The following is a 72,089-nucleotide window of genomic DNA, read 5'->3' as shown; positions in this document are numbered from 1 at the left end:
GTAAGTGTTCATCCAGTCCCTAGATTAATGTTCATAGTTCTTTGCCTGAGTTCAGTGTTTCCTGTTGGTTGAGTACTGAAATAGTAACCTGTTATTAATCAAGTTTTTGGTAGTCTGTCAACAGTTGACTTTTGAAGAGAATACTGGCAAGCTGATGTCACTGCAGGAGTATATATACTGTGACATTAGTTTGTCCTGTCTCCATCTGCTGGCAGAGGTGCATAATCCACTGGTCCTGAATCCATCTGTTTGGATTAAGGAAAAGGAAATTATCAGGTAAGTAGTAATTTCTCAATTTTTCTTTGAATACCAGTTGGACAGAATTCTTTTTCTTTCTTTCCTGGTGGTGAATGTATAGTGAGTGGTGTGGTTACTGGTAATTGTTTTACATATTTTTCATTTCTGAAATGTTCTCGTCTCCTCCTCCAACTCCCTTGCCCAGCTATTGTTAAAAGTGCGATTTGAGAAATGGATTTTATTGACCATGCCAAGGACCCAGGAAGTTAAGCTTCCTCCCCTACTGGATGAATTCCGGCAAAAGTAGCTCCTGGGTGTAGCCAACCAGCCAAAGCTGCATTCCACTACACAAGATGGTGCCCAAACAGGAACCCATTGGCATGGAAGTTGTGGGATAAACAGAGAACAAAAATCCTGATTCTGGAAGGAATTTGTGTGGACTTGGAGGAATTTTACAAATTTTATGAGATTCAACAAAAATGGCAGATTTCCCCATCATCTGACCAAGAAGATGTTGGGGGTGTACCAAAAATCCATGAAGAAGAACATTGTGCACAGAAGCAGCTGGAGAAACATCATCACTCAACATCATCACTCAACAGTCACTCAGTATGAGCCAATATTTAAGGGCAGTGCGAGACTCCTCCCTGCCATGAGGAAAAGGGGACATCTGTCATCTGGCGTGTTTGCCACATCCTGAAGCAAAGGCATACGGAGACTGACAGGAGAGAAAGAGAATTGGATAGAGGCCTAGCCATACAATGTTTGGTGACTATAGCTGAATTTTCAAAGATATGTAGAGAAGAAGACACCAAACCAGCATGACTAGTGGAGAGAAGAAGCATGTCTGCTGGTGCCTCCAATAGCATTCTGGCCAATGGCAGTAATCCTGATGCCTGGGGAACAGTTTGAACTAGAGAGGCAATCCCAAGCATGCGATTGTTCTCTCAATGAGGGAGACTTCAACTCTCACTGCTGGAATGTACAATGATTGAGACCACTGAGTGCGTGGAGTGCCATACTTTTCAAAGACCCCAGCCTGTGGCCCTGCAATGTTGCCACTGTGCTGTGATGTTCTTGAAGGCCGACACCAATGCAGAAAGACCTGGAGAAGCCAATATGGAGACCATGCTGGTGAGTGTCTTGTCCCAAGGAGCTGCTAGGTGCCAGGCTGGGCAAGTAACAAGTATTGAACCCGAGTTCATTGAGAGTGAAGAGTGTGACGAGGGATGTGGCATGGGACCCCCAGTCCTAGAGGACCATTTTAAAGAACTGGCCAGGGTTTCCCTTCTTATAGCAACCTAGGAAGGGAGTACCTTTGTTTCAAAACCACCCAAACCTACCCAAGGGCCGGTTGTGATCATGGAGGAGGTCATTGGAAGGAATTTGATTTCCAGCAAGAGTACGAGGGAGGAGCACTCATGGGCTGAAGCTGAGGAGGATGTTGCACAGTTGAATAGAGCGGTGGAGATGTTAAGCACCAACATAGGATGTCCTGCATTGCGCCAGCCGCTGTCCATGGGCAGAGAGCGGGCAGTGTGAACTGATAGATCAGTTGGTGTCATTGCATGGTCCCACTTCACCGAGAGCAGGATCATCAGATGAAATTTCTCTTGACTCCCGAAGAACATGGAGAGCATGTACGATGATTAGCCGCAACTATGATTCCTGAGAATGGAATGTGGTGGTGAGTGCAACAATGGCTCGGAAGCAGTTTGCAATTGTAACACCATGGAGCAATGTAGTGGTATGAGGCCCAAGCACCATGCTCAAGTTTTGCCGCATATACAGTGACCACACTTTTGTGCTCCCTTTGGCAGAGGGGATTGGATGTAATTTACCCTCATCAAGCGGTTACTCAGTGGAGATTATAACTACATTAGAAAATGCTTCCCCTAGTGGAAGGTAGACAGACTGGGCATCATAAGCTGAGAGGCTGGAGAAAAGTTTGTGCATTATTAGTTAGAGATGTGCTTCGGGTAAAATTTTCGTTTTGGGCTTCGTTTCGGCCCCCCGCAGGAATTTTGTTTTCTTCGTGGTTCAGGGGTTTTTTTTTGGGGGGGCCCTGTTTTTCGGGTTAGTGCGCACTAACCCCCAATAGTGCACACTAACCTGGCAGAGTTAGCGCGCACTAATGGGAGTTAGTGTGCACTAACTCAAAAATTAATTTTTACTGAAATTTCAGAAAAAATCAATTGTTTTTCGGTTCTCCCAAACCATTCTGAATTAGGCAATTTCATTGACATTGCCTAATTCGGGAAAAACGATTGCACATCCCTATTATTAGGCTTGTATTATGCATATGTGCCTGTATATGTGAATAACTATGTGGAATGCCATTGTGAAGAATGGGTATGGGAACATGCCGATAAGGTTATCATGAAAGAGAAGCAAGATAAACAATTCATACATAGTCACCTGGATTATACTGGGGCTATTGAAAGAAAGATCAGAGAGATAAAAGTGAGGAGAAATGTCCACAAGGATTGAATGAGGTCTTATTAGAGGGATGGTTAAGTGAATAAGGCTCAAATTGAATATCTTCTACCAAATTGGGCCTTAGAAAAGAAACCTCACCTTGATCATTATGATCCTTTCCCTCCAGAAGATGAAGAAGGGTATATGAATAAAGCCTTGTAGAGATTTCTATGTTCATTAATTTGCTGCTATTGATGTGATGATGTTTACAATATTGTTGGGATTCTTCCCCATTGTAGGTTTGTTATTGTGTGCTCTTTTTCAGTGTCCATGATTCACAGCTCTCTTCAAGCAAGTGGCACCTGCCTTTCAAGCACCATCAAAGAGACAGATGGATGACCAAAGCTGTTTGTTGGTCCCATATTTTGAGGGTGGGAATGTTTATGTTTGAAATATCTATATCTGTTACGAGCGCGCGCGGGCGCGGTCGTCGTAAGCGGGTGGTGAGCCCTTGGGCCACGGCAGGACTCAAGGAGGAGCCCCAAGCCACACTGTGGGAGGTGAGCTGAGCAGGCATGGTGAGCCAGGCAGGCAGGAACAGAAGCAGGGAGTCCGACCCTCAGCCGGACCTGCATGCCCATGGTAGCCAACACGGGAAAGTTGACTAATGAACGGTCCTCCGACTGTTCCCGGCCCTTTCGGACCTGCCGCTGGGAACGGCAATGGGCAGCAGGCCGGACAGAGGCGAGGGCAGACAGAGTCCTTACACTGAGGATGTGAGACGGGGCTGAAGCAGACATCCAAGACAGGCTGAAGCAAGACGTTGGAGACATCAGGGCAAGGGCTGAAGCGAGACATAGGAAAGATCCAGGCGAGCAGGAACTCCGATGCTGGGATACTGACATCCGAAGCCCCTCGGCTGGCAGGAACAGAAGCTCAAGAGCCCGTGGGACGAATCCCTCCTGTTGGCCACTCCAGGGCCCAACAGGACAAAAGGCTCAGGAACCAGACGAGGACGTAGGTCAAGGCAGAGACGCGAAGACATCAGGGCAAGGGCTGAAGCAAGACATTGTAGACAAGGCTGGACGGAAACATGGCACTGTCCATCAGGGCGCCCTACTCAGCCAGCACAGCTAGACTGGTCACGGACCACCCCATCCCAGACGCGCCCTACACAGCCCAGGAAGGCTGGTCGCGGACCACGCTGAGGAAAGGAGGGTGCAGGGAAACTACAGGCGAACAGGAACTCCGATGCTGGGATACTGACATCCGAAGCCCTTACGGCTGGCAGGAACAGGAACAGACATCTAGGCATGGTCAGAAACAGACATCGAGACAAGGTACTATCTAGACACGGCAGACCACGGAGGATCAGGAGAGGCCACAGACAACTGTGTAACCCAATCCGAAGGCCAACAGGAACTAACAAGCAAGTCCTTATATACTGGAAGTTGTAGGCAACTCCCTGGGAGGAGTTAGACAGGACCGCCCCTTGCTGGCCCTATAACTGGGGAAGAGAGCTGCGGGCCAGCCCCTAGGAGAGGGGCGTCGCCAAACAGGAAGTCCAAACGCTGGCATGCAAGCCACAGGCACAGCGAGGCCTCTCAAGCCCTGGAGCAAGTCCCGGATGGAACACAGGCGAGGCCCTGGCTTCAAAGCGGCCTCTGGAGGAAGGTAAGATACCTCCTGTAGCGCAGCAACAGGGGGGATCGCAACAATATCTATACAATTATTATTAAATAACATGAAGTTGATTGACATATTCAACTATATGATATGTTAAATTATATTAACTAAACACTATAGATAATATAGTTTAGTAATTGAAGTTAATTTAAAAGTTATAATAAGGAAAAATTATTTTAAAACCCATAAAAATACATTTCTATTGTGTTCAGTATATTTATTTGCCTCTGCTATCTACACTTTTGCGTTTTCCACTATTGAATTAAGGTTGTGATATTTTGCCACACTGTTCCTATGTTTGGGTCGGGTTTCTCCACATCTGGAAATCTGGTATGGTCTTAGGAGTGGAGAGAGTGCTGGGAAGGGGAAAAAAGAGACACGATATGTGTGAGTATGATAGAGTGAGTGAATGTGAGAGAGATTCATGGAAGAGAAGGAGATATACCCCTAATGTTTGAGAGGAGTGAGGGGTGCTGCACAGGGAAGCCTGGGAAGGGGACTTTTCTATCTCTTCTATGCATTTCCTATATATAGCTTAAACAGACAGCTTATCAAGAATTTATGGAGATTAATTTGAACTTTTATTTCTTTTTTATGTGAATTGTTTGACTTTTATAATGAATGTTTTTCTTTGGTGGGCTGCTTGCAGCCTTGATTAACGGGTGGCATATAAATATTTTAAATAAATTAACTTAGTCTTTACTTGCAGACAGAGGAAGCTGCTTCTTCAACTCCAAACTTTATAAACAGGCAAATTAAATAACAAATCTTACTGCGCATAAACTGGAGATAATAACCAGTATAGTCTGGGCCACAGAAACAAAGACAGGTAAAATAAGAATAATTTTGAAGGGCTGGCCAGATTAGCTGCTGATGCACATAGGCTGGAGAACTGGCACGAACTGACTGGACATATACCTGGAAAAACACCTAGGATCTTCTGCTTCCAAATACAACAGAAGCTGTGAATGTGCACTTTGACCACCAATTGGCAGTATAATAGTAAACAGGAAAACTGCAGAATAAAGGCACGAATACAGCATTAGCAACAGAAACAGAAAAGCTGCTGTGGAATCAGGACACTGTGGAAGCAGGACAACAGTGAATAAATAGAAGACACCTGTGGAGACAGGACAGATGACTATAATACTGGAGAGGAAAGGAATCAGGAGAGAGTAAGAAAGAAAAGGGGAGGTTTTGCTAGATAGAGGGTTAGATAGAGGGACTACGTCACTGTAAGGAGGACTTGTTATGGGACCGGGCCGTGCCCCAGTCACTCCTCCTACCTCGGGGCCGGCCCAGCCCGCACGGACTTCTCTTCAGCCGCGAAGGCCCGATCCGCAGCCTGCCGCAGCTCTCCCTGTGCGAGGGAGACGCTGCCGACCCGACGTGCTTGGCCCCGCCCCCTTGGCACGTGTGCGCCCAGGGGCTGAAGTTTTAAAGGGGCCAGCGCGGGAAAACCAAGGAGGATGCCCTGGATGACGTCAGACGCTGCAGGGTATTTAAACCCTGCAGCTTCACTAGGACAGGGCCTTGGAACGAGGTTTGCTCAGTTCCCCTGAGTTACTAGTTGCTGCGTTTGATTCTGCATCATCTCTGCTGACTTCTGGCTTCTGACCCAGCTCCGTCCCACGACTCTGTCTTCAGCTTTCGCCCCTGGCTTTGGTTTGGATCTCTGACTTCTGGCTTCTGACCTGGCATCTCTCTTGGACTCTGACTTTGGCTTTTTCCACCACCTCAGGTATCCGGTACTGGCGGGCCCAGCGGATTCTCCTAAGTGCCAGTGGCTCGGGCTCTCATGGGCTCCTCCCGGGGAAGCCACGGGCTTCAGAGGATGAAGACTCTTCCAGCCTCCTGGGCCCAACCGTCCTCATCGTCCGCCTCTTCAGCCACTGCCTGGATCCTTGGTCGCATAGGGTCCCGCCTAAGTCCAAGAGGTCCAGGTCCCTACGGGCTCCTCCTGGGGGGACCTCGGCTTCCAGTGATGAAGTCTTCTCCAGAGTCTCTTCAGTGCCGCCTCCCGACTGTGATGCTTCCTGTGGGCTCCCACAGTATAACATCTACCGTCTCAGCTGGCCCAAGGGTCCACAACAGTAACAGGACTAGCTAGCTGCAAAATTGGAGGGAGAACACCACCTTCACCCATTCTTGATTTGAATTTTGGACCCCTGAGGCAGGCACAGGTGTGCCAAAACACAGTCGTTGTTGGGTCTCTTTTTACAACGGGGAAGTATATTTTGAAGTTTTTAATTTTCATATATTTTTTAGATTTTTTTAAATATTAATAAATGGTGGATATTTGAATAAATGACTATACCAATGTAAGAGCATGCAATTTTACATAATAATATACCCACACAGGACTGTTGAAGATAAATTGAGATGCAGTACCTCCATTTTATCCTGTCTGACTATATATGTGTGTGGGGTTTGCCTCTATATTTTGCACACCAGCTGCTGCTATATTCCACTTTACTCAACAACAGAGTTCTATATCCTGTGGAGAAGCTGAGCCATTCCTGCTTTTTACCCCACTACCTTCTGATTTTTTATTCTAAGAATAATAGAACTACACAACACCAGTGGATGTGATAAAAATTAGGACTCAGCCAGTCCAGATGACATGCAGTCAACTGTCTGGTAGCATTACCTAATGCCCTTACATCTGAGCTAATAATGGAGAAGCAGGAAATCTTTCCTGACTCAAACTTCGATTGGGCAAACCTTGAAACATCCCTTCTCTCCTGGATCATGGAACAAAATTCCTTCTTACAGTAACCGAAGAAACACCCATTCCTTCAAGCATTATCTGAATTACCGACTTCCACACCACACCTAAGAAGTGTGCTCATCTAATTCACATCACAAGCACATGTTTTTATTTCAGCACTACAAGCAACTTACTGAAAATGATTTATAAAATCAAGAAAAGTAAATTAAAATTACGGGCCAACTATTCAAAGCTGGCCGTGTAAGTAACTTAGCCAGTTAGAACTTACCCAGCTGTTACGACATATATTCAGCAGCATGGCGAAGCCACTAAATATACGTGCATATATATGCACTTAGCTGGATAAGTCTACCTGGCTAAGCTTAGACCTGCTCTATGGGGCATCTAAACTTAGACATACACTTATACGTCTAACTCTGAATATCTGTAGTTAAGCGTATAAATTAATCGTCTAACTCGCTCTACCCCAATCCACCCACTGCATGCCCATATTACTGTCTGTACATTTTAGCTGTATAAGGGACTTGTACGGCTAAGCAATATTCAGTGGCTGCTACTTAGCTGCATAAGTCCCGCTTATCCGGCTATATATAATGCTGAACGAACTTTGAATATTGGGCCTCACTTGTCCTGAATCCAGATTTTCCTTTTCTGCATGGGCTAGGTTTGCAGTAGTTTCTTGTTGTTCTGTAGAATTTGTATTTGATTTGGTGGATCATTTGCACAGTACAATAAAGCTGCTGTTGATGATCCAATGTTTGTTTGGTAGCTATGGAAATAAGCATTAGTCCAGTTTCCACTTGACTGGTATTCAAAGTACTAAAATAGCCATCATAGCGAAACAGCAGGCATGTTTGGATATGTTTATTCTAGACAGTGGAACCTCATGAGTGAGAGAGAAGAGCTTTCAGGGCAGTCTTTCATTCTGAGATGCCTGGATTAGCAGCTGGTATCCCTTTTTTTTCAGAGTTCCAGTTTTAGTACTGGATCTTCCTCACTCCACCCCCTGAGAACTTAATGACAGCTCTAATGCATCCCTTGTATTTTTCTTACAGATGGAAACAAAAGCTGCATCTTCCAAAACAGGGATTCCCAACTTTCTCACGGAGGCACACCTAACCAGCCTGGTTTTGAGGATTCCCATAATAAATATGTATAAGATAAATATGCATACATTGGAGAGCCAGTGCATGCAAATCCATCTCATGCATATACATTGTGGTTATCCTGAAATCCAGATTGGTGAGGTGTGCCTCCAGGATTTGGTTTGAAAACACTGCTCTAAAATACAAGGGGGGGGGGCAATATTTAGCCATTGGCTAGCTTGCAAAGTTAGCCAGACAAATTATCTGGCTAACTTTGGCAGGATATTCAGTGCTGCAGTTGGATAAGCTTAACTGGCTAACTCTTGTTGTGAGTGTTTAGTGGACTCTTGGGCCGGCCTGGCGGAGACTGGGAAAGGTGGACCGCTGTCTCCGTGGTGAGAGGTGCAGGCCGGGAGGCGGACACTGGACCAGGTGAAGGAGTAGGCCTTCACCCTGGAAACCCGTACTCCCCAGGAGGGGCCAGTGGGAGTCGGGCTGCTGGGACTTAGGAGAATAAGGAGGAGGTCGTCACCCTGGAAGCCGAGACTCCCCCGGGAGGAGCCCGTAGGAGCCCGGCCGCTGGGGCTTAGGCGAGCGGGGACGCAGAGATGATGATCCGGGATCAAGGCAGACACCAGGCTGGAACTGAAGCAGGATACTGAGACAGGGACCTGGCTGGTACTGAAGCAAGGCACAGAAGCAGGAACCAGGCTGGAAATGAAGCAGGATACTGAGGCAGGAACCTGGCTGGAACTGAAGCAAGGCACAGAATCAGGAACCAGGCTGGAACTGAAGCAGGATACTGAGGCAGGAACCTGGCTCGAACTGAAGCAAGGCACAGAATCAGGAACCAGGCTGGAACTGAAGCAGGATACTGAGGCAGGAACCTGGCTCGAACTGAAGCAAGGCACAGAATCAGGAACCAGGCTGGAACTGAAGCAGGATACTGAGGCAGGAACCTGGCTGGAACTGAAGCAAGGCACAGAATCAGGAACCAGGCTGGAACTGAAGCAGGATACTGAGGCAGGAACCTGGCTGGAACTGAAGCAAGGCACAGAATCAGGAACCAGGCTGGAACTGAAGCAGGATACTGAGGCAGGAACCTGGCTGGAACTGAAGCAAGGCACAGAATCAGGAACCAGGCTGGAACTGAAGCAGGATACTGAGGCTGGAACCTGGCTGGAACTGAAGCAAGGCACAGAAGCAGGAACCAGGCTGGAACTGAAGTAGGGCACAGAAGCAGGAACCAGGCTGGAACTGAAGCAAGGCACAGAAGCAGGAACCAGGCTGGAACTGAAGTAGGGCACAGAAGCAGGAACCAGGCTGGAACTGAAGCAAGGCACAGAAGCAGGAACCAGGCTGGAACTGAAGCAGGATACGGAGGCAGGAACCAGGCTGGAACTAAAGCAGGATACTGAGGCTGGAACCTGGCTGGAACTGAAGCAAGGCACAAAAGCAGGAACCAGGCTGGAACTGAAGCAAGGCACAGAAGCAGGAACCAGGCTGGAATTGAAGCAAGGCACAGAAGCAGGAACCAGGTTGGAACTGAAGCAAGGTACTAACAGAGGTTAGCAAACTCCGAGGCACACAGCAACTAGGAACCCCAAGGTAACCTCGTTGCAAGGCGTCTAACCGAGGCAGGTGCTGGCCTTACATACCCGCCGGCGTCTGACGTCACTGAGGCGGGCGGAGCATCCAGTGGTGGGAAAGGGCCTATAAGTTCGGGCTCTTTGAGCACGCGCGTGCCTAGGAGAAGGGCGGCTGGCTTTGGCGTCCTGGTGGCGTCGCCCCCGCGGGAACGCCGCCGAAGAACAGGCCCAGGACCCGGCAGACCCCTGCAGCGAGCCCGAGTCCCAAAACCGGAAGATCGAGGTAAGGTCCCGGTTGCGAGTGCCGCGACCGGGGCCGCAACACTCTAGCACTATTCGATTGTATAGCCATAGTTAGCCGGATAAGATATCTGGTGAATTCTGAATATCGTAGTTAGCTGGATAACTTATTTGGCTAACATAACTCCATCCCAGAACATCCCTACATTATCCCACTAAACTTTAGTAGATAGGTGGCGGAAATATTTAAAAATCATTTAGCTGGAACACGTTATCCAGCTAAATGCCATTGAATACAGACCGCAAAGAGTCCCTTGCTCCTAGGGACTATACTATTGCTTCCCAAACCTGTCCTGGGGACCCCACAGCCTGTCAGGTTCTCAGGATTTCCACAATGAATATGCACGAGTCTCCGTGAAATGCACATTTATATCATGCATATTCATTGTGGATATCCTGAAAATCCGATTGGCTATGAGGTCTCCAGGACAGGTTTGGAAAGCCCTGGACTACGCTGAGGCACCCAGGAGCCTTCTGTGAAGGTGTCATATAGCAGTGGTTTTCAAACCTGTCTTGGAGGACCCCTAGACATTCAGGATATCCACAATGAATATGAATGAGCTAAATTTGCATGCACTGCCTCCATAAGCATGCAAATTTTATCTCATGCATATTTACTGTGTATATCCTGAGAACCTGACTGGCTGGGGATCCCCCAGGACAGGCTTGGGAACCTCTGAAATATAGCATAGAAGATTAAGCCTGCACAATAAGCAGGAATGCTTGGAATCAATCAGGAAATGCCTTTTTCCTACACTGCATAGTGAGCAAATCTCAGAGTGACTTAGGAGTCCTCTGTTGTATGGTCTAACAGAACCCTTTAAAGTACATCAGAACTATGATGGGTTGAGATGCCTTTTTCTTGGGCCAAGGTTAGAATAAGCCAATGATGTTGCACTCCAAGGACTATCAAAACCATGGAGGTACCAATTCTGAAGCAGGGAAGACTGCAATCTTGAAAGCTCATCTGTTACATCATTTTTGGTTAATTCTTATGTTATTCCAATTAAAGATATCATAACCTACAAGGACTGCAATGTTCTCCAGAGCCAATATGCTTTGAAGAGAGGAAAGAGGGAATATAAGTCAAATAAATAATACATCAATAAATAGAACTCCATCATCTGAGAAAGAGAAGCTCTAAATAATGCATTACCTGAGTCACAGAGGGCTGAATCTGATTATAAAGATTTTTGTAAGAATCTTAACGAAGTTCTGTTTGCCGAGGCATTTACTGTTTCACAGGCCTTCCTGGTTTGTTCTTTAGCAATTTAGTTTGTTAATGTTTACCAATATGTACTAGTGATATTTATCTGAATGTAATTTGCCATCCGCTTCCAGCGATGAGATCTAAATGCATCTGTTATTTGGAACTCACTTAGAATTTAAGGTAATGCGAATAATAAATTTTTTTTTTTAATTAAATTAAATTCCTGCTTGTAGTCTTAATAATTAACCACACTAGTATTGCTGAAAACTAGCAGCAATATTGAAGGAAGAATTTATTGCACCAGTTTCTGTCCTTTAGGTTAGTTTGGTTTGTACTACCTCTGCCTTGCCTGATGTTTTGTTGCATTACATTTATTCTGATTAACTTGACAAGTATGTATTTTAATAGTCTGTATGGCCCAATGAACATGTATTCCCAAAAAATAATCCCTGTAGTTTACCGGTATATATTGCACAGTACATAGATCTCAGCATAGAGCTTCATTCTGTGCCTTTCGGAAAAGAGACCGGCACTGCTGAGAAATCTCTGGGGCAAGACATTCCAGAAATTCCCACTTCCTGGTTTAAAGAAAGGCCAAGAAAAGTGCCCGAAGGAGGTTGATTGTGGAATGGAATGAAGTAGGAGTCCCAGCCAACCCCTCCCACTCCCTCTGCAGCGCTTAAAATACTGCGCTGGCTTAGTGCTGGAGATTCAGACTGCACTCCGGACAGCATGATGAAGGCAGCAGCCAGCATCAGCCTCCTCCTGGCCCTGCTCACCCTCCTCGCAGACTCCTACCCTGCCACTGAAGGTGAGTGGACGGGCTGATGTCTTTAGGACTCTGGGAACTGTGTCTTCCATCACCTGAATTTGAGGGCCCCTCATTTGTGGCTTTATAGACTGAGACTCCTGAGCTTTTCTGTATCTTAATTCAGCCTTTGCAAACTTGCTAATGTCTTTTATTGGATTGCGATAAAACTAATCCAAAGAAGTTGTAGCACGTGAGCTTTCCAGAACAGGTAGTTTCCCTTCTTCAGATGTCGTCCTGTCACACTGTGAGATGAAAATTGGGAACACAAAAGTGCCTGAGCTAAGGTGACCCCCTTCCTTCTCATGGCAGTGAAACCACAGGGTCCTTCAGGAAACCTTGCCTCTCATTATAGGGCATGGTCCAGTGGGATTTGCTAGAGAGTGGTATCCATACTTCCTTCCCCCTCCTCTCCCTGCTTATACCGAGCTTGCAATTCTCTCAATACTGACCTGAGTGAAAGCAAATCTCAGACCCAAACATTTTTGCATGATGGTGCTGGATATTGCCATGCAGGCGTCCGGCCAGCCTGTCTAATGTTGCTGTATACTTTTCTTTGTAGTGCTTAGTAACTAGGCTGCAAGTATACTTTTAACTTCGGGACTGGTATTGTGCAGTATGGAGTGGTTCTGGTAATATCTCTAACAGGACTCCAAGGTTCCAGGTCCTAGGCTGTACTTTCTGGAATGTTCGATGTACATTCTCTTGAAAGGTTCCACACCGTGCATTTTTTTTTCTAGAAAGAAAGGTGCTGGTACTAAGATGCAGAGCCATTCCTGAGCCAGCCTCAGAACTCAGCATCAGTGCCATTCTTCCCCCTTCCCGTCTTGCCTTCTACTGCCTGGTGCTGCTTCATCTGCCACCATCATAGCATGGGAAAAGGACCAGCAAGGGGAAATGGAGGACAGAGAGGGAAAAAAGCATCAGTAAGGAGGAAGGGGGGGGGGGGGGGGGATGAGAGGAAAGGCCACACTAGTGCTTTTCTCTTTCCTTTCCGCTCCTTCCCATTGCTGCTTTTTTCTCCCTGGACACTGCCTCCCACCCCCTCCCAATCAGTTAACTCACTCTTTTTTTTCCTCCCTTTCCCTCAACACACAAGTGCCTTCCTCTCTCCCCTCTCCTCTCCCAAGCCCCATTTGATCTTTTTCCTCTCTCACTCTCTTTCCCACTGGTGCTTCTCTATCCCGACGGCTGCCTTCCTTCCTCTTTCCTCCCCCCAACGTACATGCATTGGTGCCTTCCTTGCCGCCATTTCCACCATCCATGTTTCTCTCTCTCTTCCCCCTATTCTGATGTCTTCTCTCTCTTCCCATTTGATCTTACCCTTTCCCATCCACAAGCATCAGAAAAGAAACTAGTACTTCTTACTCTTTGCTGCCTCTGTCCACTGCTATCTGATGTCTGACCATGCAGGTCCCATGCATTCAGATGGTAGATAGCAGCCAGCAGATGAGGCAGTAGCAGGTAAGAGCACTGCTCTCTTAGGCCTCCTGCCAGTGGGAAGGAGGAAGTTTATGCCATGACCTCTTTGGCCGGTTGCAGGGGACAGGGTTAACTTGGGGTTGCAGGGATGTCGCCTCGTTATGTCCTTCCTGATTGTATCTCTCAGCCTGATGCTGGAAGAAAAAGCCCTGGTTCCATATTAGCTCCTTAGATTCCCCCTAGGGTTCTAGGTCCTTCCCTGTGATCTTGGCAGGGCCCCCCTGTTTATTGCTCACTCAGATCCTCCAGGCTAAGAGGAGCTTTTTGAGGAGTGGTTGGAGGATTTTTCTTTTTCAGGATAAGATCTCATCGTGATATTGAAACATTACATCTTAAAATGCTTCTCTTTTCAGAACATCCTGGAGTGTGCCCAATACCAAAAGACATGGCACTAGGGAACTGTGATGAGCGCTGTAAATCTGACTCTGATTGTGCAAAGCATATGAAATGCTGCAAGACAGGATGTGATGGACTTTTATGCCAGCTTCCTAATGGTAAGGACCACTTTTAGCATATGACTCTGCGACAGGCTGAATTAATAGGGCAGGAGGGGTAAAGAGCAATATGAGGGAGGGGAAGAAAAAAAGATCTCTTACCAGCTCAGTTAAGGGAATCACTCTCGATGCTTAGAAGTAAAGGTCACAGTCCAATATTTAAACCTTAAACCAGTGGTTCCTTATCTGGTCTGTAATGCTCACTAGATAAATCTGTTTTCCAGGTATCCAAAATAAAACTGCAGGACATATGTCTACACTGCAGTCTCATAGAAAAATAGAAACATGATGGCAAAAAAGACTATATAGCCCATCCAGTCTGCCCATCCATCCAATTAATTTAGTATCACTTCCTTAGAGATCCTCTGTATTTAGCCCAAGCTTTCTTGAATTCAGATATTGTTTTTGTCTCTACCACTTCCAGTGGAAGGCTGTTCCATACATCCACCATCTTCTCTGTAAAGAAATATTTCCCAAGATTACTCCTGAGTCTGCCCACTTTCCACCTCATCTCATCATCCCTCATTCTAGAGCCTCCTTTTCATTTAAAAAGGCTCACCTCCTGTGCATGGAAACTTTTGAGATATTTGAAAATCTATCATATCTTATTATCTTCCTATCTTGCCTTTCCTCTAGGGTATATATATTTAAATCTTTAAGTCTATCCCCATATGCTTTAGAATGAAGACCACTGACCATTTTAGTAGTCACTCTTTGGACCGACTCCATCCTGTTTATATCCTTTTGAAGGTGCGGTCTTCAGAATTGTACACAGTATTCCAAGCAAGGTCTCACCAGGGGCAGGGCTGGCGCGTCAATTAGGCGAACTTCGGTGGTCGCCTAGGGCGCCGAGCCGTAGGGGACGCCAAAGAGCAGCCACGTGGTGCCGCAAGCGGGGCCTATCCTGCTTGCGGCAAACAGAAATAGAGACTATGTACTTCTCAGGCCCTGAGAAGCACATAGTGTCACACCTCCCCACCCCCTCCCCACCTGTTTTGGCACCATTTCTATTTCTCTTTCTCTTTGTCGCAAGCGGGAAAGGCCCCGCTTGCAGCACCACGTGGCTGCTCTTCGGCGCCCCCTATAGCTAGGCGCCCTAAGAAGCACGCAGTCGATGCCGAAACAGGTGGGGGAGGGGGGCGCGACTGGGGAGGGGGCATGACCTGGGGGAGGGGGGTGGCAGCACAAGAGTCGCCTAGGGCGCCCAATAGCCTTGAACCGGCCTTGACCAGGGGCAATATCACCTCCCTTTTTCTGCTGACCATTCCTTTCTCTATGCAGTCAAGCATCTTTCTGGCTTTTACTGTCTAAAGATATCTCATCATATTCATTGAGATATTCTAAAAATCCGAGCTTGGTTGAGCCTCGAGGACTAGGTTGGGAATGACTGCCTTAGTCTGAACTTGTTTGTAGTCCTTGGGGACCAGAGTTTGATATCCCCATGCTGTACCAGAGTTCCAAACAAATATTAGGCATGCAGAGATGGAAGTGAGCTCATCGTAGCAAGAGATTGGTGTGTGACCATTTTATTTGGTGGGCCAGGAAAGATTGGAGCAGGCCACGTCAACAGTGGTTCATGAGGAAAGGTGGCTGAGTGTGGTGAGGAGCTGCCTGGGTGAAGGAGTAGTTGCAGTGGAGAAATACAGTCATCCAATGTTGAATCAAATTCTGTGCAGTACCACAAGTTGAGCAGGGAGATGACTAGGGTTGCCAACTGCCCAGTTTTGGACCGGACAGCCAGGTTTTCAGGCATTCTGTACAATGTCCAGTCAGAAGTACTGACTGGACACTAAATGTCCAGCTTTGCAGGTGGATCCTTCCTTTTCCCACAGCCTCTTAGATGGAGGAAGAATAAGGCAGGTTGGAGCCTCCTTTCCCATGCTGTGACTGGACAGCAGAGGGAGAGGAGGTGGTGCATAGCACAGCCCTCAGCTCCCAGTGGTTCTGCAGATACATACACTGTTTAGGCAGTTTACTGGCAGGATCTAAAATGTATGCAAATGAAGGGGTACCATTCCCTCACCCCACCCCCTGGTACTCAAGTGTCCAATCCTGGTCTTTGGAAAAGTTAGCAACCCTAGAGATGACCATAGGAGTGGACAACAGAGGGGATGGGAATGATGATGCCAGTAGCAGAAGGGAGGATAAAGATGGTAGAGAGGCCAAGAATAGTGGGCATAAGATGTTGTGCTTGGGCAGGATTGGAGGTGGTAAGATGTCTTTTGGGAGAAAAGTGCATTTGGCTGAGCAGGGAGCTGCAGGTTTTCCTATAGCTATACACTTTCCTTAAATCTACCGGTGGGAGAGAAGAGTGTTTGGGCCTGGCAGGAAGTCACAAGTTTTCTGGTGGTCTCAGGCTGCTCTTAAAGCTACTGGTTCTTCAGCACCACACAGCACTTGGCTGTGAATATAAAACAAGGTAGATTTCTATAAAGGCACATTCCAAAAAATCCCTTGTCTTATATTTGTGTCAATATGGTATTTACTCGTTTCATGGCTTTGATAATTTTATTCCCAGGTTTCTCTACTGTATTGTCCTAATATTGTGTACTGGATTTAGTTCCACTTTTTGGGAATAAAAGACATGCACCTTTTTCTTAGCAATACACTTCCTTTTTTTTTAAGTCTCCTGTGTTTAAGGTATGTGATTTATGCATATCAGTGTGGTGATTGCCTACTGTCCTGCAAGGGTCAGAAGTAGAGCAGTGACTTACCAAGTTTCACAGTTGTGGGAGCCACTATGCAGGAGGAGTTTTCAGGATCTTAAATCACCAGACTCAAGTCAGGAATGAAATGAAATCCACAAGAAACCAGAAAAACAGGAGCCACTTTCATTGTTCCAGAGGACTTAGCTAAGAATCTAAGAAAACATTTTCTAGTGCTGGTGCCAACCTTCCTGCTATCTTATCAGAAGATCTAATCAGAGAACAAAGGTTACGGGGACAGAGTGGAGCCCTGGGATGGAGAAGGGAGCGGGGTAGAGCCTGCTGTGGGGAACTAACAAAGCCTGGCATGTGCAACCCTTACTGTATAAATAAATCAGAAAACTCTCTTTTCTAACAGTGATACTGAAATACCACTCTAAAGCAGGGTATATTCAAAATATCCACTTTCTTGTTGCTTGACTCTTTTGCTTCATATATTTCTGGCTTTCACTAAATTTCCTTCCCTTATCACCCTAAACTTGTGTGTTTCTTATAGCTCTATAATTTGTGCAATAAAAGTTGTGCACTTTTTATTATGGTCATACAACATGGCTTTAAATAATACAATCCTGCTTTCTCTCTCTCTTCTTCAGAGCTGTGTGCAGTCATTCATGTGTAAGTGTGTGATGCTCACATGGGGCTTTTTTTGTGGGCCTGGAAGTTTCCTCCTGCTCCTTTGGGCTTCCAGCTCCCAAACCACCTAGCCCAGTCATTGCAGAGATAGTTTTCAGCTGTGGTCCATGCACCAGCACTCATTCCAGAACCCTGCAATTATGGACCTTAACTCCAGTTACTAAATCCAGCTACAAGGTCTCTCAAGAAAGATTTCTCGTTACTGCTCTTAGCAGAAGGCATGGGGGTAATTGCACAGAACAATTGCACAGAACAATTGCAGCCCTCTCCTGCCAGTATGAACTCCATCTCCTACTCTTCATCTTCCGGTTCCACTTGTAGCTCCTCCCCGCTAGGTCAGGTGATTCTGGCCCTTCGCTGGCCTCCTCGAGGTGGGACCTGCCCCTTCCTTGCCATAGGACCTTCCAAGGTGTCCCTCCTACCTGAGGAGGACCTATCCAGTTAGCTGGTCCCATCCTCCCCCCCCCCCCCCCCCCCCCCCCAGGGATACTCTCTCCATCTTCCTTAAGGTAGTGCTACCCGGTACCGCCCAGGGTTGACAGAAATACCCCCCCCCCCTTTTCCTCTGACGGTCTTCAGAGCTGGGGGTGAACCCTTATTCCTTCACGCTCTGGTCATCCCATCTCAAAAAAGATATAGTGGAACTAGAAAAGACACAAAGAAAAGAGCAACCAGAATGATAAAGGGGATGCAAAAACTCCCTTATGGAGAAAGGGTAAACAGATTTATCTTGGAGAAGAGAGGACCAAGAGGTGATAAAATCATGAGTGGGGTGGAATGGGTAAATAGAGAACAGTTATGTATCTTTTCAAACAACACTAAGTCTAGACTAGGAGACCCTCCATGAATCTAGTAACCAGCAGTTTAAACAAATCGTAGGAAGTATTTTTTCACTCAGTGCACCATCAAGCTGTGGGATCTGTTGCCAGAGGATGTGGTTAAAGCAACTAACATAGTAGAGTTCAAAAGAGGGTTGGACAAGTTTCTGAAGGAAAAGTTCATAACCAGTTATTAGCCAGACAGACTGGGACAGTCAACGCTTATCCCTGGGAGTGTGATATAAGAAATAGATCAACTACTGGGGATCTGCCAGGTACTTGTGACCCAGAGTGGCCACTGTCGGAGACAGGTTGCTGGGCTCAATGGTCCTTGGCCTGACCCAGCATGGCATGTTCTTAATTGTCACTATTATGTGCTAGCTGGGGCTTCTTTCTCTCATGGGCTGTGAATGCAGCCTCTGCAGCATCCACAGGATTCTGAGCCCTAACTAGTCCAGGGCAAAGAAAACAATAGACCTGACCTGGAAATCAAGCGCAGCGTAATCCGCATGCTACCGGACCACCAGCTACTCACACACCCATCTAATCAAAGCAACTCACTTAGAATCAGAGCTGGAGCTTTCAAAAACTTTTACCACCAATGGCTCCTAAGGAATCTGTAGCCTCTCCCCCAACTTCTCCTGGCTGCAGGGGCTCATGGGGGAGGTCATTGGCCAGGACTGGACCTATGCTCATAAGAACATAAGAACATAAGAAATTGCCATGCTGGGTCAGACCAAGGGTCCATCAAGCCCAGCATCCTGTTTCCAACAGAGGCCAAACCAGGCCACAAGAACCTGGCAATTACCCAAACACTAAGAAGATCCCATGCTACTGATGCAATTAATAGCAGTGGCTATTCCCTAAGTAAACTTGATTAATAGCCGTTAATGGACTTCTCCTCCAAGAACTTATCCAAACCTTTTTTGAACCCAGCTACACTAACCGCACTAACCACATCCTCTGGCAACAAATTCCAGAGCTTTATTGTGCGTTGAGTGAAAAAGAATTTTCTACGATTAGTCTTAAATGTGTTACTTGCTAACTTCATGGAATGCCCCCTAGTCCTTCTATTATTCGAAAGTGTAAATAACCGATTCACATCTACTCGTTCAAGACCTCTCATGATCTTAAAGACCTCTATCATATCCCCCCTCAGCCGTCCCTTCTCCAAGCTCCCATATACTTCCCATATGGTGTACAAAGGCCAGTCTTTGATAATTCTTCAGAGCACCTAAAAAAAATCTCTATAATGGGGGATGTATTAGAACAAATTGACTTGAAAGCATGTGAGATCCATATGTCTTTGTATTCCCTAATAACTTTTTTGCCTGGTGTCCTATCCACACCAGATTTTCAGGATGTCAGGGGTTGTTTTTTGGGGGGTTTTTTTGGACCCATGTATGTGCACCGTCCATGCGTAATAGACTCCTTTAGTTCCAGGTGACACTTTCATATGTGTTCTGCTCTTTATTCACAAAAAAATTAAACGATTCTCCTTAGTTGAAATACGTACATAAGAAGTTGTCATACTGGGTCAATCCAAGGGTCCATCAAGCCTAGTATCCTATTTCCAACAGTGGCCAATCCAGGTTACAAGTTCCTGGCAAGTACCCAAAGTAGGTTCACACTGATGTGATGTGCCTTCAAGGGAATTGCCAGCTTTAAAACAAGTTGTTTGCAGTGGATGAGTTTATGTTACCTGCTTGCATCATGAGAGGTCTTTTGCATGACCCGCTCAGTTCTGATTCATTTAGGGATTGTTTTCCTTATATGCTGATTGTTAGGGGAATATGGTGATTCATAAATGTCCTGCATTCCATTGATGTATTGAAATCTAGTAACAAAGAAATATTCCAGAATATGATTTTCACAAACACCTATGTTCAGGTGAGGTTGTTAACTTGACATGTCATAGTAACCTGGGCTGGTTTAGAAATGTTCCTTTGTATGTATCTTTATTTTCTGAAAAGTGGCCTTTTACCATTGTTGGTGTTTGAACACATCAGTACTTAGCAATCAGTTTTCTATTTCCTGGTTTTATTTCAATGTTATGGTTAACCTGAAGAAGCGATAGGGTTATGTGCACAGGCTATCATGTTCTGCCTTGCTTCTCCTTCTGTGACATAATAGGCACATCTATTGTCACACATAAGACAATCTCATGGCATATCATTGGCCATCCTCACCAATAAAGATTCACTTCATCATGAGAATCAAGAATTACAGCAACTCTAAGATTTGTCAAGGGCATGAAGTAGATTATTGATGTCTATTTGTGGATTGAGGGGGACTTTTCTACTCCAATATGTGTAGCCAGATATGATTTGCTATTTCTTAAGATGAGAAACAGCTCCCTTGTGTGGACATTTGCTCTCAGTAAGTTGGTACACCTTTAGGATTTTCCCCATTGATTCCTATGGAATCAGAGTGAATAAGTGTTTGAGAGAGTATGCAAATGAAGCAGTGTGGAGACTGAAGTGTAGGCAGGCATTTTTGGCTTCTTGCCCTTAGTTTGTGCTGATATTTTAGCAAAGCATGCTCATTGCAGTTTCCCTGATATCAGCCAAGAGACTTTGCAAGTTCAAAAAAGTATAACGAGGCTTGTGAATAAGGAAATGAATCAGCTAATACATTGTACAGCTCAGGGCAGATGGATCAGAAGTTCACTATTACCCATTTCACTCCTACTAAGCCTCCAGTGCAGCCTCTGCCCCAGCTATGAATAGCAGATATTTTTATTCGCTGGTCTTTCCAATTAGGTATTCACATCCACTTCCTTTCTGGCCGTAGATTGACTCTACAGAAAAATCTGAAAAAGAAATTGTCACATTTTATAAATACAGTTGTATATTTCAAGTTGCAATTACAAAATTCTATACATTTTCTGAGGTGCTAATGACACTCCCTCTTTGACCTTTCTCACCCTCCTTCTCCACAGCCTGGGTATCAGGTTTCTGCCCTCCTCATACTCACAGATATAGAACAGGGTTAAGAGGCACTTGGCCTGGGGATAGGACATGCTGGAGACAGGACTCTGACAGTTTTCACAGAGGAACAGTAGCAGGCTTGAGTAGCAAACTGCAATGGTGACCAAGAACAAAAATCAGGAACAGTTCACATGGAAGCGGGCTTAACTTGGAAGCTAGCTATGCTATGACCTTTATGTTACGTATGACGCTATTGTGCATGTTATAACTCTTGTGAACCGCTAAGATGGATAGACTACTACCCCTAGTGCGGTATATAAAAAGTTTTAAATAAATAAATAAATAAATAAATAAATAAATAAAAATAGCTTTGCAGGCCAGAAGCTGAAGTCAGAGATAGATTCACAATGAAGCAGGCTTGAACAAAAGCTGACTTACAGGAGCTGAGGTCAGTAGAAAGTTCACAATGATGCTTGATTTACAGGCCAGGAATTGGAATCCTGGAAGTAGCAGGTTCTGTAGCAAGAGGCAGCCTTTGGGTTGCTGCTAACAGCTTTCTGCTTTCCAGAAACCCTTTTAAACTGAGCCTCAGCCAATCTCATTTCCCAGGGGTGTGGCCCCTAGAGCTCTCCGAGCCAGACTTCTTTTCTGCCCAGCTAATCTAGAAACAAAGATTCTGGTCCCTAACTTCAGAGCTGCACTCCTTCAAGCTCCTGTTGAGGTCTTGCCCTGTCTCTGGGAGATGAATAGAGCATTGGCCACTGGCCCAGCAGGGGTAACAGAGCAGTGGCAGTCAGAGGGAGGAAGTGAGCAAGCACCAGGCATGAGTGGAGGGCAGTTTACTGAGATTCCATGAACAGAGGCAAATTCCACTGCATTGGCCATAGAACAGTAGTAAAGGGGAGGTTCTAGTTATATGATAAGAGGCTTCTCTTATCTTGCATGAGTATTCTGGGATGTCTAAGGCAACAAAGCTAAGCTAAGATGTTCTGTGTTCACAAACTTCAAGAGTACACTCTGACAAATGGGTGGTCTGCTACAGATCACGTGCACTTATTGGGTTACAAAAGATAAAGAAATAAACCTGTGAGTAAAATAAAAAAGAAAATTTAAGGAAACAATAAAAACTCCCATGATGTAGTAATTTGGGAATTTGCAGGTTTTATGTTGGGTTCGGTCACTCAGAGCTGAAAATCTTTATTATCAATGCTAACTCAGAGCTTCAGACCTACCCACATACGACTAATTAAACCCACAGTGAAAGCTGGGATGGCAACAGGAATCTTTTAATGTTCTCATTCTGTAATATGCAATGGAAAGATCAAAGAGCAATGATTTCTCGTGTCTTATGGTGGGGTAGAGGGTGGGAAGGATTCTTTATCTTTTACTTTGTTTCTTATATTTTCTTATATCATTTAATGACATTATGGTTGTTTATTTTATTGTGTGTTTTAATTGGTCATTGTTGTATGTCTTATTCATTATGATTGTTTTACTGTAAACCACCTAAACATTTTTGATAGGAGGTATACACATTTTTCAAATAAATAAATATTTATAGTCCAATGGTACTAATAAAACATAGTCTGTGCTGACCTGACACGTAGCATTGTGGCCTAAAGGTTGAAGATTCAGTTTATATCCCTTCACCAGTCCTCTGAAAGATCCAGTCATGATCATTCTGTTCTATAAAATAAATCCCTCTTCTATTTCTGTTTCAGATAAACCTGGTTTGTGCCCAGCAGCAGTTGATGCAGAACTGTGCCCACGTGTGAACCAGTGCATTTCCGACAGCGAGTGCCAGGGCACCCTGAAGTGCTGCAGCTCTGGATGTCCTAAGCTTTCATGCCAAGGTAACTGCCCTGTATAACCTTAGCCATATCTGAGCATTGGGATATATTGCATCTAATATATAAATCTTAGCCTACACATGTCTAATCCCTTAAAGGATATCAACAGAAGACCCATAAGGGAAGCATACGCTAGGAGAAGCTCAAGACATCTCATACAGACCTCGAGCCTGCATGGAACATGGACACAGACACAGACAGACATTTTCCTAGTTAAAATCTAAACTCTTTTCCCTGCTGTAGTACTCTGGGGGAAAATGGTTCCATTAGTTTCTATTGTTTAATCTACCTGCATTGTTTTAATTTGTCATAAGCAGGAGACACTGCTGCTTTCAACCAACGAATTTATCGATAAAAATCAGAAAATAGTGATTTTTTTGTTCCTTGTTTATAGAATGGGTTTGCAAGTTCTTTGTTCTGATGGATTGCTTAGGTCCCAGAATTTTATTATTATTATTTCAGTATATATTCAGTGCCCTAAACTAGGGTACATTATAACAAATTGCATACAGTGGCAATGTGTTAGTGCTGCACTTTCTTAGCCAGAGTTTGTCTCTCTGTGGAATTCATATTGCATCCTTGTTTTCACTTTTTCTATCTTTCCCAGCAGAGGTGACACAGCCTTAATGAGTGCGATGCCTGACCAGAAGAATCTCCACTCACAGGAAGCATCACCAGTCCCAGGAGGGTGGAGTGGAGGAAGTTGAACTCTGTCATGCATGAAATAGGTCATGTCCCGTACCTGCATGAAGGCAGTCAGCAGGACCAGTGTGGATCTGCAATGGTCTTAAACAGTTTCTTTGCCTTGTCACTTATAACAAGTATGGTGATGCACGCTGGAAAACACAGAGCAATTCTTCTGTAGAACCTCTCCAATATCGCTTACAATGGCAGAATGATTTCCTCGCCTGTGGGTCAGAAGAGAGAGACTGTGTGTTGGGGAGATGCTCCCTTTCCTGATTTTATATGCCCAATCTCACACATGCTGTATGAGGTTAAATAATTGGCGAGGGGCCGTACTGCTAGAAGTTAAGAAGCCAAAGGCAGTTCCTTCTAACTGTGCCATTAAAAAGGTTTGACAAGCCCTAGTTCCAGAAAGGTTTCTCCCAATGTCCTTGGGCCCCACAAGTTTTCTTACTACCTCAACTAAGAGGCTGATAGTAAGCGAGTTCCTAAAGAGGTCTTATCACATTCAGCAAGGGACAGTTCTGTACTGCAACACAGGGAGAGCTCACACACCCCTCAACCTGCTACCCCCTGAGCCACTATTGAGAAGACTTTTGTAACTTCCACCAGTGATAATGTATCTATTATGCATTTCAAAAACTCTTAAGTTATGCTGATTTTCAGAGCATTTACTTAGGATAATCTTCAAACGCATACAAACGGACCTGCATAAACGTACACTTGCTCTTTACAGGGTGTAACTCGTGCCTGTTAATTTATGCACATGCTCTTTAAAATCCAAAGTATGCATATAAATCACAAGTCTGCCCCCTCTTCCAGAATGGCTATCTTTTGTGTGCATAAAATTATGCAGAAAAATGGGTTTCATACATAAGCTTATGCATACAATTTTATAACAAAAAATTAATGCTAAAATCACCACCACAAGAGTCCCTAAATCAAATGCACTATATACAACCAGCAAAGAGCACCTGATACATTTGATTTTTTTCTATCACAATCCAATATCTGTACTAAGCATTTCTTGGAGATTAAGTGGACCATTATAACACCCATGCAGCTGCTTAACAAAATTTCAGCTTTCACTGCAATAAGGGTCATATATAATCAAAGGTACTTCATAGAACTCAAATATTACATTTTTATAAGAATTTTTGTTGCATGCAAAAAAGAAATTACTCCCCATCTAATTCGCTATCCATTGCAAAGAAACAGGCTGTCTGGGTACCTCCCTCCTGATTTAGTGAACAAATTCCAACCCAGTGTAACAGCAGATGATGGACGACTTGTGGCAAAAAAGGGAATGTTTCTTTATATTTGGCGGAGGAGTTCAGCAAAGGAGGGAGGAAGAAGCCTGGATATGAAACACTGAGACATCACTAGGTCACTCTTCCCCTGTATCTATTGGTTATTTTATTAGGGGCTAATGTATGAATGTAGGGGTAGGGGAGAGCTTGTTTGTTTCACACCTCCTGACAGCATCCAGGCCTGTAGCAAAATGTTAGAGAAACCCCAACAGAGCAAACGTGGACACCTGGTTGAAATAAATGTGGTATATATGGTATATGAAATGGAAAACCCAGATTTTGATTGTCTGCAGCCCCTTTTTAGCTTTTATTTCAGAGAATTTGAGACTGTTGAGATGATTAATATTTGCAGACGAGGATTAGATATGCTAATGTTAATGACATCTTTTCTACCCAATCTGTACTCAGAATGCTGGATTTTCATGTCTTACAAGATCTGACATATTTTGTTTGGAAGAGATTTTTATGTTTCTCCTTTAGTACAAAGCAGTGCTTTGTTAGTTTATTGTCGAGAAAGAGATTGATTATTTTGTAATTGAAATGTTTGCCATATTTTCTAAGTCCATACATTTACAGATTATTTAATAAAGAAAAATATTGTAGAACAAAAATGGAAGCTGTATTCTCTTTGGAAGGGACTTGGCTTTTCTTTCCATCTCTGCTATGTATCATAATGCCAATGACAGACTCAGACACTGACCCACATACTGGCTGTGACTGGGCCATATATCACAAATGACATCACACCATGCGCGAACGGACTTTGGGGATCTACTTAAAGATAAAGCTTTTTAAAAATTTGTTTACGTGTTTGATTTGTTTGTCCACGTGCATATTATCCCCTCAATCATTCAACAAAAAATAACCACATGTTCAGGATAGGTAAGAGAGAGAGAGAGACTTGCTATAGTGCATTTTCCCTAGACAGGTATTTGTATCCCTATGAGAAGCTCACCTAGTAACTCGAGGTGGGGATTAGGTATGAGTGTAGGGGGTTGGGGGCCACTTTCACATTCAACATGAGACGTACGAACAGAACAGTGGTCTCTTGTGAAGATTTGATGGCCTTCGGAGTGAGGAAACTCACTCCAAGATGAGATTTGGGCAATGTTCTCTCAAACTAGCTTGATGGACACACTCTCTCTCTCTCTCTCTCCCCCCTAGCCTGCAGCATACTGAAACAGGCTGTCCAGAAACATCATGAACCACGATATATACTGGCAATGTAGCCCAAATTGGGTTAATAGCACAACTTGCACTAAGAGCATGTTGCATAGCTGTTATCGCAATTTGCGATACACATGCTTATTAGCATAAAGTAACACCCCTTTTTGGTATCGCGTGCGATATTGGAAAATGAGGCCCTAAATTTGGCCTTTTGAGATCACCAGCATGCTGGGAAACTGCTTCCAGTCATTAAGAACATAAGAATTTCCATGCTGGGTCAGATCAAGCCCAGCATCCTGTCTCTGACAGTGGCCAATCCAGGTTACAAGCCCCTGGCAGATCCCATAAAGTAGATCTAATTCCTGTTACTCATTTCCTGGGATCGCAATAGCTGGCTTTCACCGTTCCCTCTGAGGCCGCTCCGAAATCGGAGAGGCTTCGGAGGGAACTTTCCTTCCCCCCCCCCCCACCTTCCCCTCTCTTCCCCTACCTGTCCCGCCCTCAGCCTGAAACTCCCCCCATACCTTTATTTCACAAGTTACACCTGCCAGAGGCAGGCGTAACTTGCGCGCACCGGCCAACTGCCGGCGCGCGATCCCCGGCCCAGTGGCCTTGCAGAGGCCTCTGGCCACGCCCCCGCCCATTTTTTCAAACTCTGGGACTTATGCACATCCCTGAGCTTTACGCGTGCCACCGGGCCTTCTGAAAATAGGCCCGGTGTGCGTAACCCCCCTACGCGCGTAAATCCTCCTGAATTTATGCACGTAGGGCTTTTAAAATCTGCCCCAATATCTGCCATGATATGGATTCCTTTCTTTGTAGAGGACTATTTCCCCCGGGGCTGGATTTAAGATTTTGGTGCCCATGGGCAGAGTGCTGCGGTGTCCCCCCGCCCATGATGGTGCGCTAGCACATTGCTGTAAAGCAAGTGGAAGCAGGCTCCTCTTTGGCCTGGATATTTGGTGCCTTCACAATGTGATGCCCTAGGCAGTTGCCTATGCCCAAATCCAGGCCTGACTTTCCCCCACCTCCATATTAAAGACACACCACCAGACTACCTTCAGACTGTCTGTTCCAATTCAGTACAGGATGATCCACCCTTTCTTCTCCATAAGAATGTCACCTCTCGTTTTATAAAGGACCAGCTATCCCTCCGTCTCTAGTAGAGAACCCGGGTACAGAAGCCCATGCCACTTTAATATCATTTGTCTCTCTATCTCCAATACAGGACTTGGACTTTGAAAGTCAACTTGTCACTCGCAGCTCCCATTGCAGGCATGAAGTTTATTGTTTGAGGGACACTGAATTGGTTAATGCTCATGGTTTTCCATCTATGAATGCAATGAAATAATTGTAGCTCAGAATGAAATGGGAATTTTCCGCTCCAGCTTTATATTCTCACACCTGGCTGCCTCTTGGCATATGGAAGCATGACACTGCAAGGAGTCAGAATCCACTTTTACCGGGGACTCACTCTATTTGCTGAAGAATAACTAACAAATTGAGATACTGAAATGGCCTAATTTAGTGTTCAAGGTTTAAAAAATAAACAAGGACCCCTAAATATTAACAGGCAACCACTAAGATACCTTGTTTAATGCTTGTCCAATGAGTGTGAATAAGGAGACTTTTTGTAGTTGCTCTACAAATGAGTAACAGCTTCTAAACTTTAGCCTCATTTAAACCCTGAACTAGAGGGACTTTTCTTTCCATGTCTGCTATATACCATAATGCCAATGACAGACTCGGACACTGGCAGACCTCTCAAGGGTCAGATGAGAGTATTTAAAGGCCATGATTTTGAATACAAAGTACATGCCATGCACATACAAAAAATGTATTTTATAGAAACTTGTTCTGCTTTTCGGCCTTTAATCTTTAATGGGGCAAATTTTAAACTAACTACAGGGCTTGTAGTCCTGTAGGCTTATGTTCAAAGGGAAGCCTCATATGGGGTTTCCTTTTGAAAATCCCAGTGGCTGTGGACAGTGAGTACAACATACCTATGGACAACAGCACAAACAGCTTCAAAATGAAAGGATCGTGCATATTGTCCCTCCCCTTGACGCCATTCCTTTTTTGTTGGCAGCGTGGATTCTTATAACTGCAGGGAGGGGAGAAATTTCAATGATGGTTTTTTTCACAGATAAAAGCTGTTTATCTTTCTATAAATCGCCCTCTAAAACCTCATCTTGCAACAAATGAGCCAGTGATTTTCTAAGACAAGCATATGTGCAATGGAGAAAATAAAGTCCGTCATAGCTGCCAGGAACATTTGTTTTATGAGCTCTTGGGTTGTTTGCAAGGTTTTTCTTCTCACCGGGGTCAAATACGAATCTTAAATGGTTTTGCAAGAAAAAAAGATTCATTATCTAATCCCCACGTTCACAAGACTAAAGGATTCTTGACATAAAGATTGCTCCTTTCCAGTCTTCACTGATGGACCGAGGCTTAGGGCGCCATGCAAACTAGTTTGGAGTCACTTCTTCACAGCTCCAGTCTGACAAAACTGGTGGAGTTACCTGAACTTGATGGGAGAAAAGCTGTCAGATTTTATCACTGACCTTGGCAAAATCTGCAGTGGATCTGACGAAATCCGGGGAAATCCCCAACACACTTTATTAGCATAATCTCTTGATAAATGGTTCAACAAGCCCATCGATTTTGCTAAGGGCTCGACCAGTTGGTTAAAACATCTCTTTTTTTTTTTTAGAAGTTCAAAAGGGACTTGGAGTGGACACTTCCCTAGTCAGGACAGGTACAGCTGAGGCTCTGGAAGTCTATGGATTTGTTCTGATTCTTTAATCTAAGCAAATGCCTCAGGGCAAAGACCCCTGGTTTCACTGAAGCAACTTGAAATGAAAAATGCATGCTTATGTATATATTTGTTTCTGCTGTGATTTAACTTTGAATAAATACCAGGTTTATTTTTATCCTCAGTTCTATAAGAACATGAGCTTAGTTGAGTATGTCTGTGTGCATTCCCCCCCTTCAATTTTTAAACAGCCAGTCTGATGTGATCTGAACTTTGTGTGGAGGTAGGCACTTGGGGACCTGACTTCATTACCTATCAAAGTTCAGAAGTGATTTGGAGAGAGCGAGGGGAAAATTCAACTCATCATATATCGAGAAGAACTAGACAGCACAAAATTTTGATCCTTGGTTACTGGAGGAGGACCACATAAAGCAACCACAAATTAAGATTTGCAAAGAGGTAAACCTCAATTGATTTTCAGAACAGTGTGTTCACGTGGAGCTAACCAAACTCAAAGTAGATAAGGCGATGGGGCTAGATAGGATACATCCGAGGGCATTGAGGGAACATAGAGAAGTCCTGGTAAATTCTTTATTCAGTTCGGGAGGACTGGAGATGGGCAGAAGAGGTTCCTAGTCATAAAAGTGGGAGTAAGGAGGAGGCTGGGAACTACAGGCTGGTTAGTCTGTACTCTATGGTGATCAAATTAATGCAATCACTGTTAAAACAGAGGATAGTGAAGTTTTTGGAATTCAATGGATTGAAAGATCCAAGGCAGCATGGTTTTATAAAGGTAAAACTTGTCTGACAAATCTGATCGATTTATTTGATTGAGTGGCTGGAGAGTTGGATCAAGGGAGAGTGCTAGATGTAGAATACTTGGATTTCAGTAAAGCCTTTGACACAGTTCCACACAGGAGACATAAATAGAGTGCCCTTGGTACTGGACCTAGAGTGACTGACTGGGTTAGGAATTGGCTGAGTGGTAGGTGACAAAGGGTAGTGGTAAATGGAGCATACTCAGAGGAGGAGGGACATTACTAGTGTTGTGCCTCATCAATCAGTCCTGGAACCAGCTCTTTTAAACATTTTCATGAACGACATAGTGGAAGGATTGTCAGCAAAGGTTTGTGTTTTTGCCGATGATACTAAAATCTACAACAGGGTAGACAGTCAGGAAGATGTGGACAAGATGAGGGACTTATCTAGCAAAACATGAAGAATTGTCTAGAGACTGGAAATTTAATGCTAAAAAATGCAGAGTAATGCCTTTAGGCTGCAAAAACTCAAAGGAGAGGTTGTTATGGCCGCCAGCCCGCAGCAACCCACGACCGGGGCCAGCCACTCACCGACACGGCAGACCGCCCGCTAAACGCTGACAGCACCTGGCGTCAGCAAGTTTCTTCCACGGCTGTTCCTACTGCCGCCGAACATGGCCGCGTCGTCGGCTGGCTTCCTGCTTCGCGTCTGGCTCCTCCCCCGCCAGGCCTTCCTAGAGCCGCGCACGCAGCAGAAGCAATACACTTAAAGGAGCCATGACAGGATATCGTATTGGCTCCTTCCTGTGGGCTCCACCTTCAGGTGAACTTCTTGGCTCCTAGTTGATGTGTCCTGAGTTCCCGGCGGCTTGTTCCTGATTCTGCTCCGCTACCCGCTGTTTGGATTCTTTGGCTTTGAACCCGTGGACCGACTGCTGAACTTCCTCTGGCTTTGACCCCTGGACTGGCTGCTGACCATCCTTTGGCTTTGGACCCGTGGACCGACTGCTAACCTTCCTCTAGCTTTGATCCCCCTGGACTGGCTGCTGACCATCCTTTGGCATTGACCCGTGGAAAGGCTGCGGACTATCTTTTGGCTTTGACCCTTGGACCGGCTGCTAACCATTCTTCAGACTTTTGACCCTTGGACCGGCTTTCGACTAATCTACGAGCTTGGCTCAGGGACTACTCTCGACCAGCTGGAGGCGCCAGCCATCTGGATTATACGACCAGCAGAAGGCGCCTGCATCTAGACTTCCTCTCAAACTGCAAGGATTCTTCTGAGTTCAGCTTTGCCTTCTGACGGTAGGGACTTGAGAGGGTTTACTCTCTTAAGTAGTGCCAACTCTACCTCGGACCAAGGGTCCATCTCCCGAATCACAACAGAGGTACAGTATTGAAGATGAAATTCTTCTAAGCATAGTGGGATCTGGGGGCGATTGTATCTGATCTTAAGGTGGCCAAACAGGTGCCAGAAAGATGCTTGACTGCATAGGGAGAGGAATGGTCAGCAGAAAAAGGGAGATGATATTGCCCCTGTATAAGTCCCTAGTAAGACCTCACTTGGAATACTGTGTACAATTCTGGAGAGCGCACCTTCAAAAGGATATAAACAGGATGAAGTCGGTCCACAGGGTGGCTACTAAAATGGTCAGTAGTCTTTGTTCTAAAGTACATGGAGACAAACTTAAAGATCTAAATATGTATACGCTAGAGAAAAGGCGAGGCAGGGAAGATATGATAGAGACATTTAAATATCTCAGATGTTTCCCATGCACAGGGAGCAAACCTCTTTCAACCAAAAGGGTGAAAGGGGGTAGACTCCAAAGTAATCTTAGGAAATATTTCTTTACAGAGACAGTAGTGAATGCATGGATCGGCCTCCCAGTGTCGGTCATGGAGACAAAAATGGTATCTGAATTGAAAGCATGGGATAAATACACAGGATCTTTGAGGGCGAAATGGGAATTGTAAGCACTACACAAACTGGACGAATAGACTAGTTGTGCCATATGTTTTTCTGCTGGCATGTGCTATATGACAACAAGATAATATTTCCTCCGTTATATTTTCAAAACAATTTGATTTTGCTTAACCAAATTTTGTGTAAAGATAGTCCCATGGGAGGACATCTGACTCTTGTATTTTGAAAAGTCATAAGCGATTGGGGGAAGGAGGCAAATTTGGAAATCCTCCCTATAAAAAATAAGAAATAACTTCAATATATCATTCCTTGAGAACTGCTGGTCTGATTCTCACATTTTATATCTGACCATTGGGCACAATGGTCTTTAATTGGAATAACTGGAATGGCAGTAATTCCTTAGTTACCGATTGTTTACTGTACATGTCAATCAGTACCATTTCTATCATGTATCTTTTAATTTTAACCTAGCACTTTCCTTCTGCTCCTCTAGTACAATGGGAACCATAAGCATTCATTCATTAATATCCCTACCGCATAATTAATATCCCTACCTCACAAGGACAATTCATTAATGCTTTAAGCACATTGACTGACATTTACGTTCTCTCTATTTAATCCCCAGCTTCTTTTCTATGCTCCAAGTTGTATCACTCCCTTGTTTTATTGTAACTGCATACCTTAACCTTCTCTTGTTTAATGTTTTTATTATTATTATTACTACAACGATTACTATTATTATTAAGATAAATGTTTCTTACCTTTTTTGTTACCTATCTACTTGTTAATTGTAAACCGACATGATGCGATATCTATTGCGAATGCCGGTATAGAAAAACTTAAAATAAATAAATAAATAAATTCACAATTACCCATGGATTTTCCATCTCCCCCAAGGTACCTGGTCTGGTCATTGCATCCATGGTCTTGGGCTGGGGGCCAATCACCAGGGCTCCTTCCAGAATCCTGCAAGCCTGGGCCCTGAATCCAGCCACTAGGTGTCACCCTGAGTGATGTCCATGACCCACTCACTGTTGGGGGCCATTATGTTGCCTCTGCAGCATCTCCCCAGCCCCATCCAAACTGGAAAGCAGAAGACCCAACTTGGTACTTGAACCAGGGACCCCTAGGCTGGCCCTCTTCATATTAATAACTCGCGCTTCAGTTAGTAATTGTGGCTAGGCTAAGCTTAATTAGTACGGACTAGGGATGTGCACTGATTTATTTTTCGTGTTGTTGTTTTCGTTTCGGGTTGTTATCTGTTTAATTTCTTTTTTAAAATGGTTCGGGGGTGTTTATTTCATGTTTCCCTAATTTCTTACTTAGTAAGCACTAATGGGACTAAGTGTGCATTAACTCAAAATACTAATTTTACGAAATTTTGTCATTTTTCTTCCATTTCGGGGTGCCCCGAAAACAAGATGAAATAGACTATTTCATTGCCAATCTATTTCGTTTAAAACGAATGCACATCCCTAGTACTGACTATGCACATTTCAGCATAATCCCTACAGTACCTGAATGTAATCCACTTTGAAGTAGCGGAAAGGCAGAAAATATATATATCTATACAAAATAAAATAAAAAATGATGTGACTGCCTGAAAATACATGGAATTATGATGGGATATGTTGTTTTTTAGAATGATCAACCGTATATTTTTATATTCCAGAATACATTTCAAAATTGCTTATATATATATTGAAAGCTCTGAATACATCTTGAGAAATCTAGAGCTTTTTACCCGTTGGTAATATTGCATACAAAATGGAGCCCAGGCTATCTAGAATGTCACAGGTCTACATGTTTATTTCTAAGTCTAAAATCACAGCTATTTCTTTTTTGTGCATGAGTGTTCCACTTTGATAACAGTGAGTTTGGTTTTCTTGAGCCTCCTTTTGTACATATGGAGGTATGGCACTGGGATAACTTTCATTTCCACCTGCCAAGGACACAGTCCTTGTACTGCACTGCATCACAGCAAGCAAATCCAGAGGAATACTGAAATAGTAACAATCTGTGCTAAGAATCAACTTTTGGCTTTCAGGTGTTTCCACATGTGGTCCTTGAGAAGCTTAAAAAATTCTCTGGAGGGTGAGGATGAAGGGGGAGAGGGTTGACAATGTAAAGGGATGATTCTGTTGATTGTTCGTTGCTATGTGGTATTGAACATCGAGCAGAGTTCACCAGGGTACTCACCTTTAGTTGTACTTATTGAAAATTAATGAAAAATATTTATCCATAAACCCAGTTACTAAGTGGCAGCCTCGTGTAACCTAGCTTTCCCATGAGATCTGCAGGATACAAACAAGAAGCACTATTCCCTGTGTCTGTGCAGAGCTCAGCTACCTAAAATATTTGGGATAATTATACCTCTCGCTCCTCACTCCCTCCAGGTGATGCAAGATTTGTGTAACTGACTGTGAGACAAAAGTGATGGAAGTGGAGGTAGGCTGTAGACCTTCACATCAGGGGCAGATTTATATTCTTCAATCACTCTAGCACCGGTGCTTGATCCTTATTCTTTTTTTTTCTTCTAGTCTGGGGTTGCATGAAATTATTGGCAAGTGAGGTAAATTATCATGAATCATTCTCTGACTGCTTTTCAAGAGATATGACCTTCAACAGATGGATTTCATCTTGTCCAAGAAATCATCCTGCTGCCAATGTACAACAGCCAATGGGAGGCCGCAGGTGCTCACCAGTGTCAAGGCTAATTTGCAATGAGATCATCAAGAGGAAGGGATGATATTGTGTCTAGATAAAAGTGCAGGTAACCTTGTTATACTATTATTTTAAACACTTCCATAGGCAAGGTGAATGTAACACACTTCCAAAATGTTACTGAAATGTTACCCTCATAATTGAAGAATCTTTACCAAATTTAGATACATAGAATTTTTTGACTTCTGAAAAATTAAAAAAAAAAAGGAATATTGTGCTCCTTGACTATTCTGCAGGTGCTTACTGCTACAAGAGTTGCCAGTGCTTGATTCTCAGGGATACTGCTGTGTGACTACTTCGGTTTCCATCTCTTTAAAACAAGGTGATCTTTTAAGACAAACTGAAATCACACTCAGAAGAAGCAAATTGCTACAAGTTTTCTTCCAGCCTAGTACAGCAACTACCGATTACATTTGTCCCTAATAAATAATCTCATTTTTTTTAAAAAGGCTACCAGTAATATTCCAATGCTAGAAAGTCCATGCTAAAGCAGTGGCAGAGGTTGCTGTCAGGCACTGGCAGATACCAGTCTGCTTAGGCCCCTGAAGTAGGCTCTCTCTCTCTCGCTCATCACCTCAAAGTGCAGGGGCCTGCGACAGAAGTTACATTCAGCTGACGAGTGGGGCTTCAGCTCTAGGCCAACGCTCTGCCAGGCGAGCAGCAACTTGTCTGTTACAAAAAGAGATAAAAGAAAAAAGTCATGTAACATCTTGCATAAATAGTCAGTGCTCAGATCTTTTCCCAAGCCTGTATAGTGAATTGCATTGCATGTCTGAGGAAGCGGGGGGGTGATGGTGGTGTACTTCTGTCACCCTCACAGCACACCTCTTAACATTTAAAATTACAGGCTAGCACGAGAGATTCTGGAAAGTTTCAGGTAGTGTAGAATGAGATCCTATTATCCTGATAAGATTTCCGTTGTTCTGATGAAAGAATTGTATAAAATGAGCAAGTCTGACGCTTAAAAGAAAAAAAATTACTCATCAGAGTAGGTCTCAGTGAATGTTTTTAAACTGGAAAAGAAAAAAACTTGAGAAAATCTGTAGGATTTTTTTTTAAGCAGAAGGTTGTTAATTATGGCATCAGTAACATGGCTGTGAGGTAATCTTCCTGCATTTACGGTGATGAAGACATCTGGAATCATGTTCAGGAATTCAGTCGAGGAAAAATTAAAGACTCCATGGTCTTGAGGCAAAAATTCACAACGGCAATCTACAGAGCATCCACAAGGTGTCACTGTTACTCAAAAAGTGAGCTTAAGCAACCGACCTGGTCTTGGAAAAACTATCTTCACAGGTGGTGATTGTGGAAGCCTGTGCCCATAACTCTGAAGGAGGGAGAGGGTTAACAGGGTGATAATGTGCTGACAGTACACACACACACACACACCCTGATCTGGCTTCTGAGCCGGTCCCCCAGTCATAAAGCCTCTTGGTCTCTGACAAAGAGTTCCCGATACTGTTCTCTGAACTAATTAATTTTAAATTATGAACTTTCTACTAATCAGGACAAGCTACAGAGAATATTACCTTTTATTGGCCTAATATATGAAAAATTGAATATAGTCTGGATTTATGTGGGCTAAAGAGTCTGATGCCTTTCTGAAAACATAACCCTCAATGCAGATATAAAGAGCAGCAACACATATACCAAAACACAGCTTGCCTCCTCCCCACTCCTACTACCTCCATCTTTTGCTTCTAGAAGCATTTGAAAAAAGTGAACTTGAAATTCTGGCACATTTTTGTATGGTTTCACAATTTAAAGAGGTGCACAGCAGCAAAGATGCAAAACAGCTTTTTAGATTAAACTCCATTTTCCTTCAAAATACTGGGGGATAGTGTATATCAGGACTAAGATCCCTCTTGGGCTTGATCATAGGGATCCACTCAATGGAAGGTCAACTGGGACAGCAGCGCTCAGAACATCTCATCCAATAGGCTTTCTGTTAATTTGACATCTTGTGAGTGCGAGTGGCAGAATCATTCAACAGCAGCACATGGGCCTCACGCGAGCCAGCAGGACCACCTCAAAAAGCTCATTTTCTCTGGAATATTTTTGGTCCTAGGAAACCATTTCTTCCCCGCCTCACTTCTGCTGGGCTGTACCAGGAGATCTGGGTCTCACAGCCTCTCTCTGACAGAGCCGGCAAGAAGCAGATGAGCGCCCGAAGCAAAAACTTCAGAATTACAGGGGAAACCATCCTTTTAAAAAAAAAAAAAAAAAAAAAAGGGGGCTCGTGTTCCTCCAAGAAGCGAAGAACTCCTGCACAGAGCTCTACAATTCAACATGGCTGAAACCAGACAGTTTACCTGTGCTATCTGTCAACTTTTTATAATGTTTACAAATATCACAGGTCCCGTACGAGCCTTTTCCCTCGTGGCACACACCTGCTGTCAGAATGGGAAAAAAAACAAACGACCAGTTCCACTCTTTATATCCAGAGCTGTGTTTAGTTTATGCTAGTGCACATCAATACTGGCTAAGGGATAGGCTTTCCCTCTGCCGTGATTTCAGCCATCTTGCTTTCGGACCCACTTTCTCAAGTACAAGGTTTGGCCAAAGAGTAAATCCAAGCAGGGTTTTGATTTTTTTTCTTCTGAAAATTTCACCTGCTGATTAAGGAGTCCCAGTGCACCTATGCAAATCCCACCCAGGGCGTGAAAAATGGCTTATGTGATGTCTGAAACTTACGGTGACCTCCAGTAACTTTCTCGGCTTACCTCAGTCTTTTTTTGAGGGCAATTTCAAAACCATTTCCCGCAGATAAAAAAAAAGGAAAAAAAAAAAAGTGCTTTACCCGCGAAGATCGCCAGTCTGAAAACTGCCCACCCTTTCCACAGATGAAAGCCCACACGGAGCCCCACAAGGTGCAAACCTTTACCTGCATTACAGTGGAGGCATTCTCAGAGTGTTTTGGAGTTTCACAACTCTATACACAGTTTTGGTTGGAAAAAATACCTGCAGAAAAAGCAGCTGTAGACCTCAGCGGGCCCATTCTAACTTGGGCAATTTGCAAAGGGAAGGTTTGTGTGGAACAAATAAAAACCAACTCCGCAGTTACCCCGATAACTGAGATGAACTGGCATCCTTCCTCCTTCTATTAATAGGGATTTCCTTGATGAACACAAGGTGCACAGTGACTTTTCCGGCACTCCGTATAAACAAGATCCAAATGTAACAGTGCCAGAAAGGCAAGGAACAGGTGTTAACCAAGTTCAGCAACTAGCAAGGTATTCCTTCAGTCTTGAAAGCCCTGGGGCATATTTTAAAAGCCCTGCGCGCGTAAATCCAGCCGGATTTACGCGCGCAGGGGACTTGCGCGCCTATGTTGCATAGGCCGCCGGTGCGCGCAAAGCCCCAGGAAGCGCGTAAGTCCCGGGGCTTTGCTTGGGGGCGTGTCGGGGGCGGCACGGCATTCGGGGGCGTTCCTGGGGCGTGGCCGAGGCCTCCAAACCAGCCCCCGAGTTAGGGAATGGCGCGCCGGCAGCCAGCTGGTGCGCGCAAGTTACACCTGCCTCGGGCAGGTGTAACTTTCTGAACAAAGGTGGGGGGGGGGATTTAGTTACGGCTGGGGGATGGGTTAGGTAGGGGAAGGGAGGGGAAGGTGGGGGGGCCGGAATAAAAGTTCGGAAGCAGGCTGCTCGGCTCGGCGCGCGCAGGTTGCACAATTGTGCACCCCCCTGCGCGCGCAGACCCTGGATTTTATAAATGTGCGCGGTAGCGCGCGCATGTTATAAAATCGGGCGTAAATTTGTTTGCGCCGGGTTGCGCGAACAAATCTACGCCCGCGCATAACTTTAAAAATCTTCCCCCCCCCCCCCCCCCCGTGCGCTAGCAGAAAGGTTTTCACGGAGAGACCTACCGAGGAAGTAGGTCATCATCTGGGGGGTGTGGTGTGGGGTGGGGGCGATGCGCAGGAGTTCCTCTCCCCGGGGCACCGTGGGGTAGTTGATTGCTTGCACGTAGATGCTGTGTTTGCTCATCAGCTCGTCGCACACTTTTGTGTTCTTAGCGGCATCCGCCACCTAAACAGAGGGAAAGAGAAATTGAGGGAAGAGCAGCATTGCTTCCTGGCACACTGACATGACGTGCTACATGCAGTCTGACCACACACACACACAGGCAGATACGATAAGAATCAGGGAGAACGGGCGCCCGGCCATCTCTCCTGGGCACACCATCCTGTATTTAAATGAGGGGGTAGCGCTAAAAAAGAGGCACTAGGGGCAATAGCACATCCCTAGCCCCTCCTTATTAGAGGAAATCCAGGAGAGGTGGCCGTCAGTGAGTTCAGGAAACCGACGCTCAATTTTAAGGTAGAATTGAGCGTCCGTTTTCCTAACCAAACCGGCCAGCACATTTTTGGTTCTTCTGTCTTAATATTGCTAGGATATTAAGTCGGAGGGTGTACAGAAAAGCAGTATTTTCTGCTTTTCTGTACACTTTTTCGGGCTGCTCAGAAATTAACGCCTGCCCTTTTGCAGGCTTTCATTTCTGAGCATAAAATCTGCAGCAAAAGTACATTTTTTATTTCGATATCCCGGGTGCATAACTAATAGCCTCATCAACATGCATTTGCATGTGATGAGCACTAATAGTTTTGGGGGGGATGGACATGCGTTATCGACGCACTAAACCCCTTACAGTACAAGGGGGTAGTGGACGCCCGTCGAAAACGCACGTCCAACCACGTGTTAAACAGTGCGCTCAGCACAGCGCACTTTACTGTACCAGCCCGTAAGAGTCGGCCACTTCAACAGCTGCACAACACTGCTGAGATGCCCTACAAAAATCTTCCAAAGGTTGGGAAAAGATGGCCGGAATTGCATTCCTTTTAACATTTTGTTAATTTAAGAAAAAATTAAATTGAATGTTCAGATTGATTCAGAACACTCCGAATTGATTACAACAACAGAAACACCAGGTTTCCCTGATTTCAATATCTGCATCTCCTATAAAGATATCATGAGCCCACTGCCAAATAAAATATCAGCTGGTGTCTTATTATAGATGCCAATATTGAAATGCTAGTTAGCCAGATAAGTAACCCGCTATGTTCAGCAGCCACCACTTATCCGGATAAGTCAGTGGGCAGGGAATGAGTGGATTGGGTGGAGCTACGTAGACAATCAACCGGATGCCGATATTCGGCCGTAACTGGTTAACTTAATTGGATAAGTAAGACCTGCCATCGAGCTAGTCTAACTTAGCCGGATTTAACTTATCCAGTTATACACAGATATTCAGCAGCATCGCTGTGCTGCTGAATATCCCATTTAAGTTAACTGGATCAGTCTTATCTGGTTAACTTAAATAAGCATTTATTTTTTAATAATGGACCCGTACTGACTAGTTAATAAAAACCCATCCAAAATATCTACCTGTAAATGTAAACTACAAAATGACCCACAAAACTTCACAACTGGTCATGAGCCCATATGCCATTTCACAGCTTTACATATCAGCACTGTCCTAAATGCAAAAAAATCTTGTTTTAAATCTTATAGTAGACTGATGTAGGTATCAGCCCATCTGCACACATGTGATGTAAATCAGTGTTGCTGGGTATTCTGTCAAAGTACGAAAAAAGATCAAAACTGTTTATTTTAAGTTGGTGTTTTATCCTCTTTCACTTGTCTTCTTGCTACGCCAATAATTCAGAAGATAAGTGCATTCAGAAAATATTCAGAACCCTTTACTTTTTCCACATTTTGTTATGTTACAGCCTGATTCTAAAATGGATAATATGCATTTTTCCCTCCTCAGTCTACACACAATACTCCATATTGACAAAGTGAAATCAGGTTTGTAGAAATTTGTGCAAATTAATTTAAAAAAAACAAAACAAAAAAAAACCTGAAAGATCACATTTAATTAAGTATTCAGACCCTTTTCTATGACTCTCAAAGTTGAGCTCAGGTGCATTCTTTTTCCACTGATCTTCCTTGAGATGCTTCTCCAACTTGACTGGAGTCCACCTGTGGTAAATTCAATTGAATGGACACGATTTGAAAGGGCACACACAGCTGTCTATATAAGGTCCCACAGTTGACAGTGCATATCGGAGCAAAATCAAAGCCATGAAGATGAAGGAATTGTCTGTAGACCTCCGGGCCAGGATTGTGCTGAGGAAGTTCAGAACCACCAGGCCTCTTCCTAGAGCTGGCCGCCCACCCAAACTGAGCAATCAAGGGGGGGGGAAAGGCCTTGGTCACTCTGACAAAGCTCCAGAGTTCCACTGTGGCAATGGGAGGACCTTTCAGAAGGACAAACAACTCTGTAGTACTCCACCAATCAGGCCTTTATGGCAGAGTGGCCAAACAGAAGCTACTCCTCAGTAAAAGGCACATGACAGCCTACTTGGAGTTTGCCAAAAGGCACTTAAAGGCCTTAAGAGCATGAGAAACAAGATTCTCTGATCTTATGAAACCAGCATTGAACTCTTTGGCCTGAATTGCCAATCATCATGTCTGGAGGAAACCAGGCACCACTCATCACCTACCAAATACGGGGAAGCATGATGGTGGCATCATCATGCTGTGGGGATGTTTTTCAGCTGCAGGAACTGGGAGACTATTGAGGATTGAGGGAAAGATGAACGGAGAAAGAAGAGAGAGACCCTTGATGAAAACCTGCTCCAGAGTGCTCTGGACCTCAGACTGGGGCAAAGATTCACCTTCCAACAGGATAACAAGGCAAAGCACTCAGCCAGGACAATGCAGGAGTGGCTTCGACACAAGTCTGTGAATGTCGAGTGGCCCAGCCAGAGCCCAGACTTGTACCCGATCAAACATCTCTGGAGAGACCTGAAAATAGCTGTCCATCGACGCTGCCCATCCAACCCGACAGAGCTTGAGAGGAGACACTTGAGAGGGGCACTTAGAGAAGATAAGGCCATCGCGGAAAGATTAAATGATTTCTTTGCTTCGGTGTTTACTGAAGAGGATGTTGGGGAGGTACCCGTAATGGAGAAGGTTTTCATGGGTAATGATTCAGATGGACTGAATCAAATCACGGTGAACCTAGAAGATGTGGTAGGCCTGATTGACAAACTGAAGAGTAGTAAATCACCTGGACCGGATGGTATACATCCCAGAGTTCTGAAGGAACTAAAAAATGAAATTTCAGACCTATTAGTAAAAATTTGTAACTTATCATTAAAATCATCCATTGTACCTGAAGACTGGAGGATAGCAAATGTAACCCCAATATTTAAAAAGGGCTCCAAGGGCGATCCGGTAAACTACAGACCGGTTAGCCTGACTTCAGTGCCAGGAAAAAGAGTGGAAAGTGTTCTAAACATCAAAATCACAGAACATATAGAAAGACATGGTTTAATGGAACAAAGTCAGCATGGCTTTACCCAGGGCAAGTCTTGCCTCAGAAATCTGCTTCACTTTTTTGAAGGAGTTAATAAACATGTGGATAAAGGTGAACCGGTAGATATAGTATACTTGGATTTTCAGAAGGCGTTTGACAAAGTTCCTCATGAGAGGCTTCTAGGAAAAGTAAAAAGTCATGGGATAGGTGGCGATGTCCTTTCATGGATTGCAAACTGGCTAAAAGACAGGAAACAGAGAGTAAGATTGAATAGGCAATTTTCTCAGTGGAAGGGAGTGGACAGTGGAGTGCCTCAGGGATCTGTATTGGGACCCTTACTGTTCAATATATTTATAAATGATCTGGAAAGAAATACGATGAGTGAGATAATCAAATTTGCAGATGACACAAAATTGTTTAGAGTAGTTAAATCACAAGCAGATTGTGATAAATTGCAGGAAGACCTTGTGAGACTGGAAAATTGGGCATCCAAATGGCAGATGAAATTTAATGTGGATAAGTGCAAGGTGATGCATATAGGGCAAAATAACCCATGCTATAATTACACAATGTTGGGTTCCATATTAGGTGCTACAACCCAAGAAAGAGATCTAGGTGTCATAGTGGATAACACATTGAAATCGTCGGTGCAGTGTGCTGCGGCAGTCAAAAAAGCAAACAGAATGTTGGGAATTATTAGAAAAGGAATGATGAATAAAACGGAAAATGTCATAATGCCTCTGTATCGCTCCATGGTGAGACCGCACCTTGAATACTGTGTACAATTCTGGTCGCCGCATCTCAAAAAAGATATAATTGCGATGGAGAAGGTACAGAGAAGGGCTACCAAAATGATAAGGGGAATGGAACAACTCCCCTATGAGGAAAAACTAAAGAGGTTAGGACTTTTCAGCTTGGAGAAGAGACGACTGAGGGGGGATATGATAGAGGTGTTTAAAATCATGAGAGGTCAAGAACGGGTAGTTGTGAATTGGTTATTTACTCTTTCGGATAGTAGAAAGACTAGGGGGCACTCCATGAAGTTAGCATGGGGCACATTTAAAACTAATCGGCGAAAGTTCTTTTTTACTCAACGCACAATTAAACTCTGGAATTTGTTGCCAGAAGATGTGGTTAGTGCAGTTAGTATAGCTGGTTTTAAAAAAGGATTGGATAAGTTCTTGGAGGAGAAGTCCATTACCTGCTATTAAGTTCACTTAGAGAATAGCCACTGCCATTAGCAATGGTTACATGGAATAGACTTAGTTTTTGGGTACTTGCCAGGTTCTTATGGCCTGGATTGGCCACTGTTGGAAACAGGATGCTGGGCTTGATGGACCCTTGGTCTGACCCAGTATGGCATTTTCTTATGTTCTAATGATCTGTACAGAAAAATGGGAGAAAATCCCCAAATCCAGGTGTACCAAGATTGTAGCATCATACCCAAGAAGACTTGAGGCTGTAATCGCTGCAAAGTACTGAGTAAAGGTCTGAATACTTATGTAAATGTGATTAGGAGGAGTTTTTTTTTTTTTTAATTAATTTGCACAAATTTTGACAAACCTGATTTTGCTTTGTCATTCTGGGGTATTGTGTGTAGGCTGAGGACGGAAAAAGAATGAATGTTATCCATTTTAGAATAAGGCTGTAATGTAACAAAGGGGTAGATTTTAAAAGGTGCGCGCGGGAGTAGATTTGTTTGCGCAACCCGGCGCGAACAAATCTACTCCCGATTTTATAACATGCACGTGCTGCCATGCACATGTTATAAAATACAGGGTCAGCGCGTGCAAGGCTGTGCAAAAATCGGCAGCCTGCGCGCGCCAAGCCGCGCAGCCATCCTCCGTTCCCTCCGAGGCCACTCCGAAATCGGAGCGGCCTCGGAAGGAACTTTCCTTCCAGCCCCCCCCCCACCTTCCCCTCCCTTCCCCTATCTAACCCACCCCACAGCCCTAACTAATTCCCCCCCCCACCTTTATTTTACAAGTTATGCCTGCCTGAGGCAGGCGTAACTTGCGCGCGTCGGTCGGCTGCCGGCGCGCCATGTTATGGTCCAGAGGCCGCGGCCACGCCCCCGGAATGCCCCTGGGCCAGAACCACGCCCGCGGCCCCGCCCCCGGAATGCCCCCCGATGACGCACCGGCCGCAACACGCCCCCCCGACATGCCCCGCAGGAAAACCTCGGGACTTATGCGCGTCCTGGGGCTTGCGCATGCCGCTGAGCCTATGCAAGAAAGGCTCAGTGCATGCAGGGGGTCGAAGGGGCAGCTTTTCGGGGGTTACGCACGTATCTTACGCACGTATCTTACGCACGTAACCCTTTGATAATCTGCCCCAAAATGTGGAGGACGCGAAGGGTTCTTAATATTTTCTGATTGCACCACAAGGGGGATCAGAGATCCCTTTTCACATGTACAAGAAGCTGGTTTTGAACAAGGATCTCGGTAGAGGGGTGCAATTTCATAACACTCCTGAGTGGAACAGCGAGACCGCGATGGCAATCGATCGTTACCCTGATGGGAATGATGTGGCTGGGGCAGTGCACCACAGGAAGCCCGGCATCCATCAGCATCTGTCTCAGGAGCTTGACATTGCGCTGGTGCTGCCGCCGCAGAGTCTGGCCCTCCTCACTCTTCAAGGTCCGGACGGATTCCAGGGCGCCGTTTAAGAGCATGGGGGGCAGAGAGGTGGTGAAGATGAAACCGGCGGCGTAAGATCGAACGGTGTCTATCAAAGAGCCGGTGCTGGCCACGTAGCCTCCAACACAACCAAAAGCTTTGCCTGGGAACACAGAAACACATCACGTTGTACTGGCAAATGTGTTTGTTTGTTTTTTTTCGGCTGTTACAGAGTTTCATGGACAGACATTCAAATCTCTGCTCGTCAAGATTTCTGTAAAATGTTGCGCAACTGGCTAATGACTGACATTTTCTCTTGGGCGCCTTCTGTTTTCCCATCTTACTCGGGCGCTCACTCTCCGGTTCCCACCACCAGCACTGCGTCTGGTACAGCTGCTGCTGGCTCTGTGTGGCTCAAACTCACCGAGAGCCGCGAGGCGCCAGAATTGGCAGTGGCTGTACCGGGGACGGGGGCGGGAGAGTGAGATGCGAGTGGAAGTAGGAGGGGAGGAAGCAGTGGATGTTGAACATGATTGGGGATTATGGGGTTTATATCATATACACCCATTTCTTTCTTTTTTTTTTTTTGTATTGGGGATGTTTAATCAGTATTTTTCAGTTAAAAAAAGAACAAAACTGAACGCTAGAATCATTGTTGCTTTAACTTCCTCTTTCCTACAGACATAATAAAGACAGGAAATCCCAACTTTTAAGTGTTCCTGCTAATTTACAGCCAGACAAGCAAAGCCGTTAGCTTCACTTCTGCATTGTCACTCGCTGCCCTCCCACTCACAGGCCCCCCCCCCAGCCCACAGCTCCAGATGTTTGCAGCTCTCCAGAGAGGTCACCGGGTAACAAGAGTAACAACAGCGGGTCGTAGAGCAGCGTTTCAGCACCCACTGAGAAGGTCAGCTTGGCTGAAATGTTCAACGGCTGCCAGACTCCTCTGTCGCACGGCACCCGCACCACCCCCCCCCCCACCCTACAAAGGCAATGTCACTATTTTTAGACAGAATTTTCATCTTTGTGGTGCTCTGTTCCTGGCCGACCTCTGTCGGAGGTCAGTTTCCAGCCTGAAAGCGTCCCCGACAGGGCCCAGCAGGGATAAATCCTTCAGAGAAGGGAGGGGGTGACCCTGGTATGCAAACAAAACAAGACTTTTGTTTGCATACCATTTTATGAGAAATGGTATTTTTTTTTAATGAGAAATGTTAGCTTTCAATATAATCTCAAGGGGGTACAACAGCTTGTGCAACCTTTTGATCAGCAGTGCAACTGTAAATGAAGATATTAAACAGGATTTCTATGGCTCAGCAAATTAAGTTGAAAGGCTGAAAGAAAGACAACCTACTCTGCTTCCGTTAACCCCCCCCCCTCCCCCAAAGCTTAATGCCTAGCCTTGCCCCCATTTCAATCTTCCAATACATGAGACATGAGGAAGCCAGGTTGGCGTTAGACAGAGCAAACATTCTTGACAGTACTTGCTCTGTGCCAAGCTGCCTGCCTGACTCCTGGCCAGGCTAAAAGGGCAAAGAGTCAGCGTAGATGGCTTCAGGAGCTCACGGCACCAGAGGACAGCCAGCAAATTTCAGCCTTGTGTGCCTACCAGTCGCTCAAAGTAGGAACTAATTGTTCTTCAGTCCCCTACCCAGGCACGCATTGACTACCTCGAGTGAATCCAGGTTTCTCCTCATTTTCTCCCATCACTGGCTTTCGGTCTCCTAAATCATCTCCATGTTCTCACCGTCACTACCTTTTTTTCTATACTGCATGCCACCCAGTTCTCAAAAAAAAAAAAAAAAAAAGCCCAGAAGTCTGGTAAGCGTCCAAGTTACCGAGATAATTTTACCAGGATATTCAACGGCATTTATCCAGGTAAAGGTGCCCAATCTCCCCCTCCCCTACCTAAAAGTTATGTGGGGGTGCCAAATCCCCACCCCCGAGCCCAGAGGTGTACCTGAACCCCAGCCAGAGGAAGCAGTACTCTTCTGTCCTCCCTTGGGCTGCATAGTAAGTGCCGGTACAGCTGACATTTATTTACGTATAAAATGTCTGTCCCACTGATCCACAAATCTCAGCAGGCAATAGAAAACACGCACATAAAAGTATAATCAAACAGCAATGAAGACCCAAACATAGCAGCAAACAATACAGCAGAACAGAGCCAACAAGAAACAAAACGTGTCTGAGTAACCAAGCTTCAAGGGTCCTAGACCACAGTTGGCGTTGCCTTTTGCGAAAAGCCGAGGCAAACGTGAGTTTTAAGTTGTTTCTTAAAGCAAAGCAGGGTTGTTTTCAGCTCTAAGCTCCCCGGGCATTTCATTCCATAGGATCGGACCAGCTCTACTAATCATGCGTTCTCTGGTAGAAGGCAGGTGAGCATGTTTCATCGTAGGCACTTCAAGGAGGTGCTGAGACGAGGAGCAGAGGGGCACACATGGGAGCACATCGGCGGATGGCAAATTGGAGACATGGGGGAGTTAGGTTGTGCAAGGCCTTATGGACAGTAGCGAGAACCTTAAATCCGATCCTGCGCTCCACAGGAAGCCGGTGTAAGGTCACCAGCAAAGTTGAGATATTTATTTATTTATAACTTTTATATACCGAGGTTCAATTAACAAGGTTAATTATCACTTCGGTTTACAATACAACCAGCAAAATAACATAGACAAAGTCTTGTTTTACAATGAACAGGGAAGAATAACCTGGATGAAAACAATTAACAGGGTAGAAATAACCTCGAAAACATAAAATGGGTGATGCAAGTATAGAGAGTAGGGTTTGTATTACTTGGGCGAAAAGTAAGGAAATTAAATAGGGGAGGACTGTGAAGGCATCAGGTTGGATAGTCTACTCATGATGTGGATAAGAACCAAGGCTGAGGTGTGTAGTTATGGGAATGCTTGCTTTCCCATAACTACACATATAGCTTAAGAGATATGTTCACATGTGGGAGTGCCAGAGATCAGCCGTGCGGCAGGGTTCTGAATTAGTTGCAGAACTTTCAGATGTGAACGTGGTAATCCAGTGCAGAGAGAACCAAAGATTGGGTGACTAACCAGAAATCAGAGAATTCAGGGAAACGTATAAGTGAGCGTAGCAGCCGCAGTTTGAAATAGGAGGATTGAACCATTGTGGGCACAAGGACAAAGCAGAGTCTAGTAAGACTAACTAATAATTTATTTTTTTTTCACTCCGGGTCAAGCAACCAATCCCTATTCAGAACTCAGTGCTGACCAGAGATTGGCTCCTCCCCTTTCAGTGGGTTCTGAAAGGGGATTGGCCGATTTGCCCCAGAGGGAAGTGAATGAATCAATTAATACTAAGTGCCAGCACATGGTGGCTGTACCGGCACTTAGTACGCGACTGGCTGGGGTTCCTGGCACTTCTGAGTGGTCAGGGATGAGGATTTGGTGCCTTGTGTTTTCTTTTTTTTAAGGAAGAGGACTTGGGTGCTCACAGGCTACCTTGTATTGATTCGTTTAACTTGGTAGGGTAGGAGGCAGTGTTATCAGGCACTCACCAGTACAATGTTCTTTTTTAAAAATCTTGGACAACAAGAGGAGTGGAGCCTATCTTGCTATTCCACATAATGGTAGGACAACTATTTGACTAATCTGAGTTATCTAGATATCTTTATCCAGCAAGCCCTGGCTGGATCAAGTTTAACCATATCCTGGGAAAGCCTCCAGCGTCATCTCTTTTTATCCGGCTACATTTTATGCAGGTATAATTTGCCTGAATAAAATGTAGCTGGTGAGCAGGGGGAAATATTCAAATCTCCTATTTTGTCTGGCTAACTTTAAAAGCTGGATAAGCCCTCTGAATATTGATCTCGCTCAATGCTTCGCTTAGGTGCTTAAAATATTACATACATATCTAGAGGGACATATTCAAAATATTTGTCTGGGTAAAGTTACCCGCCCAAATCTTTGGTTTCAGAAAGTTTCCTCTGTTTTAAGTTTTGTCTGGGTAACTGACTATCTATACAAAATTTTGCCAGATTTAAAAAAAAAAAGAGGCGATGACAGGACATCCTGGGGGCACTTAACTTTAGCCAGTATCTACTAACATTCAGTGCAATTCCGGTAAAATTACCCCAGTAAGACTAGTTGTGGTGGAAAGCGGGTCTAAAGCTATCCAGAAAACTTTATCTAGGTAACTCTGACTTTAGCTGGAGATATGCAGTGGAACGTGTATCCGGATATGTTCCGCTGAATACCTGAATAGTGCTATCCGTTAACTTTAACTGGATATCTCTCCCGCTCCCCAGCTTACTCAATATGGATCTCTAAGTTTTCAGCTAAAAATTCAACTAAATTTAGGGACCTAAAACTCTTAGGATCTGCTATTCATTTGGCTAGATTTAGCCAACCTGGCCCCCACAGCCACCCACCTTTTAGGCACCTAAATCCTTGGAAAACTGACCACCTTGCTTCTTGCACCTTCTTTTGTGATCCTTGCATGAAAGCCAAAAAAATATGAAATGGATTGTTTTCCCTCCTTGCACCCTCCCTCTGATATTCAGGCTGCTGCCTCCTCCCTCATCACTTTCCCCCTGCCCCCGCACCTCTGCTTACACCTCCATCCTAACCCTTAATTTCTCAGGCTCTTTACCAGCTGGCACTCTTGCCAGAATTGTTTTTGGAACTTTTCGATAGTGAGGTGCCATATAGAAGCAGAGCGGTTAGCCTGACTTCAGTGCCAGGAAAAATAGTGGAAATTGTTCTAAGCATCAAAGTCACAGAACATATAGAAAGCCATGGTTTAATGGAACAAAGTCAGCAAGGCTTTACCCAAAGCAAGTCCTGCCTCACAAATCTGCTTCACTTTTTTGAAGGAGTTAATAAACATGTGGATAAAGGTGAACCGGTAGATGTAGTGTACTTGGATTTTCAGAAGGCGTTTGACAAAAGTTCCTCATGAGAGGCTTCTAGGAAAAGTAAAAAGTCATGGGATAGGTGGCAATGTCCTTTCGTGGATTACAAACTGGCTAAAAGACAGGAAACAGAGAGTAGGATTAAATGGACAATTTTCTCAGTGGAAGGAAGTGGGCAGTGGAGTGCCTCAGGGATCTGTATTGGGACCTTTACTTTTCAATATATTTATAAATGATCTGGAAAGAAATACGACGAGTGAGGTAATCAAATCTGCAGATGATACAAAATTGTTCAGAGTAGTTAAATCACAAGCAGATTGTGATAAATTGCAGGAAGACCTTGTGAGACTGGAAAATTGGGCATCGAAATGGCAGATGAAATTTAATGTGGATAAAAGCAAGGTGATGCATATAGGGAAAAATAACCCATGCTATAGTTACACAATGTTAGGTTCCATATTAGGTGCTATCACTCAAGAAAGAGATCTAGGCGTTATAGTGGATAACACATTGAAATCGTCGGTTCAGTGTGCTGCGGCAGTCAAAAAAGCAAACAGAATGTTGGGAATTATTAGGAAGGGAATGGTGAATAAAACGGAAAATGTCATAATGCCTCTGTATCGCTCCATGGTGAGACCCCACCTTGAATACTGTGTACAATTCTGGTCACCGCATCTCAAAAAAGATAATTGTGATGGAGAAGGTACAGAGAAGGGCGACCAAAATGATAAGGGTAATGGAACAGCTCCCCTATGAGGAAAGACTAAGAGGTTAGGACTTTTCAGCTTGGAGAAGAGACGGCCGAGGGGGGATATGATAGAGGTGTTTAAAATCATGAGAGGTCTAGAACGGGTAGATGTGAATCGGTTATTTACTCTTTCGGATAATAGAAAGACTAGGGGGCAAGCCATGAAGTTAGCATGTGGCACATTTAAAACTAATCAGAGAAAGTTCTTTTTCACTCAACGCACAATTAAACTCTGGAATTTGTTGCCAGATGATGTTGTTATTGCAGTCAGTGTAGCTGTGTTTAAAAAAGGATTGGATAAGTTCTTGGAGAAGTCCAGTACCTGCTATTAATTAAGTTGACTTAGAAAATAGCCACTGCTATTACTAGCAACAGTAACATGGAATAGACTTAGTTTTTGGGTACTTGCCAGGTACTTGTAACCTGGATTGGCCATTATTGGAACAGGATGCTGGGCTTGATGGACCCTTGGTCTGACCCAGTGTGGCAATTTCTTATGTTCTTACGCTATAAATAAGTAAATAAAATGAACTAGCTGCATCTGGTTGTGCTCCCCTTCCCCCTCATCAGCTTAGTTTTGCTAGGGTTAAACTTGCATAGCCTTATAATATTGCAAGTGGACTTTGCTATGAAAACACTAACTAATCACACCACAACATAAGGAGGAATATTGGAGAGAGCACAAGAAAAGGATTAGCAGGATGGAAAAAGCCAGCTGCACCCTCTTCCCACTGAAACACCTCCTAGTACAGTGCACGCTGACAGAAATGTGCACCTTTCACATGGGACCTTCCCTTCATCCACTAAAACTGGGCTTGCCAACCAATTTTCTTGGGTTTTATAGCTAGCCTTGTTTAAATTGTTCAAACAATTTTGTTTTTTTACCTGCCAGCGGCTTACATAAGAGCTGCTGCTAAAATCCAAGTTGCAACGTGCTCTGAACAGGTATGGCATGAACTTTGCAGCTGTGCCTCAACAAGTAATCTCAGTTCAGAAACAGACCTGGCCTCTGGCCCTCTGGCTCCCCCCCCCCCCAGGGAATGTATTTTACGTCAGATCAACAAAGCTGTAAAATGTAAAGAGTCAGATTTTCAGGTCTTAGCACTTCCTCTAATTAGCCAGATCTTTAAGGTGCTTATCAGACAGCTGCATTATACCCCAGCTGGCCTGACATAAGTGCCTCAGATTGCTCTTTGCAGGAGTAACAATCAGTGCCAGAGAATCTTTTCTGATGAGATCAGACATATTAAAACAAAATACAGAAAAGAAGAGGAGATTTACGTCCTTGTGAGGACTCCTGTGACCTCGGCTGACCTCTTTTGAGGGAGGGGGGACGAATTATCACATGCATGACAGAGGAAACATTTTATAGGGAGGTACAAAAAGAGATTTTTTGGACACCTATCATGGAAGTCTGTACCCCCCCTAGTTCCAACATCTGCAAACTGCAATAATTTGCTCAACTCTGGCCGAGATCTGGAATTCATGCCTATAAGATCTCACAAGTATGGGGAGGGAACGGGGATAGCCCGAGGCATTGGTGCCGGGTCTTGGCGTCAACAGAAAAACCTACAGGGCTCTAATGTCCTGAGTCTCTCACGGGCACAGAACGAGAAGACAGTCTCATTGTGGATTTCATGTTTTGTAACATAAAAGTTAAGAATGGAAAAAAAAAAGTAGGTATCACATTACAAACACTCCCCACCTCCTGCTTCACAGGCAGTGCAATATTATGCAATTTAAACAAACAGGTTTTCATGCAGCTGAGCTCTGACACAATATCCATGCCCTTGATTGCATAACAGAGGATGGCAAAGCAACGTTTTCCGGCTAGGCGTGCATTACATTTTTCCTACCATGATTTATGCCAGATTGACTAATTCTTAGAAACTGCTGCCAGGTGACCTCAAATTACCAAAGACTCCGCAAGACTGAGGGAACTATCTGCAGTTACCTTGGTATCAGTTACCTGAAGGAGGAAAAAAAAAACATTTTTTACCTCAGGTTTTCTAGATTTCCTTAGGTCTTCTCACCAATTCTCGGCTTTCAGCAGATCAGGTAGACCTGAGAGGCAAAATGCTGGAAACTTTGGGGTCCCCTTAGTTTTTTGGGTATTTCATACTGTATCACAATTTTTCTAAAGCAGGCCTCCAAGAATAAAATGTCACTTCGAACTGGATGTTTCAGGTTACTTATATGAGGCAGTTCTCTAGAATTCACGGCCCACACAGCAAAAGCCCCATTACCGGGCATGCATGGGGAATAGTCCATTCCCGCTATCTAAGACCTCCCTTCTTCCTCCAGGCAGCAGTCTGCAGGGATCAGGAGGGCAGGGGTGATGCCAGAGTGGGCAGAGCATAGAGCAGAGCAAACTACTCTGCTCCCTAATCTGTCCCCTTCCTTCCTCATCTCCTCCTCCTCTCCCTTGCAGGAGGTAAAAGAGCAGGGAGTGGGTGATTCGGGATAGAGCACAGAGCAGAGCAAAGCTACTGTGCTCCCTAATGTTGGTTAGCATTCTATTTAAACCTTCTTGGCAACAGTTAAAAAAAAATGAAAAAAGAAAATGCCCTGCTGCTAGATGCAGATCAGCTGAACTTTCCAGGTGGCTGAGTGTCAGATAGCGGAGCTTTTACTGTATCTGCCTAGTCTCCTGGTTAAAAATCCCCGAAACATTTTCTGTTAGCACGTAACAGGACTCCGGGCGATTCTTTCAGGGGCTGACATCACTACATGATGACATCACAATTCCCCGATGTCTGCTCCTAACAGAACCGGCCTAAGCTCTGCAGTCTGCTGCTCTTTTATTCACCGTATTTGGGAGCCATCCATCACCCATTCTCTATCTCTGGACAGCTGACATTCATAGCCTGCAAATGAGTTCAGACATATCTGCATGAGAAATGAGCCCAGAGAGATCATCCCAAGACAACTGGGCACAGAAAAGAAATCACAATGACGCACCGTCTGCTGTGGCCTCCTTCCTCTCAGCCAGTGCCCCTCGAAACACAGTAAGCAAAAGGGAGCTAGTAAACCTTACTGTCTGGTGCAAAGATGAAGTTTAATACCCCATTTGACAATTTTTATTGAAGAAATTGATTTATTTTATGGACTTTTTTTTTTTTAATTCATTCATAGTAATCATTACACTCCAGCACAAGGATGGCCAACTCCGGTCCTCGAAAGCCACAAAAGGGTCAAATTTTCAGGATATCCACAATGAATATGCATAAGATTTACAAAAAACGGAGGTAGTGCATGCAAATCTCTCTCATGCATATTCATTGTGTATAGCCTGAAAACCAGGCCTGTTTGTGGCTCTCGAAGATCGGAGTTGGCCACCCCTGCTCCAAACAAAAATGTTTAATACCATTTCTTTTTTTCTTTCTGGCCTTGCAGCCCTGGCTTTCCAGCTCAGTCAGAAACTGGGGCTCGAGTACTATGAGCCTTCATCACCCACCCCCATTTTTAACCTTCAAAGCATCATCACTGGCTGGCTGAAGAAAGCAGGAAACCAGGCTCAGGAACAGAATCCGGATCTGCTGCTCAGCCACGGGGCTGACCTAGGCAGTATAACTTTAAAAAAATAGGTATATGAAGTATTGTAGAAGGTAATGCTCCAGGTTGTGCAATAAATGCATTCGCAGAGACCTGCACACATTCATCTATAATCTTTAGGACTGTATGCTCTGTGGTGTATTGCTTCCCATGTAAATTTAAAAAAAAACAAAAACTTTTGGCCCAGCAGTTTTCTCCTGCTCTTTTTTTTTTTGGACTTCCAGAAAAAAAAAAAATATCACACTTATCGGGCTAAAGTGCTATGAGATTTCATTTACAACTAACCAAGGCTTTTTTCTCTTAGTTTTATACTCTCCCTCCCCTCCCCACCAAACTCTGCCCAGCCATCACAGTGACAGTCCTCCACCAGAAGCCAAAAAACATGACCCCCTCCAGAACTTAAGTCTGGCCAGTAGATGTCACTATTAAGTAATGGCTGAGACTCCCTCTCCCCAACCAGGGGTTATGAATGCTGCTGCCATAGCGTCCTCAGCCCCAACCGGGAACTGAGCTCATGTCTTCTGCGTGGCTTTCCTCAGAGTCACCGGGTTGGCCAAAATGTCACCTGCTATATAAACTAATAACAAAACCAAATTTATTTAAAAGAATTTTTTGTATGACATTCCAGAAGCCATTTTTAAACCTTTCTCCTGGCCAATAACAGTTCCTCTTTCATCCAATTCACATAATACTAATTACAAAGCACGTACCCAGTGTTCCAGAAATGATGTCCATTTTATGCATTACTCCATCTCGATCGCCTATGCCGCCCCCTCGAGCCCCGTACAGTCCTACAGCATGCACTTCATCCACAAAGGTGATGGCGCCGTACTCGTGCGCCACGTCGCACATTTCTTCCAGTGGACACACGGCACCTATGACAGAAGCAGGGATTAGTGGCCAACAGCAGCACGACAGGAAGAGATCTGGGTGGGCTGGAAGTTAGGGAGACCTCCAGGATGCTTTAGGGGTAGTTTTGAAGAGCCTGTGCTGTTTGCACCGTACTGTCAGCCCGCGTACACAACACCACGTTTTCAGAACCAGGAAAACTACTCATGTTGTTTCCATCTGAAAATGATCGGCTGCAGGGTACGAGAGCTTAAAAATCACCATGTGTACCCTGCACCTCGTGCGCGTGTGTGTTTAAAAAAATAAAATTCACATGCACTGTTCCACTCCCCTGTCCTATATTCCCCCTCTGCTCCTGGAAAACCCTTCTTTTAACCCAGCAAACAATACCTGCACTATGGAAGCCGGGGTCAGTTTTAGCCTAACTGTTTTATCTGGGTAAATAGCAATTAACTCAGGAAAATGGCTTTGCAAACTAAACTGTTCTTATTCTTCGCTAAAGAACACCAGCAGTGATCCTAGCTGCAAAATATTTTCCATCCTCCCTGAAAAAGACACTTTATTCGTACGGATCTTACCGTCCATGGAGTGGACTGTCTCAAAAGCTACAATCTTCGGGACAGAGGGATCGGAGTTCTTCAGGAGATCTCGGAGATGGCCGACATCGTTATGTCGGAATATGTACTTGGGGAACTCTGCTGTTCGGATCCCCTGGATCATGAGGCGTGGTTTCCAGAATCCGAATAAATCTCACAGCCTATGGAAGAGAAGAGAAACTGAGCCTCTCGGGCAAATTGGAACCACAGGATAATTCCATTCGCCCAAAGATGGTACAGAACGATGGTACAGAACCACATCAAATCTGCAGTAAGCTGGAGGTGTTTCTTTAGACGGATTTCTCAGAGCTGAAATAATTGTCCATTACCACAAAGTTTATTCAGCCTACGGAAGCCTGCTCCAAAACACCATGAGACCCTTCCAGAAAACTGCAAAAAAATCATTCTATAAAAAGTCAGGAAGATGGAAGAGAAGCCAGAAAGTTGTGGAATTTGCAACTGCACTGTCCCCTAGCAATAGACAGTGTGCTATGTTTGGAAACTGGCTATTTTCTCACAGTAACAATACTGTAATGCAGTAATCTAACACCACCTACAGTATTCAGTCTCAGTTCAAATACATATCTCACGACATGCCTAACATACAGGTACAATTCTGTCTCTCGCTACAAATACCTGATGCCACATTTCAGAGTGATAAGGGGGCCGTCTTAATGGCAATGCTATGCGTTGCCATGCAAGAGACTGGCCGGAGATGGGGGATAATGCGCAGGGGACATTTTCAGCCCCTGAAGGATCACCACACAATGGTAATTATCTAGTGATCAGAGCCAGGGTGCACGTGATCTGCAAAACACTGAGCAAGGGCTGTTAGTGCACTGGCTAGATTGGATGTGACAAGACATTACTTAAAAGGGAAAACCCCGGGCAGGCTCATAACCCTCCAGTTCACTACAAGTCCTTTCCGACTGAGTGGAAAGCCGAATAGGGAGAGGAGGGAACCACTGTGCCAAAAAAAACTGTATATTTGAACCTGAATTTGTATTTTCAACGAAGGGGGATTTTCTTCCCTTCTCCAAGGAATTTCCTCAGGCACACCAGGTCCTCTATAGTACTGCTTTCATGCCATCAGGGGGTGTCCTGCGCAGCACTGATAGTCTTCCCTCCTGCCTTCAAAACCCAGAGGGCATCCATCTCTGCGACACAACCTGAGCCCTGAAAAAGCAGAAAAACTTGAGCAGCACCACAGCGCTGCACTCAAGTCAGGGCCAAGTCCTAATAAAGACTACTGTTAAGGCCACTCCTCTTTTCACCCACTCACCCTACTGTGGCAATGCTGAAATTTAAATTGTGCCCACTGTGATATTTGTAATTTGTAAAAACCCTTCTCTGGACTGCAGTTGTGCTGGTCCCCAGAATCTGCAATCTGCAAGGTACAGAGAAGGGCAACCAAAATGATAAAGGGGATGGAACAGCTTCCCTATGAGGAAAAGCTGAAGAGGTTAGGGCTGTTCAGCTTGGAGAAGAGACGGCTGAGGGGGGATATGATAGAGGTCTTTAAGATCATGAGAGGTCTTGAACGAGTAGATCCGACTCGGTTATTTATACTTTCGAATAATAGAAGGACTAGGGGGCATTCCATGAAGTTAGCAAGTAGCACATTTAAGACTAATCGGAGAAAATTCTTTTTCACTCAATGCACAATAAAGCTCTGGAATTTGTTGCCAGAGGATGTGGTTAGTGGCAGTTAGTGTAGCTGGTTCAAAAAGGTTTGGATAAGTTCTTGGAGAAGTCCATTAATGGCTATTAATCAATTTTACTTAGGGAATAGCCACTGCTATTAATTGCATCAGTAGCATGGGATCTTCTTAGTGTTTGGGTAATTGCCAGGTTCTTGTGGCCTGGTTTGGCCTCTGTTGGAAACAGGATGCTGGGCATGATGGACCCTTGGTCTGACCCAGCATGGCAATTTCTTATGTTCTCCCTTCCGTGGTCTAGTTCCCAGCAGAGCGCTTCCGTTTCTCAAGAGCTGCTCTGAGCCTCACTGCTCGACAGCCGCACGGACCTCGCCCGCTCCTCCGTACCCCCAGGGCTTTACCCAAGCGGCAGGACTGCCTACGGCCAAGAGCTCCTGGGGAAGAGCTCTGGGGTCGGCGGAGTTGGAAGATGGAAGGGAAGCTGCTGCTTCATTCCTCTTTGGGAGGAAACACAGGTAACTTGTTAATCTGGGTTGGTTTCTCTGTTTGCATTTTTTTTTTTTTTTTGGGTAAGGCAGTGCAGTTTTATGAGCAAGATAATTCCAGGTTCGTCAGGAGGAGGGGCAGGGAGGTTGCTGAGCTGGGTGGAGAAAGGTGGAAACTACCAGCCCTGTTTTGTATTCCTGAGAACGGAAAGGGGAATTTTCTGGGCTGACCGTGCGAAGGAAGTTGTTTGGCACAATTTGCTGCTTTTGGATGGGGGGTGGGGGAGGGGGAGGGGGGAAGTACTGACGTGTATATGAGAAGGAGTGGACCAGTCTAGAAGTTGCAGATCTGGTTCAGTGGCTGTGGGAAGTCAGAAGAAAGTGCTCTGAATGGAGCAGGAGGAGCCCTCGCTCTTTCTGTGGAAAGAAAGATTTCTGTGCGGGGGAGTTGGAGTGGAGGGAAAGCAGAAGGAGAAGCTGGGAGAGCTGACGGCTGGTGGCCAGCGTGTGTAAATGACTCAGCGGCAGCAACGATGTCGCGCTGAATGTTCCAAGGTTTCATTATACGAGTTTTCTTCACACTGCCCCTTCCCTAAACCTGTGACCGCTCACGTGATCAACGGTATCAGAAACACCATGTTGGAAGGGTGAAACGCTCTTACAGCCCCCCCCCAATACCACGCTGAGAAACAGCGGTCAGGACCTCCCTCAAAACGCACCACACCTCGTACATTCACACTTATTTCCACGTCACTTCATGCAGTGCGCTTGTACCTGGCAGCATCTTCGCCAACGTGAAGAGGGTGGAATCGTTGGCCACAAAGCAGGAGGAAAACAGCAGGGCGGCCTCTTTCCCGTGCAGGTCTGCCAGCTCGCGCTCCAAATCGACGTGGAATTTACTCGTGCCGGAGATGTTCCTGGTGCCCCCTGCTCCGGCGCCGTGCTCTTTCAGCGTCTCCCTAAGCCACATTGTGAAAGAACAGGCATCAAGCCAGAGACTTCAAAAATTTGGGTTTGCACACGATCAATAGGCAAGGAACAAACACACACTCCTCAGGAAAGATCAGGCTCATGTTTCTTGGGTATACCGGGTTTTTTTTTTTTTTGGGGGGGGGGGTTGTCCCATGGTTTAACAGCACTCAAATGGGGCCGAGCCAGTGGTTTAGCAGAAGCATGCAGGAGATTTGGGTATAATTCCCAGATCGGCGTCTACTGACCAGGCCAGCGGTAGCTAGAAACAGTATGAAAACAAGTGTTCTCAGCTTACAAGGAGAGGGGGGATCCCAGCCATCACGCAACAGCCACAACCTCCGGGGATGGAGGGGATTCGGGGTGCAACTTTACCAGATTGTGAAGGGAGCTGCCGTCCGTGCCTTTGTATCAAGGACTGTTGCTGCAACAGCTGTATTACAGGGGGGGGAGGGATTCAAAACTGTGGAATAAAAGACCAGCCCCCCCCCCCCCCGGCATAGGCTGTAGCTGTCCCCCGGGACTGGCAGGACTTGGGTTTTCCGCAGAGATGATGTGCTCGCGCTCAGGGAGGGAGAACACAGAGCGACGCCGAGAGACGGGCCTGGTGCAGAAGTCCACTCCCCCGTCCCCCCCCATAAAGAAAACCCTCCATGGCTGTCAAGCGCTTCTTGTGTTATCTAGGGCGGGGGCTCAAAATGGCGAGAAATAAGGAAAATAAAATCCACGTAGCTGCGAATAAGAGCCCAATGGTGGAAAAACCCTAGCTTGGGGAAGGTCTTCTTCTTCAAGCCATAAACCCAAAGGAATCAGAGGAAGCTGCAGCTCCCCACCCCATCCCCTCCACAAAATAAGGATTCTGAGATTATTAGGCTTGTATTTCCCGAAAAAAAGGAAAAAAAAAAAAAGGGAAATCGAAATTAAAAGAAAATATGCTGGTCTGCACAGAGTCATCTTCATCCTCACTTCATCTGATGCAAGCCAAATAAGCCTCATTCTTCCCTCACCCACTGAGTAAAATGCTGCTTGCCATTTAAAAAAAAACATGGGGAGCAATTATAAGTGTGGAGCCCCCTTATCTACGCCGGCACTGCTAATATTCACATGACTGACCTGGGCGCGATGGTTCGCCTGCTGTCTTATGGAGGACAAATTATAGGGGAGTGAATGACCTGCTTTTGGACAATCCATGAAGATGGATGCAGCAACTCCTCCAGCGAATGTCAAAACCTGAAAGCTAAGTTTCTGCCGAGGTGTGAAGGCTAAGGAGATGGGGAGTACTCACATCACAGCCCCCAGGACCCGCGGGTGGCGGCTCATCCCAAGATAGTCATTGCTGCACCACACGGACACTTCCTTGCTGACTACCGAGTCCGAGTAATCATCCGCCATGGGGAAAACAGTGGCCCGCCGGTTCACGGTTTTAAACACACGGTACGTGTGGTCGGTTTTCTTTTCGTCAATCTTCCTCTCAAAAAACTGGTCATACTGAAAAGTGCTAACAGCTGGAAAAAAAAAAAAAAGCAAGAGAAACAGGGGGGGCTTAAGCGCCTCGATGTAAACCCACTAAACCAGAGTCGTGTCACTTAGCATTCAGAGGTGAACGGTTTCATGCCGCCAGCCTGATGGCTTTACGATCAGCAACGCCAGGCAGAACACCTAGGTTTAGGAATACTGGCAGGTGAACGGAGGATGATTCTCAGGCTCCTGGAGAATGTGACCAACCCGGGTTACACTGTAAAAATGCCATCAAGGCCTAACACCTGACAGGCCCAGCCTGATGCCTCAACGGCAGTGCATGCAGGAGCACGTCTGAAACAAAACAGAGAAGGTACTTCTGCACTCCACGCACAACCAAACCGTGGAATTTGTTGCCAGAGGACAATGCATTACGCAGTTAGTGTAGCTGCATTTAAAAAAAGTTTGGACAAGATCCTGGAAAAAAAAAGCTCATAAACCATTATTAGCCATGCAGGCTTGGGAAAGCCACTGCCTAGCCCTAGTTGTGAGCCACAAGAATTGGATCTGTTCTTTGGGTTCCTGCCAGGCACCTGTGACCTGGACTGACCACTGAGTTGGGATGCTGGGCCTGATGGGCTTTTGGTCTGACCCAGTGTGGCATTTATGCTACCTTTAGTTCTCAAGTCTGGTTCCTGCCCTTCGTGCCAGCCAGGAATAGGGAAGATGGTACTGTCAGCATTCATAAGGCCCAGGAGAGGGAATCTCAGCCACCGCGCAACAGTGACACCTGTTTATTGGCTCGAGAGTTCAACTGTGCTGGGTTCTGGACGGCACTGCAGTCCTTGCCTTCCAACTAAAGTACTGCTTCTGTGAATGCTAGGACAGAGATCCCCCAAACCGTCTTGGTGACCCCACAGCCCTACGTGTTTTCAGGATACGCGCAATATAATGCAGATTTTTCTCATGTATATCCATTGTGGATATCCTGAAACCTTGACTAGTTGTGAAGTCACAAAGGCAGGTTGAGGAAGCCCTGAGCTAGGGGGCTTAAAAAGGAGCGAACAAAGACTCCTGGTGCCACAGACCTACCATGGGACTTTTCTGACTGAACCAGATGCTGGACCTAAAACCGAGTGAGTGTAACGGCCTCAGCAGCCAGCAAGGGTAGAAAAACCAAGGCTGCCTCGACAGCAGGCGATTTGCACAGAGTGTGGTGGGAAAGCAGGTCAAGAATAAAATACAGAACGTGGGCACTTTCCTTGAATAAAGTCATCATTTTCCAGACAAATTCTCTAATTTACGGAGCAGTAATGTCTTGTGGCTGCTGTGTATAGTCTAGATCTATAGTTAATTTTTCCTAAAGTGACAAACAATCTAAGGCCATTCTGCCTGGCAGAAAAAAACAAGAGTTTACTGGCAAGCTTCGTACATTTTGGCATATTATCCTGAAGCAGGTGGGACACCGTTTCTGGTCTTTGTTTCAGGACGTCCTGGAATTTCTTCAGCAAGCCTGTCTGCTTCTGCCCATCAGCTCTTGCCTTTGTCACGGCAGGGTGAACTGGAGTTTCAGCCAACTCTGTGAGGCGAAAAGGTAAAACAAAAACCTCAGTCAGTTTCCCAGCTGATAGATTTCAGGACATGCTGAGCCGACAGACTGGGAACCAAAATCTGGTATTTCACCCAGCTACAGAACACAAATTCAAAAACTATTTCAACAGGATGCACAGTTGCTCCTCATAAGCTCCGTAATGTTAAATGACGCATTAGTTAAGATAAATGTTTAATAAAACCCACAACTGAGTATTTGTCTCATTCAGTAAACAAATCCCTGCGAGGGAAGAAGCAAAGTGACACAAGTGTGGAAGTTCCATCATGACGGTTGCATTACAAGAACTTCCTTTTCCACATTGCAAAACACTCGGCGGGGGATGACCCTTAACGTCCCATTACCTTTCCTCACTGCTTGCATCTCCTCCACATCCTCTTGCAGCTCAAGCCTGGCCTTGCAGAAAACGTTACTGCTCCCGTGGCTCATCTCTGAGGCAAGGAACGGGCATTTTGTGGCACTGCCCTGGGCAGCAGCAGGCACTGGATGACCTGATGGCAGCTGATGTTCACCAGAGTGTGGCTGGCCCACAGTTTTGGCACCACTGGCATCTGTGAAAGATAACGATCCTTGTTACAGACTCTCTTGTACTCGTGTTAATTTACACACACACACAAAAAATATTAGCAATTTCTCTCCAACAAGTTTCAGAGGGAGGGAAAATAAATATTGTATCACAGGGGACTGCTAATAAGCACAACTGTCATGTTACAAAGGGTCAGTTTTCCTAGAAAATAGCAAACTGCAATATAATGAAGAAGCTTAAAAAGAAAGAATAAATAGTAGCAACCTTTGCCCACATCTGTCTCTACGATAGTCTTTGTGGCCAAGTTACATACAACAAGAAAAGTTTTTGAAACTGTTAAGGCGAGCCTTAGTAAAAGATTAAACCCAGTGGAATTTCTTGGCACTGTTCAAATAAACTGTGGTTGCCTGTCATCCACTTAAATATGTAGAAATAAAAGGTCAGTAGGCAGATTATACGTAATATCTTTTTATTGGACTTATTACATCTGTGACCGGCTTTCGAGAGCTCAGTTTCCTTTATCAGGTCCATGCAGAATGAACACAGTTAGGGAGTCATTTCTTTTCAACTAAAGTAAGTGAGCAGAAGATTCAATGTAACCTGTTACAGTTCAAGTTTTTCAACTTTCATCCCATTGCACTCTGGGATTTGTAGTCTTGCTTTTGGAGCCGAGAAACAGACCTACAAATCCCAGAATGCTGCAGGATGGGAGGTGAAAAGTCAGGACCAGAGCGTAATGTTCTGCATTTAGTCACCCTATTTCAAACAGCCAATGCCCAGCTTCAAAGAAATCTGGAAAGGAGGTCCGCTCAGCTCTATACTGAAGGCTGCTTACTGATAGCTCCAGTAAAACAGCAATATAAGGAAAAGCAAGGTAGAATCTTCCTTGTGCGAATCATCACATGGGCTCCAGCTTCGCATTGCAGTGACCTTGCATATTAAAACCCTTCTATTTCCGTAAAATGGATTATCAGTCAGAGGTGACTGCTTGAGCAGTATTTCCCACTCCTCTCCTGGCAGCACACCTATGAGGCAGATTTTTAGGATAGCCATAATGAATATGCACGAGACAGAATTGCAGGCATTGGAGACCCCAGGGCATGCAAATATTTCTCAAGCATATTAATTGGGGCAATCCTGACCTGTTCTTAAAAGTGGTCGGTCTTGCGTAACACTTCAGAGGCAAGGTTTTGCATGGATCTGAAGGAACACTTGCTATTTAGGCCCTGCTCTCAGGACGCTGCTTAACTCCTTCAGCTCTAACTTCATCCTCTTTGTCTATCCGTTTCCAAATGACTACAGAAAAAAAAAAAAAAAGCTGAAAACATTCTGTTTCCTGGCATCTCGTTATTTCAGAATAAATGTGAACATTTCTGAATTTGGGTATGTAGGTTGAATCTCAGAGAGATGAGTTCTTGTGTCACCCCCCCCCCCCCAGCCCTTTGGTCACTGCTTGGTGGGGGAAAGGATGAAGGCCTGGTCTTTCTTCCCTCTCCCCCTTCAGCAAGATAAAGTTATTAGCTAGGTGTAAACCAACAAGGCCAGATAGCAGGCTTTAAGCAGCATGCAGGGCAGAGGGAGTGGGGTGAGACCCGCTCCTTCTGGAACAATGCAATTGTCTGTACTCTGCCAATAAGGGAAATTGAGGGTGGGGGGCAGGAGGGAAAAGGGTAAGGTCTGGAAAGGGAGCCTCCTATCAGTGCTGCTCATGGGGGTAACTCGCCTCCTGCATGGCTATTGCACCCCCGCCACCTGTAGGCTATGGGACTGGGGGAGGAAGGGAATCTCCTGCATCACAGTCAAAACTACAATGCAGCTGATCCCTCCTCCGCTGGTTTCTTTAAACATTTTTATAAGCAGTAGGTAGCTTCTAACTGTTAACCACATTCCTTATTCCAAACAACGAACCTTTCCCTTCCAAATTCTGCAATTAACAGTGAAAAAAAAAAGGGAGTAAAGGCTAAAGGGACTCTTGTTTTCACTGAGTGCTTGGGGACGAAATGAAAGGCCTTGGTACACCTGTGGTTTTGCACAGGTCCTCGAGGTCTATAATAACCAGCAAACCCTGCCCCGTGTCAGGGCTCAGGAGTCAGGCCCGAGCTGGCCCTTGTGATCTCAGGATCACGCCATTGCCCCACTCCCTCTCTAACTACGCTGAGCCGGCTGATATCATGTGAATGAAGTAACGTGGTCGTGGTGGCTGTCCCCGTAAATACGGAGAAAGGAAGGTGAGCAGACCATCTGCAGGAGATATCATTTAAATCCGACTAAATGCATCTGTGACTAGTTTCACAGTGCAGGAAGCTCTTGAGCCAGCTCAGTGCCTGCCAAATGAGGTAAAGATGACACTGCCTGAATGCACAAATCCCATCGATTAGAGTTTATCGTAGCAATCAAATACATTTGGTAACCGGCTGGAGGAGAAAAGACTGCTTTCCTTTCCTCCAGCCTTTCACCGGATCATTTCTATGCTTTGTACACAAACACTGATGGCATGACCAATTCGAGAGCTTGCTCACGGATTCAGGCATCTTCTTCCCTAGCTTCTCTGGCACCGCCATGAGGATGGGAGAATAATTCTCAAAGGGTAATTTGGATGAGGGGACCAATGTGATCTGTATATTACTGTTTTTAGAGAGGTCACGCCTGGTAACTTGGCATGGAAATGAAGCCAGTTGCAAATATATTTGTTTAGTTCAATAAAAGGTTATCACCTGCAATTTGTTCTCTGACCTTCAAACCCACACTACCCCTACATGATACAGCAAGAAACTCACTTCACCTCACCGACCTTGTACCTACCATACCCAACAGCTGCCTCACAGCACTGGTTCCATCCAATCTATGTCTTAAGAACTTTCTGGATATTCAGAATGGTCTACCCTTGGAAGTGGTCTATAAAATCATGAAAGGACTTCAACAGGTAAATGTAAATTGGTTGTTTACTCTTTCAGATAATACAAGAACAATAACTCCATGAAGTTAGCAAGTAGCACAATTAAAACAAAATCGGAGAAAAATCTTTTTCTCTCAATGCACAATTAAACTCTGGAATTTGTTGCTAGGGGATGTGGTTAGTGCAGTTAGTGTAGCTGGGTTTAAAAAAGGTTTGGATAAGTTCTTGGAGGAAAAGTCCATAAACTGCTATTAATCAATAGGAAATAGACACTGCTTCTTGCCAGCATTAGTAGCATGGAATCTATTTAATGTTTGGGTACTTGCCAGGTACTTGTAACCTGGATTGGCCACTGTTGGAAACAGGATGCTGGGTTTGATGGACCCTTGGTCTTACCCAGTAAGGTAACCTCTTATGTTCTGATATTCTTAAAAATGCCTGCCCGATAAACTTACACACGTACATCCTGGACTGAGTCAAGTCATTGCAAATGAAAGGTTTGGAATTTCAAAAGCCTGCCCATCGATTTCCTTGAAATTTTCCTGCCTACAAATTAGCAGGTGTAACTGTGTGCAGGGTAGTTTTAATGGGATAATTTTTTTAAGTGAACATGCCCATGTAAATTCACTTTGAAAATTGGTGTAACTTATGCTTGTATCTGCTGACTTTGTTATGTAGGCGGTTACAAAATTAACCCATATAAGATCTCTCTCCTTCCTTTCAAGTGAGGCTACACCTGTTTTTTCATCTCTGGTCCCAGTGAAAGGGCCTGACTGACTAAGGCTTTTTCCCTGTTCTCTATTGATGGGAGAACAGTTTAGTAAATCACGACCTTAGGACCTTACTCAAAAAGGACTTTTTCCCCCATTCTGTGCATATGAAACAAAAAATCTTTATTGAATAATAATTAGAATTTTTAGCCCACCTTTCCGACTAATGTTCGAGGTGGCTTACAGCATTATTGGTCATTCGGATGCAATAAGACCCATCATGTTTTTTTCTGTAGTAACTCACTCAGAGAACACCCAAAAGAGGTTAAATCAAAATTCTTTTTTCACTCTAACAACCAAGAAGAGATATCGTAGCCATCCACTGGCCAGAAAAGATGTACAATAATGAATTGGGCCTGCTGCACTACAGGAAAATAACTTGCAGAATGGCTCAGAGGGTCACTTCTGGTGGCACAAACATCACACTTATTCTAAATTATTTCTGGGCACGCCCTGGTTTACAAGATAAGGGGAGGAGGCAGGGGATGAGGCCGCAATTCCAAGAGAGGGACCCTTCAAGTGGATAGAACTGCTGTTATAATTGGGTCTCCTCAATATTTCGGAATGGAGAAAAGCAAAACCTTTTATGATTTCAACTGCCTTGTCACCTCGTATCTAGCGGAGCGCAACAAAAGGTTTGCCTTTTTGCCAATGATACCAAAATCTGTAACAGGGTGGACAGCTAGGAAGTGTGGAAAACAAGAGGAGGAAGCTGGCAAAACTTGAGGAATGGTCTAAGGTCTGACAGCTAAGATTTAATGCTAAAAAATGCAGAGCAATGCATTTAGGCTGCAAAAACCCAAGGGAAAGGTACAGTATTGGAGGGGAAATTCTTCTAAGCACAAAAGAAGAGTAGGATCTGGGGGTTATTGCAACTGATGATCTAAAAGTGGCAAAACAGGTGGATAAAGTGATGGTAAAAGCCAGAAAGATGCTTGGCTGCATAGGGAGAGGAATGATCAGTATAAAAACGGAGGCAATATTGCCCCTGTATAGGTCCCTGGTGAGTCCTCACTTGGAATACTGTGCACAATTCTGGAGACCGCTCCTTCAAAAGGATATAAACAGGATGGAGTTGGTCCAGGGGCTGGCTACTAAAATGGGCAGTGGTCTTCATTCTAAAGCATAGGGGGATAGACTTAAAGATCTAAACATAGATGAAAGGGGGTAGACTCAGGAGTAATCTTGAGAAATATTTCTTTACAGAGAGGGTGGTGGATGTGTGGAACGGCCTCCCAGTGGAAGTGGAGGAAACAAAAACAGTATCTGAATTCAAGAAAGCATGGGATAAATACAGGGGATCTGTAAGGAAGTGGTGAGAATTATAACGCTAAATTAATTGGATAAATGGGCAGACTAGATGGGTCATACAATCTTTTTCTGCTATCATGTTTCTGCATTGTTCTCCTGCAACTTATCACAATCTACTTGTGATTTCACTACTTGGAATAATTTTGTGGTCATCTGAAAATTCAAAAATCTTACTCGTCGTTGCCTGTTCTAGATCATTTATTTATTTAATACTTTTTTATTCCGACATTCATGATACAGATCATATTGTATCGGTTTACAAGGAACAGGGGGTTATAACATTAACCTTAACATATAAGCAGAGGCAAACAGTTACAATAAAACAAGGGTAATGGAACTAGGGAGAGAAGAAGCTAGAAGTGGAAAGGTAATTCAGTAACTATAACAAATCAATGACAGTCCCTTTTATGTGAAGCCAAGGTTATTAAAAGGCACTGGTCCCAGTATAGATCCCTGAGCACTGAGAACACTGACCATTTAATCTGCCTCTCAGCTTCCTATCTTTTAACCAGTTTACAATCCACAAAAGGACATTGCTTCCTATCCCATGACTTTTTATTTTTCTCCCGATTCTCTGAAAATCCAAATACATTGCATCCACTGTCTCACCATAATCCACATGTTTATTAACCCCTTCAACAAAATGTAGCAGTTTGGTGAGGTAAGACTTCCCTTGGGTAAATCCATGCTGGCTATGTTCCATTAAACCATATCTTTCTTTATGCTCTGTGATTTTACTCTTCAGAATAGTTTCTACGATTTTTCTTGGCACTGTAATATTGTCTTTGGGCTAATAAAGTTAAATCACTTCTAGCACAGTACAAAAAAGTATGCTTAAAAGGCGTATCTTTATTTTAATGAAAAGATGACTGTACTTAGACAGTAACTTACTACACTTCCCCCTCCCTTTTTATTTTAAGTCGGTAACTGGAGAGTATCCTTCTCCCCCCCCCCCCCCCCCCCCCCCCACAGCTTGGCACTGCTTTCTATGCCATCCTGCTGGGATACCACGTAGTCCAGTGACTGAGCCATCGCTACAGAAAGAGTGGAGCAGTCCATCCGGATCAGGACAGCTGGAGTGCCCAGAAAGAAAACAATACACTTTTAAACACAAGCACCTTCCAGGTTGAGTAAAAGTATCTAGAAAAAAATATGAAAGGGAAAAGTCTGATCTGTATTGTGGTCTGATGAATCTTTAAAGGGCAGTTAAGAGATGATACCTGCTGACCATGGCTGGGTAAGAGATTTCATCTTATGATAAACAGAACTGTCTCAGTCTGCCATAAACTCAGCAGATAGTAGAATCAATGAAAAAAAGTCAAGAGAATGTCTTTGTTTCCTCTGTATAGCAAAGGCTAGGCAGTGAAACCCTACCCACCCTAATTCAGAAATGGAATAATGAGCTTCAAACACAATTTAAACAAGGGTGATTGCCATCCCATCTGGATGCATGAGCAAAATTTTCAAATGGTGTAGGTGTCTAACTTTTGGAGTTAGGTCCCTAAATCGTCTCCTTTGAAAACTGAGTAGGCCTCAGCCCCTAAATTCAGTCGCTTAAAAAATGATCGCTAGGCAAATAAACTGCAGGTCGAAACTTAGGAGCCTAAGTGAAGCACTCAGGGTCTAATTTACGTTGCGTGCACCTATTAGCATTGGTAAGGGTAATTGTCCGTGCCCCCCCAATACACCCGATTGCCCCTGCCCAAATATGCCCCTCTTGCATCATGACTCCTAGTTCTAAAACCTCTCTCAAAAAAGATTTGCCTCTTGTGCATCATTAATACTTTTCAGGTATTTAAATGTTTCTATTATATCCCCCATCTCTCCTCTCTTCCACTCTCCTTATGCAGAGCACTTCTAGAAACTAAGATCTAACTCTTGAATATTGTGTAATTGCAACTTTCCTACAAGACAAGGATGGAAGGTGCAAATTTATTCTATAATCCTAATTCCCCATAAACATCAAAAGTGCAATTTACAAGTCCTCATTAGCTCTTCTGGTGACCTTAAGAGACATGGGTCTCCTTGCTTTCCACTGTCATGATTCTTGCGAGTCTATATTCTCCAATAACATATGTGTAATAAATACAGTCTCCGGCATTCTGTGAAATATACAGCATAAAACTTTTGCCTTTTAATTGGCAGGCTATAAAATATACAAGTACACATATCACACCATATACAGCATATCCACCTCCTCTCCAGATGACATTATATAAAATGGGTTTTCCTCCATATACTGGCATGCATTATTATTGTTATTCTAAGAAGATACCTGTGTAGCATGACAGGTGCATTATAATTACTAATAATGCTCCTTATTACACTAATCAATCCACACACACAAATTTTTAGGAGGGATCCAAACTATGTATTAGAAATCCAATTATCACCTCCGTCTTGATTCCTCATGTAAGTCGCCTTATGTTTACTTAAGTCCCGTGCAAACTTGGGCCTGGATTTATCAAAATGCGGTAAGTACCGCATGCGATTGCAAAAGGGGTGCGGTTTATGCAAAAACTAAGTTAGTGCACATTGTGATAATAGTGTCAGACCTGTTGTATTTCCTGCATATGACCACTGGGTGTGAGAGAGAGAGAGAGAGAGAGACTGGCTGGCCATAGTATTGTCCCCATAGGTAGGTATTTGTATCCCTATGGTAGGCCCACCTAGTAACTCGAGGTGAGGTTTAGGTATCAGTGTAGGGGGTTAGGGGCCGCTTTGACATTCAATGTTAGATGTACGAATAGAACAGTGGTCTCTTGTGAACATTTGATGACCCTCGGAGTGAGGAAACTCACTCCAAGATGAGATTTGGGCAATGTTCTCTCCACCTAGCTTGATGGACTCTCTACCTGGGTAACATCAAGCTAGGTGGAGAGAACATTGCCCAAATCTCATCTTGGAGTGAGTTTCCTCACTCCGAAGGCCATCAAATCTTCACAAGAGACCACTGTTCTGTTTGGACATGTCACATAGAATGTCAAAGTGGCCCCTAACCCCTTACACTCATACCTAAACCCCACCTCGAGTTACTAGGTGGGCCTACCATACGGATACAAATACCTACCTATGGGGATGACATTATGGCCAGTCTCTCTCATAAGCCCTTAACACATGCAAAAACACCTTATTGCATTTTGATAAATGACCCCCTTGGTGTGCTACTCTTTTCCTTTCAATCCAATGAATTCTAAACACATTTATTGTGACAAAAAACATTTTTAAAGGAAGGAGTGAAAGGTTTCATACGATATTATCTTGACATTACCACCCAGTAATGTGCTATCCCAATTTAATCATTAACCAACCTCCTTCAACCCTTTTTTTTTTTACTTTTTTTAATATATTTTCAGCGTGACAAATAATTAACTCTATTTAAAATCTTCAGATGATATTCTCTTCTTCTTCTTAGAATGTTGTCTTCTTAAACTATAATCCTTATTACACTAATGACATTTTGTGTATTATAACTAATCTAATCACAAGTGTTTGGGTGCAATCTACAAGTGACATTAGATTCATTATTATTACACCCAAATATTTCCTCTGATACTGGAAGCAGTATACAGCACCAGAAGCCTTATTCAGTAGGATACGCAAAGATGCATGATAATGATAATACAGTACAAGAAACTGATTAACAAATCAGACCACCAGATTTCCTGACCAATGAGTTGGCCATTGGTGAGTGAAAAGTGTTTCCCTGTTTGAAATAAATGTAAAAAAAAATATTAATTTTCATTTAAAAGTTTATAAATCTGAAATTCACTGGCACTTTTAGGTTAATATATTGCATAAGGCACCTCTCTTGAGATCAAAGAATGGCTTATAGCATGTTTTGTTAAACTATTCTCCTTACAGCAGGCTCATCAGAAACTGAGCACAACGACCCTCTTATACTGTAAAAAGCATTCCATCACCATTCACTCCCGGGATCAGGCTTTGAAGACATTACAAGCAAAGCATTATTCTATGCCTTATTACTCTGAAGCAGCGGTCACGAAAAGCTGTAATTATTACTGTAATTAATAACTATAAATATTTGCCACTCTATGCTGCAAGGAGACTGTGGGCAGTATTACAAATTATTATTTGTAATAAATATTAACAAATTCAACTTTTTATAGCAGTTATGGGCAATGCTCTGACTGTAATTAATATTAATGCATCCGTTCTTTACTCTGGAGGAAATACCATGGAGTCATTACCGCAATTAATAATAATAAATATTAATGCATCCATTTTATTAATCTGGAGAGATTAGCAGCAGTACCACTGAATTTCTGCTATCAACAATAAATATTACTCCACCTAGCTCCTTAATCTGCTGGAGAGATTTGGGGCAGTGCTGTTCTAATGAGTGTCATGTATACTATATAATAATAACTATTACAGTAACCGGCTCCTATTATGAAGCCATTACTACCATGAGCAGTATTAAACACAGAGCTGATCCTATGAATGATCAGAAACAGGGCGCTGTTGCCGGCTCCCTTACCCTTTACCCTCCCTTACCACTCTCCTTCGCCTCCTGGCAGTGGGCAGCAGAGCTGCCCAGCGCTCGGGCAACCACTCCCTTCATCATCACCGGGCAGTTCTGGGCATAGATGATCAGGGACTTGCCGGCCTTCTGCAAAAAGGTTTGAGACACCCGGGACAGGAATGGGCAGCGTCGCACCACCGTCTCCATGCTGACCAAGGTCTCTTGTCGCTGAATCTACCGAGGAAGGAAAAAAAAAATCAAAGCCGTACGAAACCCGAGCCGTGCACCAGCGAGTGAACCTCTTCGCTCTTCGCTGCCCAAGGACTAGGGCGAAGCTCCCGCCTCCCAGCCACGCCATTGGCTCTGGGAAATTCCAGCTCGAAGCCGCGCCCACCTGTTGTGTTCCGTGCTCGGGTCTGCCACGCCTTCCGAGTCCTTAGAACGCCTTACGCTGCGTGTCACGTGCTCGTTGGCCGGCTGAAAATGTAATCGGGCGTCATCTTGGCAGCCGAGGCAGATTGCCAAGGCTAAGGCTTCAAGGAGTCGGCTATTAATTCTCTTGAGCTGTCGAGCAAGGGAAGGCTAATTTGAAAATGATGTACTTGTGCGACTGGGAGCTAGTCCTTATCATAAATGAAAATAGTAAAGAGGGATGTTTAACTTGGTGCTTAATATTTAGGACTTCTTCCTATATTTTCCTTTTCTGTTAGTTCTAAAATTGCATTTCTTATTTTTGCGGTGAAAAATTATAGGCACAGTCTAGTTTTCAGCTTAGAGTGCCTAGTTTTCAGTTTAGAGTGGTAAAGGAGGAGGAGCTTACAGAAGTCTTTTCTAGGTTTTTCTTCGTTCTTCCCTTCCCCCTCCTCATTACAGATTAAGGGCCTCATTTTTCAAAATGCGGTAAGGCGTTTTCGCATGCGTTAAGGGCTTATCGCATGCGAAAAGCCCTGTTTTCGCATGCGATAGGCCTTTAACGCATGCGAAAACGTGTTGTTGCTGTTTGAGTTCTGGGAGTTGGTGCTGTTTTGGTATGCTATATAGGTTCTGAGTGACTT

At 44.5% G+C, this 72,089-nt stretch overlaps 2 protein-coding genes across 3 annotated transcripts; one reads left to right on the top strand and one right to left on the bottom strand.

The window, feature by feature from the left end:
- The first annotated feature begins 11,917 nt into the window (after window positions 1-11,917).
- LOC115090413 (WAP four-disulfide core domain protein 18-like) lies at window positions 11,918-24,555 on the top strand. Of its 2 annotated transcripts, none has more exons than XM_029599476.1 (4): window positions 11,918-12,067; window positions 13,900-14,040; window positions 22,848-22,979; window positions 23,587-24,555. In XM_029599476.1, the coding sequence occupies exons 1-4, from the start codon at window positions 11,989-11,991 to the stop codon at window positions 23,601-23,603; spliced, it is 369 nt and encodes a 122-aa protein (XP_029455336.1). In that variant the 5' UTR covers window positions 11,918-11,988; the 3' UTR covers window positions 23,604-24,555. The 2 variants fall into 2 exon arrangements, with proteins under 2 accessions (XP_029455336.1, XP_029455334.1); XM_029599474.1 differs by having other exon boundaries at window positions 23,584-24,555.
- Window positions 24,556-33,360: 8,805 nt separating this feature from the next.
- Window positions 33,361-71,351, bottom strand: ALAS1 (5'-aminolevulinate synthase 1). The gene is given in 11 exon segments (XM_029599473.1): window positions 33,361-34,967; window positions 38,164-38,326; window positions 44,134-44,402; window positions 54,132-54,296; window positions 54,849-54,992; window positions 54,995-55,027; window positions 57,784-57,968; window positions 59,264-59,483; window positions 60,869-61,015; window positions 61,390-61,596; window positions 71,067-71,351. Coding segments are annotated over 11 exon segments (1,869 nt in total). The 5' UTR covers window positions 71,242-71,351; the 3' UTR covers window positions 33,361-34,806.
- Window positions 71,352-72,089: the final 738 nt, after the last annotated feature.

This window comes from Rhinatrema bivittatum, chromosome 4 (genome assembly GCF_901001135.1).
Source record: "Rhinatrema bivittatum chromosome 4, aRhiBiv1.1, whole genome shotgun sequence".
Taxonomy (NCBI): domain Eukaryota; kingdom Metazoa; phylum Chordata; class Amphibia; order Gymnophiona; family Rhinatrematidae; genus Rhinatrema; species Rhinatrema bivittatum.
Note: the sequence above shows the minus strand (reverse complement) of the source record. Positions and strands in the feature narration are given on the sequence as shown.

Excerpts from the sequence above, each read along its gene's own strand:
- LOC115090413 (XM_029599474.1), top strand. The coding sequence starts at position 11,989 with ATGATGAAGGCAGCAGCCAGCATCAGCCTCCTCCTGGCCCTGCTCACC. Across the intron at positions 14,041-22,847 it reads TTTATGCCAGCTTCCTAATG|ATAAACCTGGTTTGTGCCCA; the intron begins GTAAGGACCACT and ends TTTCTGTTTCAG. Across the intron at positions 22,980-23,583 it reads TCCTAAGCTTTCATGCCAAG|CAGAGGTGACACAGCCTTAA; the intron begins GTAACTGCCCTG and ends TATCTTTCCCAG.